The sequence below is a fragment of the Lycium barbarum genome, chromosome 3, assembly GCF_019175385.1.
Source record: "Lycium barbarum isolate Lr01 chromosome 3, ASM1917538v2, whole genome shotgun sequence".
In the NCBI taxonomy this organism is placed as follows: domain Eukaryota; kingdom Viridiplantae; phylum Streptophyta; class Magnoliopsida; order Solanales; family Solanaceae; genus Lycium; species Lycium barbarum.
The window spans coordinates 64,905,863-64,977,951 of record NC_083339.1 but is presented as its reverse complement, the minus strand read 5'-3'; the positions used below and the strand labels follow the sequence as shown (position 1 = coordinate 64,977,951).

General features: G+C 39.2%; 1 protein-coding gene and 1 long non-coding RNA gene across 2 annotated transcripts; one reads left to right on the top strand and one right to left on the bottom strand.

Annotated features, from left to right (window-relative positions):
• Positions 1–9,680: 9,680 nt before the first annotated feature.
• On the top strand, positions 9,681–10,410 carry LOC132633901 (uclacyanin 1-like). The gene is made up of 2 exons (XM_060350293.1): positions 9,681–9,983; positions 10,065–10,410. Exons 1-2 carry the CDS (start codon positions 9,824–9,826, stop codon positions 10,277–10,279), a joined length of 375 nt encoding a protein of 124 aa, XP_060206276.1. The 5' UTR covers positions 9,681–9,823; the 3' UTR covers positions 10,280–10,410.
• A 10,886-nt stretch (positions 10,411–21,296) lies between these two features.
• LOC132633902 (uncharacterized) lies at positions 21,297–65,034 on the bottom strand. Its single transcript, XR_009579920.1, has 3 exons — positions 64,850–65,034; positions 34,804–34,859; positions 21,297–22,110 (listed from the first exon to the last, which is right to left on the bottom strand). It is a non-coding gene; the product is annotated as an uncharacterized LOC132633902 (long non-coding RNA).
• Positions 65,035–72,089: the final 7,055 nt, after the last annotated feature.

Here is a 72,089-nt window from a genome sequence, read left to right as displayed (position 1 = left end):
AGGGTCTAGAGAAATGTTGAAAATGGAAGAGGGTCGAATTATATACAAAATAAGACTTCCACCGCCTCTATTATATGGTACATTATACGGTCTGTATAATGTTATATGGTCCGTTTAATGGGCCTTAAAATAGTCACAGTATACTCCCCCCTTTGACCAATATACGTTGGGGATACACCACTTTTAGGGTCCGTATAACTCCTCTCCAAATTCGATTTTCGTCGAAACGCATTCTCGTTGATTCGTTTAGTCTCTAATCCTTCCAATACCTACTAAACATGGTTTTAAACTCTCGTATACTTAAGGTCAACACGAATCCCTGCTCCTAATCCCAAAAATAATCGCACTCTCCGAGTCTACGTCAATTAGCCTACGACGAAACTCAACGTACAAAAGTACAAGTTGTAACACATCCCATATAATTCATCAAATAAATATGCACATGATATCATATGAAGTATGAAAATGAATATGGGTACAACCGATAACTACACAGTAGCGAATGAATGCTAAAAAATAGCCCCTTTTCATAATTTAGAGGAGAATTGGAGTGATGCATGCATAATCAATCAATATTACAAAGTTTCATCAAGCATGGCTATCGCAAGCCCATTTCATCGAAACAATCAAGTCAATCAAGTAAATTTAGCAACTACCCGCAAATGCCCATATGCTTTGGCATTCTCTACTTCATAACAATTATTCCTTTTCATTAATTCACCAATAGCATGACACCGGTACCCGCACAAGTGCTCGTCACCTCACGAGTATGGGACCCCCATTCCTCATTACTCCCCTTAATTACATTAAACCAACACAAACACTTCATAAAGAGTCTAGTAAGTCTCAACTTGCCTTAATTCCGAAGTCCACAAGCTCACAAATGAATTTCCCTTCCTTAACTTCTCTGAACGATCCCAACCTGATCCTAGCGATGATTAAGCCTCTCGGAAGCTCTACCGTGTTCAAATTCACTAAATGAGTCCAAGGATAGTACTTTAATTCGGAATCCAAAAACGAACCCAAAAAGGCAACCCCGAGCCTCCAAGGTCAAAACTGAAATGTTATTTCAAAATTGGTTTACCTATAGCCTAAAGGTTAAGAATCTCGAAAACCATTGAAATCCCATTACAAATCGACCTCCAATTTGATATTTTACTTGAAAAGCCATTTCCATGGAAACTCCATTTTCTAAGCATGAATGAAATCGCTAAATAAAGGATAGAATCACAGAGAAATACTTAGATTAGGATTATAAAATTACCACCAAGCCAAAACTTGAAGATCGCCTTTGAAACGAGCTCCCAAGCTCCAAAAATTATTTTATAAACAATGAAATTCGAAATGAGGGTTTTAATCTGTCCAGGCCCAAATCCTTCTTCGTGAACACGGGCCTCAGCTAGCAATCCCGACCCAAACCAACCCGACCTATCGCGATTGCGATGAGTTCGTGTGACCCGGCCCAGACCCCGAATTCTATACGTGAACGTGGCTCGCACCATGCCACAGTGATGACCACTGCTGGTATCTGAAAACCGGCAATTGCCGATTGACTTTCGATCTTGGATTCAGCACCCGGAACTCATCCGGGACCTACCGGAAACAAACCAAATACGTATTTTAATCATAAAACACACTACAAACCTGCTTGCGCACTCGAAACATCGAAATGAGATCGTCTTGACCCAATGTTGACCGTGGTCAACTCCAAATCCTTAACTTAACTATAGTTTCTCAACCAATGATCCAAATCACACTCAAAACCCTTGATATCCAAGTCAATTGCTCCACTAAGTCATAGTTCATGTTCCGGACCTAATGGAATAGACGAAACCCCGATACGGACGACGTTAACTTTGGTCAAACTTCCTCAGTTTCTTAACTTAAGAACTTCCAATTTGCCTAAAAATGATTCGAACTTCACATGATTGCCTTGGAAACCGTGTTACCCATCCCCGCAAGTCAAGAATACCATTTTAAAGCTACGTGAAGGGTATTTTGGGGAAAATGAGTCCAAAATCTCAAAATGACCTAGCGGGTCATTACAATAGGCCATACCTTCTTCCTCTTCATCTTAATCTCTAAAACCATTGCCAAGAGCTTATGTTGAGTTGTAAGATACTCACACGGGATAACAACGGAAAAAAAAAAACTAAGAACAACGAAAAAGCTAAATTAACTTTTTATTTATTTACAAATATGCTGGTCACGCGAATATATGATTGTGATTGCTATTGCAACAATGACTATTAGATTATTTTCATAAAATCTACAGAAGAGAGGAAAGGTTTAACTTAGTAGCAGTGGTCTGTGGCGGAGCCAGGATTCTCACTGAGGGGGTTCAAAATATAAAAAAAGTAAACATACGAAGAAGCCTAAAGGGGTTCAACATCTACTATATATGCATAAGAAATCATTTTAACCATGTAAAAACAATATTTTTTTCCGTCGAGGGGGTTCGGCCCCCTCGGCTCTATGTGGCTTCGCCACTGGCAGTGGTCACTGAGATTTGAACTTGTGATATTAATGTGAGTTATTACCTCTTAGCTATTGTGTTTTAATGAATGACACAATTAACCCTATATAGCTTGACACCCGGCTAGGGTGTCAATGGTACGGTTCGGACAGTTATTTTATAAAATTTATATCATACCATTTTTCGGTTATTTCATTTTATAGAATCAAAATTAGACTTTTCGAAACCGTCCCACCATGTCGGTTTTTTTTGGGTTTTTTTTTTTTTTTTTTAAAAACCATGTTATAGTCACTGGTAAAAGTTATAGACACGATATCATGCATACTTCTATAGGACTTTGGCAAAAACTCTAGCATTTTTACTATTTAAAAAGTGATGAATCAAGATAACATGAAAGACAACAAGAATAAAGATTGATCCCACTATTTTACGGTAGTGTAAAATAATGTTAAGGAAAGAAAAAGGTATAATTTACATAGCACGAGGGGGCAAATATCAATCAATATGAGACTTGAGAACTGAGTTTACTAAGATTAAGTATCCAATAAGAGAAATTTAAAATCATACGAGAGGAAAAATATCTAATACTTTGTAGCTTTCTATCCAAGATCATTGGAATACTTTGTAGCTTACAAGTTAGTTATTACTCAAGATACTAGAACTAATTTAATTTCAATAGGAGTGGTATAATAGGTTTCAGAGTTGGAACTTTAGATGTTACTTGTGTTGCCAACTTGTAGTCGCTTTCATCATCACGAACCCAAGGCGAAAATTTTAATATTTATTTTATTAAATTGTAATAAATAGAATATATTTTACACATATAAAGTTATTCAGTACAGTTCGGTATTATTTCGGTTTATTTGTATAAAATTAAAAACTAACCTAATTATTCGGTACGGTTATAAATTTATATAAAAAGCATTGGTTTTATTAAAAGAAACCTAAAAATCAATTCGGTACGATATGGTTTAACCGGTTATGTCGGTTTTTCGAAAACTATTGACACCTCTACACCCGACCCTATTATGATGATGCATCATGCAATATGGCTAAAGAAATTTTGAAGAAAAAAAGCAAATAATTCCGTCCAAAAAATGTCAATGAATAATCTAAGCGGCGTGCCAAGGAAATATTTTAACAGGAAAAAAAGTGCAATTGTGTCCTTATATCTATAATCTATCATTGGCTAGTAAGAAACGTAGTACTTACATCACCTATTAAATTAAATAAATACTCCTGATTTTGCTTTGATAAACTCCAGTTACTATTTCACTAGTTCATTTTGTGTGGCGTTGTTTCACTGTAAACAATAATTTAAAAAAAAAAAAAAGACCTTTGAAATTCTGTGAGTTTTAAACATACCATAACATTTTTCTGACTATAAAATAATGTTCTTAAGGATAAAATGATTTTTTTTATCAATTATACATAAATGTGTTATTCTTTTTAAAACATACTAATTTTTTTTTTAAAAAAAATTTGTTTTTATTACATAGGGGGTAGGGGAAGGGGAAATGAGGAAGGGGATTACAATGTGGGGATTCGAACCCTCACCAATAAGGTGAGAGTTCAGGTAGCCAACCAACTGAGCTACTAGATCCCTACAAACATACTAAAAGTGAGTGAGTGCCATAGTAATTTTTTTTTTTTGGGAGGGATATGGAGGTGGAGTTGGGAGTTTGAAACCTAAATGACCCCAAAACAAAGAGCAAATGAACCAAAATACCCAAAAAAAAAAAAAAAGTGATACCAAAGTACCTTTAACACAGTAATTTACTGCGTTAAAGTAAATAACCGTAACGGTACGGTTAAGTCCTTTAACACAGGTATTTCCTGCGTCATTCAATAAAGCATGAAATTACTGTGTTATTAAAGTTAAATAACCGACCATCTTCCCCACCACTGGTCCCCCACCCCATTTTTTTAAGAACAAAAACGCCATTAAAGGCAAAAGACCGTGGGCCCACATTTCAAAAACGGCCTTTTAGCTTCAAATTTTATTCCTAAAGTCAAGATTCTCGATATATTCAAGTCAAGGAACAAGATTCGAATGTAGAATTTTGGAAAAAAGTGACGTACAACTCGATTCAAACAACCTTACAACAAGCTTCGATCAGGGTACTTTACTACAAACTTTTTAATTATTTTGTTAAATACATTATGATTCTAAGCGTGATCAATGTTTCTATGTCACAAATTTCGAAAAATGAATCGTATTTTTGCATTTTTGGCATCGTTTCCACTGGCAATTTTCTAACTGCTCAGTGGCTTTTTATTTTTTTATTTTTTTTGGTTAATTTTTTAGTTGTTAATTGATCATTAATGTTTTAATTAGGAAAATATTCTAATCTCCTATTATTTGTTAATTATCTAATTGTTAATGTATTTATTTGTGAATTTTTTTGTCCCATGTTAATTGTTAATGTGCTAATTAGTTATCTAGTTTTATGTGTTAATTAGTGAGTCTTAGTTAATTAATTATTAATTATCTAGTTAATATAATTTCCCGTTAAATAAAATTAGTTCGTTATTACTTTAATTGTAGTTAGAAGAATAATTGGGTGCCTATGATTTCTTACGTTATTTGATTAATTTAGTAATTTTTAATTGGATATAATTATTCATAAAAATATAATACAACATAATTCTCATAATTCACAAACTTTGAATAACGAATAATAAACTAAATCCTTAGTTTAGGATTAGTTAGTTAACATAATTTTCTGTTAAATAAATTAGCTATTTAATATAAACATTAATTAATTTAGAAATGAATCATATTTTTGCATTTTGTTGCTTAAATGGATTTTTTTTCGTTTTTTGAAACTGGCAGTTTTTTTTTAGTTAATTATTTATTAATTTTTAATTTGTTAATTGATTTTTTAATTGAAAAAATATAGTAATATCCTATTATTTGTTAATTATGTCATTGTTAATTTATTTATTTGTGAAATTATCTATCCTATTTTAATTGTTAATGTGCTAATTTGTTATCCAGGTTTATGTGTTAACTATTTAATTCCCATTAAATGAATTAGTTTGTTATTACTTTAATCATAGTTAGGAGAATAATTAGTTACTTAATATAAATATTTAGTTGAGTAAATTATAATTAGATATAATCATTCACAGAAATATAATACAACATAATTCTTATAATCCACAAAATTTGAATAAAGAAGGACAAAGGATATAATTCTCGTTATATTAGTTAGTTAATATAATTTCTGAATAACGAATAACTAACTAAATCTTGCATAACGAAAAATAAACTAAATCCTGAATAACGAATGATAAACTAAATCCTTAGTTTTGGATTGAACATCATTAATATAATTTCCCTATAAATGACTAATTAATTAGTTAATATAATTTCACTTTAATTTCAAGAATAATGAATAATTTAGGTTCTACAGATATGACACCTTTATGGATCTGAACGTTCACCCGGCACCCGATGATAGATCAGTACTTACTTTGCAAGATAATCATAGGTCCGAGCTATTATGGGGTGGTGTTATGGAGATATGGACTAAGCTCCGTCCCCGTAGGCTGCATAGAGCGTGAACTCTTTTACATGAGCACCCCTACCTCCCCGCGTCTTAGAGATATTGTATCGGGGCAGTATCTATCATTGCATCTCTGTTGGTCGGGTACAACATGATTAGGCGCTCATCACGACCATAGTTGAGCGGTGGAGGCCGGAGACACATACCTTCCATCTATGCACTGGTGAGGCTACGATCACGCTTCAAGATGTGGAGATTATGTTTGAAGTGTGGGTAGATGGAGACCCATTATATAGTCGGGTTGACCCTCCTAGTAGGACATGGGTGTCGGAGTTGACTAGGCTCACCCACTTCGTGCATGGGGCCCCCACCACTATCTCGTGATAGAGCCGGGTGCAGATTAGTGCCCTTTACGATTATTTTGCATTGGAGCCTCCTGTTCACGACGACACTAATCAGGAGATTGTTGATCGTCATGCCCGTTTGTATCTACTCATTATATTCGAGGGCATCTTGTTCCCGAACACATCGGGTGCCTATGTCAGCTTACGGTAATTGATCTTCTTGGACCATCTGGACCGCTTGGGAGACTACAGCTAGGGCGGTGCTATTTTGGCGTACCTCCACCGACGCCTATGCCGAGCGTCTATTAGCGATAGAAGTGATGTGTGTGGATTTTTTGCTCTTCTTTAGTAATATTTTAAATGTGTGTTCCTTTGATGTAAACATACCTCTTGAAATGACGACTAGCAAATCGTATTTTTTAATATCGCTTTCAGTACAGGTGTGGGAGAGGATGCTACCTTTTCAGCCCCTACCTAGGCATGACCTCCCTGATGACATGCCTACGCGAGGAGATGGACGACAGGGTTTGACCGGGATGTGGATATGCACCACAATATTCTTTCATTCCGGGACCAGCTCGATCGCACGACAGACGATGTTGTAAAACTATTTAATTTTACACTATTAATTTAATTATTTTATTTTCTACTTGCTGATCACTAATTTGTAGCTATATTTTATGCAACGATTTTTATAGACGTCGTACGCTACTATTTTGGATGGTTTGCAAGCCTTTTGCAATGCTGGTCAAGCTGTGTGAAGGTCGCGTTGTCCATTGATACACATGGTCATCGTTGAGGACCACATGTACGACTGCGTTTTACGACAGTTTGGGCATTGACAGAATATACCCCCCACCCCCTGCCCCCCGCGTTCGTCATAAGCTCCGACACCGCACGCGGGATGATCGATCGGCCATCAATGATGCATTTCTGACTTTCGTGGGTGTCCAGCTTCAGCGTTGGGAGGACAGGTTGGCGAGTTTAGCAGAGGTCGATCATGCGACTCCTATCATGGATTACATGCACTTGTACCATGGGATCACACGTCACTTGATACTTGATTGGCAACCCCGCTTTAGGTCCCCCTAGGGATGTAGGATACGCAGCACTCGTGGGGCAGTACGAGGCGTTGGTGAGTCTATCGCACTTGAATTTATTTAATTGTATTAATTATTACATTTAAAAATTAACAATTTTTTACTGTTGAAAACAAATGCAGCTGGTGACTATACAACAACTGCGCATATTCGGGTTAGACCATATATCTAACCTCGAGGTTGCGGGGCTTGCTGGGGAGATGGTATAGATATTCGAGGACGGTATTTAGCAGGCAGGAGAGATTAGGCGCATGCATGATCCTATTCCAGAGGGTCAGTACCAGGCAGCGTGAGGAGGAGGATATTATAGAGGCAGACGGGGAGCACAGCCAGGCAGAAGAGGTGCTGATAGAGGACGTGGTGCTGCTAGAGGACGCGGTGCTACTAGAGGATGTGGTGGTAGAGGACACCATCTACCCTCTGGTAGATGCGGTAGATGAGGCCACTCCCATTCGAGTCCATCCGCAGCCGTTCGAGCCCGGGGCAGCTCAGCTGGACCGTCGTCACCTACGTTTACGCCGGCGCGCCCACTTGCGGGGATACCTTAGTCTTCATCTTAGTCAAGCCAGAATGCGTTCCTCGAGGTATGTGATGACATCGATTGGGCGGCGCTTCGCGCATCAATATTGGAAAAGGAGGCGGTGAGAAATGTAGACGGTCCCAGGTATCTTGACTTCGACGAGTTTTTAGTCTAGGTTAGTATTTAAAATACTTATTTAAAATATTAAAGTACTTATTTTAAATATATATATCTTACTTATTATTTCGTAATTTTTTCATATTTTAGGATTCGGCGCTAGTGGGTCCATCAGAGCCACCCACTCAGGCATTTTGTCATGGGCTTGCCGAGCCACATGTGTCTTCTCCTGAGTCAACCGAGCCACAGGTGTCTTCTCATGAGACTACCGAGCCACAGGTAAGATTTTTAGTAAAACTTAATTTTATTCAATATAAGGTGAATATTACTTTAATTTTTTTAACATTTATTTGGACCTCGAATAACACACTGCTCCAGCTTCAGCCTCTCAGCATCCCGTCCATGAGAATACTTCATATTCTGCACTAGACGCACCTCAGGATCCCTCTCAGGAGCCTATTCAGCCACCCGTCGATACACAGGTTTGATTTTTTTTAACAAACGTTAATGTATTCAATATAAATAAAAATTGGTACTAATTTATATTTATTTTTCAGGTTCATCCTTCGGCGCCTGAGGTCACATCTCCCGACGAGGATGAGGTCTCGTCTCCCGATGTGGATCAGTAGTAATATTATAAATATTATCTTAGTCTTTATTATCATTTGTAACTAACTCGTGTGACATCCTAAATTGATCATAAAAAAAATTCACCACATATTCGAAATAAAGTTACGCATTAATTTAAAAATAACACGAAACCCTAAAAATTAAAAAACTTAAAGCTAATGATAAAAAGTTTTCAAACAAAATTTACTTCGAGCACTTTTCAACCACTAAAACAACGACCCGAACTTTTGCATATCCTTGATGTATTGAGCCAACATTATTAATCACACACAAAAAAAGGGGTTCTATATAAAATATTGATGTTCCGGTGTCTCGAAGCATGATTAATCTATGGCTAAAGTATGAAAAAAGTGTGAAAATTTAAAAGAAAGAGAATAAGTAACCCAAAAAAAAAAAGCAGAATAGCCCAATAATTTACTGCGCTATTGGACTTAACCGTGCCGTTACAGTTAAGTCTTTTAACGCAGTAAATTACTGTGTTAAAGGTACTTTGGTACCACTTTTATTTGTTGGGGTATTTTGGTTAATTTGCTCTTTTTTGGGTCATTTAGGTTCCGGAATCGTGGAGTGGGGGTGTCCGTAAACAGGGAAGAAGGAAAACAAGAAGAGACTGAAGATTTTGGTGAGATTTGAATCCTGTATAGTTATAACCAGTATGCAGTACTTCCTGCCTACTTCTGGTATATTAATGTTTTGTTACGTCTATTTAAGTGCTGGATAAACAATTATTTTCTGTCAGACTTGACATATCAAGTTAAAGAAACTTGTATATAATCCACTTTTTGGTTTACCAGATGAGACACTCATTTCCAAAGTGAAAAAGATAGAGAGAGAATTTGTAGTCAACAGGCGTTAAGCTGCCTTCTAAAACAGGACACATTATGCTCCACAACCGAACCAACATAACAATTTAAAATAGTTTCTTTGTCCATAATCTCAACAAACGTCTCTGTCCTCCTCCTCTCTATAGTTCTATAATTCACTTATGAAAGCTATTTCAACTAAGCTTTTATCTAAAAAAGTTAGGTAATCTAATTACAAAATCTCCTATCTTGCATGCCACAAACATAGTAGTATATACATATGTACAACCAATTTTATCTTTCTTCCAAGCAATTCCAATTATGGGAAAGATTTTACTGGTTTATGTCATGGTTATTTTTGCTCTTGCATACTCAGGTTCAGCCACTAACTACATGGTGGGTGATAATTCTGGCTGGGATATTAGCACTGATCTTGATACATGGTTGCTAGGCAAAAGATTTGTCGTTGGCGATGTTCTTTGTAAGTACATCATCTTATCTCTCCAAGTACCCATCTATAGATCAAATCTGAATTACATTGATCGACTCATCTTTTTTGCAGTGTTCCAATTTTCAACGTACCATAGTGTGTATGAGGTAACAAAGGAGAATTTCGATGGGTGCAACATAACCAAATCACTAAAATCGAGCAGCAAAGGCAATACATCTTTCCCATTAATAAAGCCAGGGGACAGTTACTTCATTTGTGGGAACAGGTTACATTGTCTTGGAGGGATGAAACTTCATGTAAATGTTGAAGATAATAAAAAAGAATGATATATTTTTATATTTAGAAATCATTTAACTTGAAACTTTTCCTTTTATCTTTAATGAAATAATTTAAATTCATAAAAATATTTATGACTTGTTTTACACCACAAGTTTCAAAGATCTTTCCTTTCTTTTTTAAACTTCATGCCTAGTCAAATTATGTCACATAAATTAGGACAAAGAGAGTACCTTTTAGTAATATAATTATGAAATTTTTATTATAGAAAGTATTATAATTCAATTAATTAAAAATATCAATAAACTATTTTACTTAGTCTACTTTTCCCATATATGACTTTCCTGGTTTGGTTCTCTAATTGAAAGATTTGAAATACACCTTCTCCTATCGAGTTTCATGTCCTCATCTCTTTCTACTCAACAACACTGAAAAATGCTTTCATGTGTTAGCATCTATTGTAGTCTTAAATTTTTCAGTATATACCAACTTCATCATTTTAAGAAAATATGTGTATACGTTTTTTGATCGTTTATATTTCGTCTTCTTGATGTTATTCCTCATTATTTGTGTGAGACGTATGTGTCTAAAATTAGTGCATTTTTATCCTTACCCAAAGGTATAAGTTTTAAATCTTTTGGTTTTATGACTTCTTTAGCGGTTTTTGTGTTCAATTTAAACCGTTATTTTTTTTTTGAATTTATCTTCTTTAAATTTTCTCTAAGCGTATCTTTACCATTTTTTGAACTTATTATCATTATTTAAATGTCCGTTTTTTTTTTTTTGCAATTGTCTACTACTTCTTCACGTGGACCTCACCTTAATTTTTTTCCCCCAATTATCTCTTACTTCTTTACGTGAACCCCACCTTAATTTTTTTTTTTAATTATTTTATTTTAACTATATTAGAAGAGTAGGTGGTTGACGACCAAACCCACTATTATAGTAGAAAATTAATCACATAGTTCATATATAATGGTAGAAAGAATTGCAGGTTAAGTACGGTTTCAACAGTTTATAGAAAAATTTGCTTGTTAAATGAGCTGTAGTTGAAATATGCACAGGTGAGAAAAATGAGAGCTATTGGGTTGGAAGAGTGTATAGGAGTAATAGATAAGCAAATACTCCATCCGTTTCAAATTATGTGAACCCATTTGACTGAGTATGACATTTAAGAAAGAGTGAAGACTTTTGAAACTTGTGGTTCAAAATAAGTCTTGAATATTTGTATGCCTGTAAATCATTTCATAAAGTGAATTTGTTTTCAAATTAGGAAAGAGGTCATTCATTTTGGCACGGACTAAAAAGGAAATAGGTTCACATAAATTGAAACACAGTGAGTAGTAAAGAAGACCAAAGGGCCCACAATTTTGAATTTAATTGACACATAAGGGATCAACAACGACGATCCCGACACCAACCCATGCTTCTAGATAAGTGTATTTTCTAATTAATGAAGCATAAGCGGTCCTACTTACTTGCCTATGGGATCGAAAATAATTAAAAACAAAGAAATATATACTCTCCTCGTTTTAATTTATGTGATATACTTTTTTTTAGTTAGTTTAAAAAGTAATGACATCTTTCTATTTTTAGTAGTCACAATTTAACTTTAAACTCTCTATTTTACCCTTAATGAGATGATTTATAACAACACAAATATCTATGATTTATTTTAGATCATAATTTTCAAAAGTCTTCCATTCATTCTTAAACTTCGTGCCTATTCAAACACCTTTACATAGATTTGGACACAGGGTGTATATACATGGTTTGATCAATTAACCTACATTCGTGCGGGGGAGATAAGAAATATACTAATATAAAAGAGAATAAAAGTATCAATAAAATAAATTCTTCCCTAAACAAAACTCTCTAACCCTAAGGACTACATTATGAATGTTTCTATGAAGTGAGAAGAAAAGATCCTTGATCTGTAGAAGTACAAAGAATTTTCCTAAAAAAGAAGAATTAATTTTCCTTTAGACTTTTAAGTAAAAATCAATTATGGTTGGTGTTGCTCTCTTCTGATGTAATTTTTGAAGGTTAATTCACAAGACAAGTGTCAATGTCAAACCCCCCAAAAAACATAGGCAAGTGTAGCCTGTGGAACTGTCACGATCAAAAAATCCTGATGTAATGACCCGTTAGGTCGTTTGAGTAGTAGCACGCCTTTTCCAACATCTGAGTTTAACGAACTCAAATTTCTAGTTTTGACAGTTCTGTTAGGTCCGGAACATGATTTATAACTTAGTTTGGTGGTTTGGATGGATTCTGAGAGGCTCGGGAGAGTTTCAGACACTTGATTGAGATTCTAGTGGACTTTAAGGATTTGAGTTGATCACGGTCAATATCGAGTCAAGAAGCAAGTGGATTCTTGGTTCAGTTCTCCACCTTAACGGCAGAAAATAGGATTGATCAAATTCTATTGAGTCTGACTCATGGTGACCATTTATCAAAGAATGACTCTGGATATTTGGTTTGGTATTACTACCGCACATGACTTTGAGAGTCATGATGATATTATTAAGGAACGTCTTTATCAGAATATTTTTGCTTTTCACTTCGGTCAATTAGCAATAATTTTTCTATGGACTTTAAGAAATTTGTTTCATGTAGCTTAGCAAGGAAATTTTGAGTTGTGGGGCGCCACATTCTAGGAGCCCAAACTATGTGATTGAATAAATCCTCCTACGGGTCAAGGGTGAATCTGTATTTTGAGTGTTCCAGTAGGTTGGTAGCATATATTATGATCAATTTGCATATTTGGTTTGTGTCCGGGAGGGTGTGGGGTCCAAGAGGTTAAATTCAATAATCAGAGTGTTGGAGGAAATTGGGTTCAACTGATGTCTGGTGCAACCGCACCTGCGGATACACAGGTGCAAAGAGAGGGAGTCGAGCAGGGGTTGCACCTGCGCGTGAGACAAAGAGAGGGAGTCGGGCAGGGGTTGCACCTGCGAATGAGATTTCACAAATGCGACTTCGGACCTGCCAGCATGTGTGTCGCATCTACAGAAGGGGGCGTGGGCTCGGGTTTTTTCATTTGTTGTGGGTTTGCCGCACCTGCAAGGGACCTGACAGAATTATATTATTTTTCCCCGATTCGATTAGACATTTCCCAACTCGATTTTGAGAGCTAGAGACCTCGGGTTTGAGTGATTTGAATGGATTTTCGAGATTTCATCACAGGGGTAACAAACATACCTCCCTTTTATAGTTATTCCATGGATTCTCTTAGTTTTTAGTCTTCTTAAATCATATTTTAGGTTGAAAAAATGGGGATTTTGCCCTAGAAAGTTGGAAAAGGTAAATTGATAATTTGAGAGTCCATTTGTGAATTGAATTGGCTAACTTTCTAGATTTCGAACCCTTGGATAAAGGGTAAAGTGATTTTATAATAAAATTTGGTTTTGACCTCGGGGGCTCCGGGTCAACTTTTGGCTTGACTTTTTGACTGGGTAATTTATATACCGATATGGGTGTCTACAAACTCAATACTCATAAAGATTGCGTATTTGATAGATTGGGATCTTTCGGAGGCGCTCTAAAAAGGAAATGCTTTATTGTGATTCATTGCTCGGTTTCGAGGTAAGTTAAGACTTTCTAAACTACGTTTGGGGGATGTTTTTGATAACTAACTAATAATACGGGTTAAGATCGAAAGAGGGAGTCTTGTATCCGTGTTGTGACAGGAACTGATACAGGTACCGGCGCCATGTTATGGGTAATGTGTTGAGATACGTTAGTGAAGGTTGTAAACTAAGAATGGGAAAGCATGTGGGTATTAGTTGATAGATAATTGTCTTGTTAACTCTTTATGTGTATATATCATTATACTAAATCACATATACTTGTGATAATTGAGCTGTTTTATGTAATTTTGAATGGTATATAGATACAGTTGATTTGCATTTGATATCCATACTTTATGTGATCATCCATATTCATTCATGGTGATGGTTCATGAGGTTATGGCTCGATTTGATTTTTATGGATCAGATTCAGGTTAGACTGATTTTATTCTTGCCGAGAAAGGCTAGTTGCCGAGGGGAAAAAGGTCTTAGTGGATTGTGTAATGCGAGGGAATAGTTCCGACAAATTGTTTATGCCCGAAGAGAAATGGTTCCAGGCGGTATATGGACCACGTGAATCCCCCATGGATCACGAGTCGCGGACACTCTCGTGGAAGTACGTGTGTAGAACGGTTGCATTACATATTGAATTGCATTGCATTCTCCTTATCTAATTCTACTTGGTACTTGACTTATCCTCTATTCTGTTAATTGAATGGTTTCTAAGTTAATGTAAACTTGCTAAAACTAAAACAAGACCTTTCTTAGTAAACCTCATCACTACTTCAACATTGTCAGTCTATGAGATTTACTAAGTACATGTGCTTCTCATATTCATACTACACTTGCTGCACTATTTGTGGTACAGATTTATATCCGAGCATGAGTAGATCCCCTGGAGCTATCTAAGTCTGAGACCTTTGATTCCAGAGATTTGTGGTGAGTTGCCTAGTTGATCCACAATGCCAGTCTCTCCCTTTATTCCTTATGAATTTCTGTCTTTCTTTACTTTTCATGATAGTGTATTGATCATTTTAGACTTGTATTAGTACTCTTAGTGACTCTTGTACACATGACATTAGTCTTGGGTGATATGTTTTTGTTTCCACACTTTGTTATAAGTGAAAGACTTGACTTTAGTTATTATAGTGTTATCATGTTACTTTCTGCTTAATTAATTAATTAATTTAACGAGTTGTCTTAATCGGTTGTTGTTGGTTTGCCTACCCGGTGGGGATAGGTATCATCACGGTGTTTAGAATTTGGGTCGTGACTATTACGGTTCACTTTTACGCGGGTAAGGCATAAAAGTTACTACGTGATTTTTGGTGCTCTAATTGGATTTTTAGGGTTTTTAGAGTCGCCACCTAATTTATTAGAGGAAAATCGAGTTTAAAGATTTTTCCAAAAAATGAGTAACAATCTTTTAGATCAAAGTTCGAGGTAAGGGTTCTGGTGATCCCTTAGGGAAGGTTTTATGCACCCTAGTATTAAAGATCCAAAGAATATGGTTGACCTACGAGCTTCAATATGTGATTAATGTACTTATTTGTTTAAAAGTGTTTTGTTTTTCTGCAAAATGTCATTCATATCCATATCATAATTTCAAGAAAGAATTTGACAAACATTTTCCACAAAATGTCATTCATATCCATATCATAATTTCAAGAAAGAATTTGGCAAAAATTCCCCTTTAAAAAAGGGGTTTTGGGGTTTTGAAAATCCACGTAAGTGTTCAACTCACTTTATTGCTGGACTAGGACACACCCACGATTTTTCCTGAGTAGAGTCGCTACTATTCTAGTCCTAATAAGATGAGTTTAGTTCTTACGGTTTTTTTTTTTTTTTTTTTTTTAGAAAATATGGAGTATTCTCCTATATATGTATATATAGATATATGCAAAAAGAAAATCTCTTTAGGTCAAAAATATATTCTTTTGAAGCCCATAAAGTCTAACCGTTTCTGAGTCCAAAGTCCATCGTACCTCTATTCGGTCCAAATGAATTTCTCTTTGTTTTAAATCCATTTGTTTTTGGGCTTCTAGGCCCAAATCATCCTTTATTCTTCTTATTAGATTTTTTTTTTGTTAAAACTTACGACTCGTTTCCAGTAAAAAAAACGTACCAATTCTTTTCAAAAAAAGGTCCAAACCAAAAACAGTCCTTTGAGTTTTCCAAGAACTTGTTTCAACATGGTTTTAATTCCAGATAAAACGTCAAAACAGCTTCCTTTTAGAGTCGCAAATGATGCACTAAAAGCTTCACTATTTTATCGTTTTGAAGAAAAAAAAACATTTGGTCATTACTCCTTTTCCATGAACTTAATAGAAAAATCCCATTTTTACACTCCTTGCCACAAACAGTGTCATTTAAAACAATTTGAAGCAATTAATCTAAGTTGGTTTACCACGTGAAAATTTGATTGTCATCCCAGTTTAAGAAAAAAGTTTGACGACATTCCTAGAGCACTAAACGTTGATTTCCTAGGTTCTATACATGCATAGGGTTCCAATATTTTGCAAGAGTTTTTACAAGTGCACATACATGAACAAATATTAAAATAAAGGAAGAAATTCAGGCTGGTGGGCCTCCCAAGCCCACTAATAGACTATTTTCACCCATAGTTGGGCCTTCCAATAATTTAGCTTCCCTTTCTCCTCCTTCGGACTCGATCAAGAAAAGAGTGGTTGGGCCTCTGGCCCAACAGGTTTAATGTAAGGGCGGCCCAAATGGCCTAGGTCGAATCACATAGCACGCAAAAGGGATAAAAATTAGTAAATGTCTAAGTATTTTAGAATTAGAGTATAGAAAATTTGTGTTCAAATACATTAAAAGCACACAACAAGCAGGTACATCTAACTAGGGAAGTAGAAATAATTTTGAGAAAAGAAAACTACTCCAGGCCCAATCTCAGATGAATTAAGGAAAATTCGAGGCCTGGATGGGCTATTTCAGCAAAATCAGAACTCATTGGGCCAAGTACAGATTACACTTAACACATAAGAAGAGGCCTAACATCAAATAGGGAGAGAAGAGGCCCAAAACCAAATAAACTTGCAACAACCAATATTAAAATTTTATATAAGTGATATACTTTAAATATACATGAATATATTCAATCCTATACAATTGTGAGGATATAAAATGAATATGCTATGTATATTTTGGCATATTACCCAGTATACATGGAAGAAAATTAATGCATTAAGAAGAGATGAGGGAAAATAAATTATTAAAGACTCTTTTTAACTCATGTGAGCCAATCAGTAACAGAATGAAAGACTAGAACCAAAGAGCAAACAAATAAGTTCATGAGGTGACTCTCTTAAACAAAAATAAATAGACAATACTAAACTAATGATCTACACCATCACCAGGAAACATACCATGACTTTACACACCCATGGAGAGATTAAAACAACTCAAAGGGAAAGCTCTTGCCTTCTTGTTCCTGATGCCACACAAGATCCAAGGGGTTTTTAGGAACCCCAAGCATGGTAGACACCAAGGAAGGTTCGAGCTTCATCCCAAGTGTTGTTCTTGCCTCTCCACTTATGTGTAGGCTCACAGTACAATGGGAGATGAAGTGTATATGAATGGCATCAATAAAACAGTCACCTAATCCATATGTCTAGGTATGTATTTTAATAGACTTAGCTATATTATCCATCATTAATATCCTATTAAGTTCAAACAGGATTAAGGACATGTTTATGTATTTCCATTACACAGTCATGACAAAAGCAAGAGAGAAGCTACAGTTGTGAATACAGAACCAACATATCTAACAACATCAACACTCAACCAATTCAAGGAGACATTCTCCAAACAGGTACCACAAAACAGACAAATGAATTTAAATAGTGAATGATTACCCTCTAAAGAGAAACAATTAATGGCCATGAAGTGTCACACACAAGTGATCAAGTAAACAACAATTCCCAAAACAAGTTCATCTCCCTAAAGAAGCCCAGTTTTAAAATCAATTTTACTTGTCAACATAAGAAAGTATTAAGACTATTGTATTCACTTAGTAGACTTTAATGTACTCAAGTGGACTGCCCAGATAGTAATTTAGTTATCCTTGTAGTGAACTTAGCAAAACACAGTTTTAGTACCAATATTTCATGAAGGACAAGCACTGGTTTCTTTACCGTAGTGAATAGGTGAGACCACTTAAGCCAAACAAAGTAGTTAAGCAAGCCACATAACAAGTTATTAATCACTTAAGTTAGCCTATCCTAAAACCAACATAGTAGATGAATTTGTCCATGAAAGAGGTTTAACAGTTCTCAAATGATTTAAAATATCTCAAGATTAAAAATCCAATAGGCCAAATATAAGTTACAAATCTTTGCCCAACATAGACTCTCAACACAAGGGACAACCAGAACCTAAGAACAAACTTTAGAGTCTCAACAGATCACTTTCTAGTCAAGTAACTCTTTAACAAGAAAAGTGCAAACAGGCATAAGATCCAAACAAAGTAAATAGGCCAAACAATTTAAGCCTGAGTGTTTTATTCTTTAAACAGTGTCCCAAACAGGAGAAAGAGCAAAATGGACTTAGGTTGAAACATAATTACTTACTAGTCTTTAAAATCCTTTTTTGAGAAAAATAAAACAGAAATCAATCAGAAAGCAAGAAGCCTTTGCATTTTTTGTTAACCATTAAATTGTTGAGGCTACCATGTTATAAAAAACCTGTGCAAGTTAGGACATTTCACCAAGACCAAAACCCAATGGCTTACAGGGATTTAGAAAGGACAAAGATAGACCAAGAAAAAGCATAAACTAAATCCTCTAATTACAGTCGTTGATATGTATCATGGAAAGGGATCAACCATGAACACCTATCTACACAGGTTCACAAGTGGACTTATGGAAAACATAAAGCTATATTCAAACAAAGAAGATGATGACTTCACCTGGCCTGAACTACACCAAACAATAAAACAGATCAATTCTCTGTAACGACCCGTTTGGTCGTTGTAGTATTTTCGACATTTTTGGCCCGTTCCTGAGCGTTGATTAGCTCAATTTTGACCCAAGGGGACCATTGACATGCTTCCCGATGTGTCTAGACTGGATCATTCAATTTTTGTGAAATATAGGCTTAAAGTGAAAAATGGTTGACCCAAAGTTGACTTTTGGGTAAACGAATTTTTTTGGAATTTCGTTGATCTCAAGAGGTTTGGATGGTAATTTAGAACTTGTGTGGGTATTTTGTTTGGTTCCTAATTCACTCGGATGCATTTTGGGACTTGGGTTGGGAAATTGGAATTAAGGCATTGGGGGTTGACTCGGTCAACAAGACATCTGTTGGGAATTCTGAGGCAATGAACGCGTTCGTAATGTAGTTTTGTATGGGTCTGTGTGTATGGTTTATGACCAGATAGCCTCGGGGATGGCTCGGGATTTCGATTGAAGACTTAGAAAATTTAGAGGGATTCTGGTACCTGGTACCCGCAATGGCGACACCAGTGCCGCCTCAGCAGCGCCGCTGTTGCGGTGTGTTGGCCGCTGGGGTGACCCTGTGAATTGTTAGCCATACCGCTATGGCGGTCTTGAGGGCGCTGTAGCGGCGCCGATGTAGAGGCATTGTTACCGCCGTGGCGGTGACGGGCCAGGTGTCTCATTAAATGTGATTTAAATAAGCCTTAGATCCTCATTATTTCACATCTTTATATTTGAGCTTGAGGGAACTATTCTTAGGGATATTTGGAGGAGAATCTTGGAGACTACTTTGGTTCTGAGGTTCAGCAGAAAGGCAAGACAAATGAGTGAGTTGTTGGTGTTGTGGTTCGGCCATCCAGGTAGGTTATGGCTTACCTTTGGTTAGACTTCATATAGCGAAGCACATATTTAGATTATATTGTTGGAGATAGCATGAGAACCTTTAGATATGAAGTCGGGATGGATATTGCCTTAGGTTGGACCTTGTTGTGTGTTGGGACTAGCCATCCCGTTACGTGTGTTTTGATTGTTCCATTGTGCCGGCTTGATGCCATGAGTAGTTGGTAGATATTGGATTCTATTTTATCATCTTGATTGTGATATAATTGACATACTGCTATTGGTATTTGTACTTGGATCTGTTGTTGGCGTACCCTTTGTTGGTACTTGTGATTCAGTTATATTATTAGCATACGAACTGTTGGTACTTGTGATTTGATTATATTATTGGCATACCCACTGTTGGTATTTGTGATTCAGATATATTGTTGGTGTACCCACTTTTGGTAGTTGTGATATTGGGCATGATTATTGATGTCATTCATGCACTGCATGCACTCTCATTTTCATGATACACTGTTGAGATATTGATGATATTTGATGAATACTTGATGAGTATAGACTCAGTTTTACTTGAGTGACGTGAGATGCCCGATGTTCGATGTTCATTCCAGAATCGTTGATTGAGTGAAATTAATATTTGATAAACTTTTTTACTTGAGTGACGTGAGAAGGCCGATGTCTGATGATCAATTTTGGAATCGTTGTTGCATGGACGATATCCGATGTTAGTTCCAGAATCGTTGTTAGTGCATGGACTCCGCGGGTCCCCCAGGATGGTGCCGGTGAGAACCCCCGTGGGTAAAGATCCGAGGTCCTGTCTGTTTGTTGTACAAAGATCCAGGACGGGTGGCACTTAGACTTCGCGAGTCACACTGGGTTGTGTTACTGGGACGTCGATATTTCGGTCCGGAGCACATGTGTACATCGCATTTGCATGGAATTGCATTGCATCCATACCATTATTGCATTGAATTACATCATGACTTGATTTGAGATGTTTGGTGTTGTATTGTGACGTTGGATTGGACTGGATATATTTAGACTTGGCACATTTGGGACTAGATGTTTTCATAGGTGATGACGGATATTGGATTTGATTGTATTGGCTTATACTTGCTGGTTTATTTGCTTATCCGCTTTATTATCTGAATTGTGTTAGCTATGCTTAGTCGGCCGATGATGCCTACCAGTACTGTTGTTGTACTGACCTGCACTTGCTGTATTCTTTTATGAATGCAGGGTATCAGGTCGGATCCACTACTGTGATGCGTGGTTGATCGATGTTTCAGCTTTCTCTCGAGTTTCCAGGGTGAGCATGGCCGTCCGTTGCCTTGAAGACTTTCTATCTTTATGTCTTATTCTATTAAAATACATAGACACTTGATGTATTAGTATTCCAGTTTGTATTATTTCCCTTAGATTCTCTTGTATTATTCAGACTAGACCCTGGGGGTGTTCATTATCATTCTGCACTTTCTATTGCTTATGTAGAAAGCAATATATATATATATATATATATATATATATATATATATATATATATATATATATATATATATATATAGTGAGACCTACGTATTTGTTCTATTCCGTTGCTTAATTTTCATCCTTTCATGTATTTATTCATTGTTGGGTTGAGGGTTCGCTTACCGAGGTGGGAAGGTAAGTGCCCGCACGACCTAGGCAAAATGGGTCGTGACAAGTTGGTATCAGAGCCCTAGGTTACCCAGTCTTTAATATAAGAGCGTGTCTAGTAGAGTCTTGTGGATCGGTACGATGAGCTCCGTACTTATCTGCGGGAGGCTATGGGACATTTAGGAAATCTCACTCTCTTTCCTTCCTTCGTGCTACTTTATTCAAATTGTGTTACACCTCAAAATTTTTTGCGTCGTTTGTGTTGTGAGTAAAATAACGTAAGATCGGAGAGGTCATGGAACCGTTATAAGGTCAAGGAATACTCTTAACAATTGTTAAGCAAGTGTCTAAAGGTTCCGGGTTCAAGCAAATCGAAGAAAATAAGTTTTTCGAAAATTTGGCAAAATTTTGGATAGAAATTTTGGGTCAACTTCAGAGAGGTATATCTCCGGGTATATCAGGAGTTTTGAGGTGTTTTGTCACGACCCAACCAGAGGGCCATGACAGGCACCCGAAGCTAACACACCGAGCACCTTTAAACATACTTCTCATAATCATTTATGGGTGGACCATAAAGATAGCTCATGGATATCATAATTTGTAAGGACATATATCACAATGATGGCACATCTCTATATAATCTTCAACAATTATGTCCATCATCACCAGCCAACAAAGCTACTAAAATGTTATACAATGGTATGAACCAATAGGGTTATAAAACGTCTAACTGTACACACATATCTACGAACCTCTACATAGGATACAAGTGACCATGAAGACCAATACCAATAGACTGTAGCTACAAAGTAAGTGAAGTGCTCCTGAAAGTCCGCTGATAAAGCACCTACGGGTCAGATTCGTCTATCTGTCAACCTGCGGGCATGAACGCAGCGTCGACAAGAAAGGACGTCAGTACGAACAGTGTACTAAGTATGTGAGGCATGAATAATATCATAATAAGAAATATGGAACATAACAGGAGATAAAGAGATAACCAGTACATCTGATTGCCCCATAAGGCGGATACCATGCATGCTTATAGAATCTTTCTCATACATATATACCATAATAATGCTGCGGAACATGCAGCCCGATCCATAACTATATTATATTGCTGCGGAACGTGCTGGCCGATCCATTTATCCCATATATCCCGCATCTGGGCATCCCGCATCCGAGACAATATCATAGTATACCAACTGATCAGGTGGTTATATGTATATAATGCCTATATCCCCATATCCCCTATATATATATATATATATATATAATATAATATAAGTAGCATGCATGAGAGTCCAAATAAAAGCTACAACTTTATCGGAGTGACGTAAGGTCGGTAGCCTCCGATTTATATTATGGAACAATCATCATCGCTATATCTTACATTGAAGGAACAATTATTATAAGATGAGATCAACAACAATGAATAAAATCGATAAAATCATGAAATAAACTCAATAATCTCATAATAGCATCAAATCCATAAGCTTTGGAATTTCTAGAATTAGAATCATCATCATCATGTTCATCATAGAAAACATCTCACCTTTAGTAAGATAAGAAGCTTCTAAGAATCATAAACCTCTATCTTTTGGAAGTAAGAAGGTTATGCAAACACATATGGAATCATAACATAGGAATCATGCCTTTTGAAAGAAAGGGACTAGCCTTAACATACCTTTTCGGTCACCTTAACCTTAACTATTTAATGCTTATCCTCCCAAGCTCGTAAATCTACATTCAACAGAATTCATATTATTGTTAGGCTTGTCATCATATGCTTATCTTAAGCTCTCAAATCAAATTAATTCCTTTTAAAATATGCCGAAATTCGGGTAGCATCTCTTCTGTTTATATTCCTAGCCCGAAATCATAATACCAACAAAACAACAACAATATCAATACTAATATCAACAACATCATTATCAATACCAAAATATTCCATAAAACATCCCACACGATGTTTTTCAACATACAACAACAATATACACTTCCTTTCTTCCCAATCAAGGAGCATAATCTCATCAGCACACCAAAAACATTAGATACCATCCATATACACGTAAATCAGCCCAACCACGTGGCCACAACATGCTCAAAACTGTCCATAAACACAACAACTACAACACAACACTTTATGACTTTTCCTTCCATAACTATTTTCACTTTTAAGACTTGCTAAACCTTCCAATAAACTCAACATAAGAGATAGGATGAAGACCATACCTTATAATTGAAGAAATTTAGCCACACCAACTTCCTTCAAGACCAAACTCACCACAACATCAAGTAGAAGCAAGAACAATCACCTTTCATGGACTAGTTTGGTGTAATCTTGTTAAATTCTTGATTTAATGGGCTATAAATGTTTGGGGGATGTGTTAGGAGATTTCTAGAACTCATGGGAGTGTAAAGTGCTGAAAAAATGGGGTTGATGGGGGTTTTTTTTTATACCCCTTATAAGTCGGTTCCACCGACTTTCCTAAGTGGGGCCCGCGGAAGCCATTTGGCAGTTTGGAGGGTTATCTTAAAATGACCATAACTCCTTACTTCGATGTCGTTTTGACGAGTGGTTTGTTGCGTTGGAAACTAGACTCGACGAACTTCATTTTAGGCTTTGAAACACCTTAAAACTCCTAATATACCTGGAGATATACCCCTCCAAAGTTGACCCAAAATTCTACCAACTTCTTTTCAAATTTTCGACAAACTTATTTTCTTCGATTTGCTTGGTCCCGGAATCTTCCGAAACTCTCCATACATGATAGTTGTCGTTTATGATACTTGATAATTGTCATGTCTTTTGGTTCTAAGGTTGTCCTTCCCGATTACGAGTTACGAGATCGTAATTCATCTTGTGCTTCATTGTTACGTACTTCCCATGGCTTGTACCTCCCAAAACATCATGGGACGTCTCCGATACTCCATTAATACGGTGAAGTACGTGGAATGCGCATGCTCTAAAAGTGCGACGTGTAACATCCTTTCCCCCTTAGAAACATTCGTCCTCGAATGTTGTAGCTTGCAAGCTTACGACACTTTTATTAATTTCTTGAAATGGTTGTCCTTCTTTAGTTCCTAATCTCCATGCCCCTATACTATGGGATCATTAGTCTTCTTCCATATCTTCCCAATTATTTGTCGAACTCATTGATTAGTTCCATATCCTCATGTTCTTGTGTATGTACCCAGTGGTCAACTGATTAGCTGCTATCCTGAGACTTGTTGCCATTAAGATGGTCTTAACTCATGATTTCTACGGCTCCATCCCTGTCTATGAGCACTTTTAATTGTTGTACTCTGTTGCCTTGCTCCTTATTTCTCTACCAGTGGACAAATTCTCTTGTTCAGATATGACACCCTTCCTTGCTTGCTTCTTTGGTGCTTTTAGATTATCCCTTTTTGTACTCATCAACCTTGCACCATTATACTGGCCATTTTATCATGGCGATTATTTATATGGTTCTATGTCATACACTCCCACAATTGGTATAACCAGCAGCTTGAAATTTCACGACTTTACGAGGTACTCCCTAATCTCAGGCAGCACTGCTATCTTGCTATCCATAGGCACACTATATTCCTTTCCTTTGAAGATCATTGAACTTCCTATAAATATTCCTCTTTTAAAGCTTTCATCTCTTCTAGTGCTACAAGTTCTTTTTAGTAATCCCGATTATCCCTTATACTTATCCCTGGTTACATGCGGCCTTCCTCACTCCTTTTGCTGCCCCTTGGAGTACTTTACTGCATATTTAGTTGTAACCAAAATTTCTTCGGTGTGAATGATTCAAATCATCGCCCGGAACACAACGTATCGCGTTGACGAAACTTATTCCCTTTGATTCGCTAAACCTTCAACATCTTGTCATGCCTCCTTTTTCACATTTGTCTCCTAATATAATTGCATTTAGTCCATTCTCACTTTTCATTATCACATTCTTGACATATCGTTTCATCTCAAAATTTGACTCCTTCACTCCAATATATTTCCCTCTTTTGAGCTTGGGAATATTGTCATTCATCTCAGAATTAAATATGTTCTCCCCCCCCCCCCCTTTTAAAGGATGTTCTCATGTACCCATAACCTTTGAGTGTTAACCGTCTTTGATATTCATCGAGCCAACCTTGGCGATCCTTCAACTCCTCTATTCCATATAATGCCGGAGTTCTTTTTATCGCATGGTTTAACTTATTTTCTTTTTGCTAATTGGATTCTTGTACTAAGTCAAATGTTTACATATATCGGATATAATTCAGATTCTTTCTTTATTGATCACCTCTTCCTTTCATAACTAACAGACCCCTAGGCTCATGAAACAATGATGACACTGAAATTCGTTAGACTCCTTAGGGAGTGTCTGACCTCCAGTCCTAATCTTCCTTCATAACTATCTTTTTACTGATATCCTTGAGATTCTTCTTGCTCTTAGTTCCCAATTCCGATTTATATATGTACTATACCATTAGAAGTTGATATTCTACACTATCTATTCCCACGACTCGTCATTTCATTAGCTTAGCTCATTTTGTCCCATAATTTTTATTAACTACTTGTTTGCGTCACAGCTATGCATCATAGTCCTTCTAGTGTTCTGTCGATTCTTGTTCTTATCATGAAATCCTCACAAAGTACACCCTTTCCATTTATTATTTCGTCGAGTCTTCCTCTTCCTTTATGATACTACAACTTGTACACACACACACACACACACACATATATATGTATATCGAATTTTCTCGGTTTTCTTCATGATCACATCTTTGCATCTCTCACCATTGTCTTATAATTTAAATTTATTTTCCTTTTGGCAAGTCTAATGACTCATTAACCTTCTCCTTGTTGTCGGTGGCCACATGATTCCCTTTAACCATTTCTTTTACACCTCCTCATTCCTTTAGTCCTCATAGTTTCTTTTACCTGTAGTATGCCTGTTTCTAGTAGTCATCCTTTAATCTTAGGTTACGATACTTTAGAGTGTTTCAGTACGAGTGCGAATCCCTTTTGACGCTGAAAATCTCTTATTGAGGTACTTTCTTCCCTTAAATAGGTGTACCAATCCTGCTTTCATCCTAACCTTTTCCTCAAATATATATTACCTGACCCTCAATAGGTATACATTTTCCTTATCCAAGTTTCTCTCCCCTTCATTTCATGATATCATAACCTTCTTTTACCTAATGCTCGTGCGTACACATTTGGTCGCGTTACGGCCATCTGAGTTCGATTCCCGAGAAAACAGAATCCTAATTCTCTCTGTAGCGCTTGCTACCTCAATTTCGACATACAGCACAGTCAATACTTTTAACATGTCGAAACATCAATCATAAGGGTATACATAATACCCGATGTAACCATTCGTGACTTATCTTTTTATCGCTTTTCAACACCTTTTCTTGCGAGATATCCCGTTGCCATTTGATTTTGTCTTGAATCTGTAGCTTTAATACATCTCCCCTTTCTTTTTTCCTAGCTAGCTAGAGAATTCTAGCTGTAATGCTCATATGCTCCTAATTTCCTCGGGCTATTCTGGTTTCTCATATTCTTCTTTTGTATGTCTAAATTTGTAGGTCTTCCAAGCATGTCTTTCTATGTCCTGACTGTAAGCCCCAGCGATATAACTTTACTTGAAAATCTTTACTCGTACTTGCACCCCGTCTCTTTGTCTAAAATAATCAACCTCGCATCCTTTACTTTCCTGTTGCAACCGAATCAATCCTTGCGATATTTTATCTTCACTTGTACACCTACTCTCTTCTCTCCTTACACATAAACCGATGTCGCACCTAATTTCTCTATCGTCGATAACCTTCACAACACTCGTCCGATTTTTTTTTTGAGGTAAAGCCTTCTTATAAGGATTAGCTAGAAATACATCACATATCTTAAGGTTGATACAATCTCTACTTCCTTCGTCGGCCAAGCAACATCAAATTTAGAAGTTATATAAACAATCCAAAAAACATTCATAATTACCAAGCAACTGACCTAACCATTTCTCATTCTTTAGTTCAAGGTCATTATTAATACCCGAAGTAACTCAGCCATAATGATTCTCAGAATAGTACCAACTATCAAATACTCAGAACCCCCTTGAAGTCGAATGACTGGTGACTTCCAAATCCCAATGTAAACCCATATCATATAGGAAAGTCTGATAAACAAGTCTATGTGCCTGTCATCAACCCGTCCTGATCTTATGTGTATATATAAACTCCTAGAGTAAAACTTTCCCCTACTCGTTAACTTCCTTTCCCTTATCAATATCTTTTCGTGATCTCTTACTCACCAATCTATAAATCGTAATACTACATTTGAATTATTTGTGTCAACTTTCCCTATATCTTCAATAAATCTCAATTCTCCGAAATCTCGAATGCACTCATTCCAACACCTTTAATTACTAAGCATTTTTCTCCTCCAGGGTCTTCCCTTAAATTTAAATCATTCTAAATCTTCTTTTTGGAAGCGTCTCATAATGGTTGATTCAATCATGACTTACCAAACATCTGATTGTTACATTTTCCCTTCATTCTTTCTCTCTAGCATAGACTTTCAAACATTTCAATTTGTAAAAATTTCGGCAGAGTTTCCTCTATACTTCTTACCGCCTCATTCCTGCACACAACCCAGAAAACACATCTAATGCCTCACAGGGCGATCACAAATACCCGTAACATCTAGCTCGAGTTCTTATATCAAAGTTTATTAATATCAATGAGGCAGGAAAAATACCTTTCGGAGCAACAACATCAATTCTAATCAATTACCTCATAGCGGCATAATAAACTGCTCATCCACAATCAAAACATTTAGGATTATAATCAGGGACATCACATCCTATAATTTAGCTCTACGGCATGATGTAAGATGAGAAACAAGGGTCAATCATTCCTAAATGCTGTGTAGCCTCTTGTTTATAAGTGTGGCGCACTTCACACCCATAAACAGGACTCTACTGGATACGGCTCATAGACACTCCCTAGGATGAACTGCTTGGATACCACTTTTATCACGACCCAACCGGAGGGCCATGATGGGCAACCGGAGCTAACACACCAAGCACTTCTAAACATACATCTCATAATCATTTCTGGGTGGACCATAAAGATAGCTTATGGATATCATAATCTATAAGGACATATATCACAATATGATGGCATATCTCAATATTATCTTTAACAATTATGTCCATCATCACCAGCCGACAAAAGTTACTAAAATGTTATACAATGATATGAACCGGTGGGTTATGAAATGTCTAACTGTACACACATATCTACGAGCCTCTACAAAGGATACAAGTGCCCATGAAGACCAATACCAATAGACTGCAGCTCCGAAGTAAGTGGAGTGCTCCTAAAATTCTACTAATAAAGCACCTACGGGTCAGATCTGTCGAATTTTCTCGGTTTTCTTCATGATCACATCTTTGCATCTCTCACCATTGTCTTATAATTTAAATTTGTTTTCCTTTTGGCAAGTCTACTGACTCATTAACCTTCTCCTTGTTGTCGGCGGCCACATGAGTCCCTTTAGCCATTTCGTTTACACCTCCTCGTTCCTTTAGTCCTCATAGTTTATTTTACCTGTAAAATGCCGGTTTCCAGTAGTCATCCTTTACTCTTAGGTTAAGATACTTTGGAGTGTTTCATTACGAGTGCGAATCCCTTTTGACGCTGAAATTATTTTCTTGAGGTAGTTTCTTCCATTAAATAGGTATACCAATCATGGGTTCACATCCATTCTCCTGGTTAAATCTCAGGAGTTTAAAATTTCCTCATCGCTCTCATAAGACCTGTCTATTTCTTCTCAAGGATGCACCTTTGTCCATTATTTACAACCTTCTTGGTTCTAGTTATGAAAACGTATAGGTTGGTGCCGGGGTCTTCACGTTCATCCCCTGTCACTTATAACATTCCTCTATCTCCCATTAATTTATTTAAATTTGATCCTATCGTCTGCTTTCCTGCTTTCATGCTAACCTTTTCCTCAAATATATATTACCTGACCCTCAATAGGTAAACATTTTCCTTGTTCAAGTTTCTCTCCCCTTCATTTCATGATATCATAACCTTTTGTTTTCCTAATGCTCGTGCTTACACATTTGGTCGCGTTACTGCCATCTGACTTCGATTCCCATGAAAACACAATCCTAATTCTCTCTATAGCGCTTGCTACCTCAATTTCGACATACAGCACAGTCAATACTTTTAACAAGTCGAAACATCAATCATAAGGGTATACATAATACCCGATGTAACCATTCGTGACTTATCTTTTTATCGCTTTTCAACACCTTTTCTTGCGAGATATCCCGTTGCCATTTGATTTTATCCTGAATCTGTGGCTTTAATACATCTCCCCTCTTTTTTTCCTTGCTAGCCAGAGAATTCTAGTTGTAAGGCTCAGATACTCCTAATTTCCCTCGGGCTATTCTGGTTTCTCATACTCTTTTTTTGTATGTCTAAATTTGTAGGTCTTCCTAGCATATCTTTCTATGTCCTGACTGTAAGCCCCAGCGATATAACTTTACTTGAAAATCTTTACTCATACTTGCATCCCGTCTCTTTGTCTAAAATAATCAACCTCACATCCTTTACTTTCCTGTAGCAACCGAATCGATCCTTGCGATATTTTATCTTCACTTGTACACCTACTCTCTTCTCTCCTTACACATAAACCGACGTCGCACCTAATTTCACTATCGTCGATAACCTTCACAACACCCGTGCGAATTTGTTTTTTTTTTGAGGTAAAGCCTTCTTATAAGGATTAGCTAGAAATACATCACATATTCCTAAGGTTGATACAGTCTCTACTTCCTTCGTCGACCAAGCAATATCACATTTAGAAGTTATATAAACAATCCAAAAAACGTTCATAATTACCAACCAACTGACCTAACCATTTCTCATTCTTTAGTTCAAGGTCATTATTAATACCCGAAGTAACTCGGCCATAATGATTCTCAGAATAGTACCAACTATCAAATACTCAGAACCCCCTTGAAGTCGAATGACTGGTGACTTCCAAATCCTAATGTAAACCCATATCATATAGGAAAGTCTGATAAACAAGTCTGTGTGCCTGTCATCAACCCGTCCTAATCTTATGTGTATATATAAACTCCTAGAGTAAAACTTTCCCCTACTCATTAACTTCCTTTCCCTTATCAATATCTTATCGTGATCTCTTACTTACCAATCTATAAATCGTAATACTACATTTGAATTCTTAGTGTCAACTTTCCCTATATCTTCAATAAATCTCAATTCTCCGAAATCTCGAATGCACTCATTCCAACTCCTTTAATTACTAATCATTTTTCTCCTCCAGGGTTCTTCCCTTAAATTAAAATCATTCTAAAACTTCTTTTTGGAAGCGTCTCATAATGGTTGATTCAATCAGGACTTACCAAACATCCGATTGTTACATTTTCCCTTCATTCTTTCTCTCTAGCATAGACTTTCAAACAATTCAATTTATAAAACTTTCGGCAGAGTTTCCTCTATACTTCTTACCGCCTCATTCCTGGACACAACCCAGAAAACACATCTAATGCCTCATAGGGCGATCACAAATACCCGTAACATCTAGCTCGAGTTCTTATATCAAAGTCTATTAATATCAATGAGGCAGGAAAAATACCTTTCGGAGCAACAACTTCAATTCTCATCAATTACCTCATAGAGGCATAATCAACTGCTCATCCACAATAAAAACATTTAGGATTAGAATCAGGGACATCACTTCCTATAATTTAGCTATACGACACGATGTAAGATTAGAAACAAGGGTCAATCATTCCTAAATGCCCTGTAGCCTCTTGTCTATAAGTGTGGCGCACTTCACACCCATAAACAAGACTCTACTGGATACAGCTCATAGACACTCCCTAGGACGAACTTCTTAGATACCACTTTTATCACGACCCAACCGGAGGGCCATGACGGGCAACCGGAGCTAACACACCAAGCACTTCAAAACATACATCTCATAATCATTTCTGGGTGGACGATAAAGATAGCTTATGGATATCATAATCTATAAGGACATATATCACAATATGATGGCATATCTCAATATAATCTTTAACAATTATGTCCATCATCACCAACCGACAAAGCTACTAAAATGTTATACAATGATATGAACCGGTGGGTTATGAAACGTCTAACTGTACACACATGTCTACGAGCCTCTACATAGGATAAAAGTGACCATGAAGACCAATACCAATAGACTGCAGCTCCGAAGTAAGTGGAGTGCTCCTAAAAATCCGCTAATAAAGCACCTACGGGTCAGATCTGTCGAATTTTCTCGGTTTTCTTCATGATCACATCTTTGCATCTCTCACCATTGTCTTGCAATTTAAATTTGTTTTTCTTTTGGCAAGTCTACTGACTCATTAACCTTCTCCTTGTTGTCGGCGGCCACATGATTCCCTTTAACCATTTCGTTTACACCTCTTCGTTCCTTTAGTTCTCATAGTTTCTTTTACCTGTAAAATGCCTGTTTCCAGTAGTCATCCTTTACTCTTAGGTTAGGATACTTTGGAGTGTTTCATTACGAGTGCGAATCCCTTTTGACGCTGAAAATCTCTTCTTGAGGTAATTTCTTCCCTTAAATAGGTGTACCAATCATGGGTTCACATACATTCTCCTGGTTTAATCTCAGGAGTTTAAAATTTCCTCATCGCTCTCATAAGAACTTTCTATTTCTTCTCAAGAATGCACCTTTTTCCATTATTTACAACCTTCTTGGTTCTAGTTATGAAAATGTATAGGTTGGTGCTGGGGTCTTCACGTTCATCCCCTGTCACGTATAACATTCCTCTCTCTCCCATTGATTTATTTAAATTTGATCCTATCATCTGCTTTCCTGCTTTCATCCTAACCTTTTCCTCAAATATATATTACCTGACCCTCAGTAGGTATACATTTTCCTTATCCAAGTTTCTCTCCCCTTCATTTCATGATATCATAACCTTCTTTTACCTAATGCTCGTGCGTACACATTTGGTCGCGTTACCGCCATATGAGTTCGATTCCCGAGAAAACCTAATCCTAATTCTCTCTGTAGCGCTTGCTACCTCAATTTCAACATACAACACAATCAATACTTTTAACATGTCGAAACATCAATCATAAGGGTATACATAATACCCGATGTAACCATTCGTGACTTATCTTTTTATCGCTTTTCAACACCTTTTCTTGCCAGATATCCCGTTGCCATTTGATTTTGTCCTGAATCTGTGGCTTTAATACATCTCCCCTCTCTTTTTTCCTATCTAGCTAGAGAATTTTAGTTGTAATGCTCAAATACTCCTAATTTCCCTCGGGCTATTCTGGTTTCTTATACTCTTTTTTTTTGTACGTCTAAATTTGTAGGTCTTCCTAGCATATCTTTCTATGTCCTGACTGTAAGCCCCAGCGATATAACTTTACTTGAAAATCTTTACTCGTACTTGCACCCCGTCTCATTGTCTAAAATAATCAACCTCGCATCCTTTACTTTCCTGTAGCAACCGAATCGATCCTTGCGATATTTTATGTTCACTTGTACACCTACTCTCTTCTCTCCTTACACATAAACCGACGTCGCACCTAATTTCACTATCGGCGGTTACCTTCACAACACCCGTCCAATTTTTTTTTTTTTGAGGTAAAGCCTTCTTATAAGGATTAGCTAGAAATACATCACATATTCCTAAGGTTGATACAATCTCTACTTCCTTCGTCGGGCAAGCAACATCACATTTAGAAGTTATATAAACAATCCAAAAAACGTTCATAATTACCAACCAACTGACCTAACCATTTCTCATTCTTTAGTTCAAGGTCTTTATTAATACCCGAAGTAACTCGGCCGTAATGATTCTCAGAATAGTACCAACTATCAAATACTCAGAACCCCCTTGAAGTCGAATGACTGGTGACTTCCAAATCCCAATGTAAACCCATATCATATAGGAAAGTCTGATAAACAAGTCTGTGTGCCTGTCATCAACCCGTCCTGATCTTATGTGTGTGTGTGTGTGTATATATATATATATATATATATATAAACTCCTAGAGTAAAACTTTCCCCTACTCGTTAACTTCCTTTCCCTTATCAATATCTTTTCGTGATCTCTTACTCACCAATCTATAAATCATAATACTACATTTCAATTCTTAGTGTCAACTTTCCCTATACCTTCAATAAATCTCAATTCTCCGAAATCTCGAATGCACTCATTCCCACTCCTTTAATTACTAATAATTTTTCCGTCCAGGGTTCTTACCTTAAATTAAAATCATTCTAAAACTTCTTTTTGGAAGCATATCATAATGGTTCATTCAATCACGACTTACCAAACATCCGATTGTTACATTTTCCCTTCATTCTTTCTCTCTAGCATAGACTTTCAAATAATTCAATTTGTAAAAATTTCGGCAGAGTTTCCTCTATAATTCTTACTGCCTCATTCCTGCACACAACCCAGAAAACACATCCAATGCCTCACAGGGCGATCACAAATACCCATAACATCTAGCTCGAGATCTTATATCAAAGTCTATCAATATCAATACGACAGGAAAAATACCTTTTGGATCAACAACTTCAATTCTCATGAATTACCTCATAGCGGCATAATCAACTGCTCATCCACAATCAAAACATTTAGGATTAGAATCAGGGACATCACATCCTGTAATTTAACTCTACGGCAGCGTCCACAAGAAAGGACGTCAGTATGAACAGGGTACTGAGTATGTAAGGCATGAATAATAACATAATAAAAATATAGAACGTAACAAGAGATAAAGAGATAACCTATACATCGGATTGCCTCATAAGGTGGATACCATACATGCTTAGCTTTTTCATAGAATCTTTCTTGTACATAGATACCATAATAATGCTGCAAAACATGCAGCCCGATCTATAAGTATATTATATTGTCGCGGAACGTGCAGCCCGATAATATATATATATATATATATATATATATTATTGCTGTGGAACGTGCAGTCCGATCGATTTATCCCATATATCCCGCGTCCGAGCATCCTGCATCCGGGACGATATCACGGTATACCAACTGATCAGGTGGTTATGCGCATATAACGCCTCACCTTTCCCCATATCCCGTATATATATATATATATAAGTAGCATGCATGAGAGCCCAAATAAAAGCTACAACTTTATCGGAGTGACGTTAGGTCAGTAGCCTTCGATTTATATTATGGAACAATCATCATCGCTATATCTCACATTGAAGGAACAATTATTACAAGGTGATATCAATAACAATGAATAAAATCAAGAAAATCATGAAATAAACTCAATAATCTCATAATAACATCAAATCCATAAGCTTTGGAATTTCTAGAATTAGAATCATCATCATCATATTCCTCATAGAAAACATCTCATCTTTAGTATCATAAGAAGCTTCTAAGAATCTTGAACTTCTAACTTTTGTAAGTAAGAAGGTTATGGAAACACATATGGAATCCTAGCATAGGAATCATGCCTTTTGAAAGAAAGGGACTAGCCTTAACATACCTTTTCGGTCGCCTTAACCTTAAATATTTAACGCTTATCCTCCCAAGCTCGTAAATCTACATTCAAGAAAATTTGTATTATTGTTAGGCTTGTCGTCATATGCTTATCTCAAGGCCTCAAATTAATTCCTTTTAAAATCTGTCGAAATTCAGGCAGCATCTCCTCTGTTTATATCTCTAGCCCGAAATCACAATACCAACAAAACAAAAACAATATCAATACTAATATCAACAACATCATCATCCATACCAAAATATTCCATAAAACATCCCACACGATGTTTTTCAACATACAACAACAATATGCACTTCCTTTCTTCCCAATCAAGGAGCATAATCTCATCAACACACCAAAAACATTAGATACCATCCATATACACGTAAATCAGCCCAACCACACGGCCACAACATGCTCAAAACAGTCCATAAACACAACAACTACAACACAACACTTTATGACCTTTCCTTTCATAACTATTTTCACTTTTAAGACTTGCTAAACCTTCAAATAAACTCAACATAAGAGATAGGATGAATAACATACCTTATACTTGAAGAAATTTAGCCACACCAACTTCCTTCAAGACCAAACTCACCACAACATCAAGTAGAAGCAAAAACAATCACCTTTCATGGACTAGTTTGGTGTAATCTTGTTAAATTCTAGATTTAATGGGCTATAAATGTTTGGGGGGATGTATTAGGAAATTTCTAGAACTAATGGGAGTGTAAAGTGCTGAAAAAATGGGGTTGATGGGGGAGGGGGGTTTATACCCCTTATAAGTCGGCTCCACCGACTTTCCCAAGTGGGACCCGCGGAAGCCATTTGGCAGTTTGGAGGGTTATCTTAAAATGGCCATAACTCCTTACTCCGATGTCATTTTCATGAGCGGTTTGTTGCGTTGGAAATTAGACTCGAAGAATATTATTTTAGACTTTTGAAACATCTTGAAACTCCTAATATATACCCCTGCAAAGTTGACCCAAAATTCTGTTCAAAATTCTACCAACTTTTTTTCAAATTTTCGACAAACTTATTTTCTTCGATTTGCTTGGTCCCGAAATCTTCCGAAACTCTCCATACATGATATTTATCATTAATCATACTTGATAATGGTCATGTCCTCTGGTTCCAAGGTTGTCCTTCCCGGTTACGACATACGAGATCATTATTCATCTTGTGCTTCATTGTTACGTACTTCCCATGGCTTGTACCTCCCAAAACTTCATGGGTCGTTTCCGATACTCCATTAATACAGTAAAGTACGTGGAATGCTCATGCTCTGAAAGTGCGAGGTGTAACATGTTTCAAGAGCCTAAAACGAAGTTCGTCGAGTGTAGATTTCAATGCAACAAACCATTCGACAACGCGACATCGAAGTTAAGAGTAATGAGAATTTTAAAATGCACTGCCAGAAGCCCGTGAACCTACATGAAAATTCTAGAAGCCACTTAAAAGGGCCACAAATTTCGGCCCACCAGCCTATCCGATTTTGGACCACGATATATACCCCCCTAAGTCACCTAAATCACCTCATTTTTCATCATTTATCATCCCTACACTTCTCTAGAACATCGCACAACATTCATCCAATATCCTTACACCAAAACATAGCAAATTTAAGAGTTTCTACATCAAATTAGGCTCGGGTTTGTAAGATTACAATGAATCTCGCCGAGTCAAAGAAGGGCCACGACTTTGGGGCTCATAATTTCACCAAATTAGAACCTTCTAGACCCTGGGAGCGCTGTACAACACTCCAAACCATTCCAAATCAAATCAAGAGAAGATCAAGCAATAAAATCCTTAACTAGTTCATGTAAGGAGCTTGTTCGTACTTCTAATTGAAGTTGTGGTGGATAAGCTTTAGGGTAAATTGTGTGGGGTGAAGTTCTTCATGTTATAAGGTATGTTTTTCATCTTGAGTTTGATATTAAGTCATTATTTTGTGGAATTTAATGGCTTAAGTAAAGGAAAACATGGCATAAAGGTCGTAGATATATATGTTGATATTGTTGGCTTATGGACTGATTTTTGAAGGAAGCTTTGGATGAATTTGTATATGTCTGTCATGTAGTATCTTGATTATGTTATGGTTGATGTTGTTAAAGATATTTTGAAGTTGTTTTGGAATTTGAAGGAGGTAGATAATATAGGGGAAATGTTGTTCGATTTTCGTTGGCCCATTTATTCGTCTAGCTTGATCTTATGAGAGTTTCAATGGCTTGACCTTGGTATGAATTATCTTGAATGTAGATTTGCAAGTTCGGAAGGATAAGCGTTAAGTAGTTAAGGAAACGAAAAGGTATGTTAAGGCTGTTCCTTCTTTTCTTAGCATGATTCCATATATGGTAAGAATGTAATGAACCTTATGACTAGGGATTTGTCAAAGTAGAGCTTGTGATATTATTACGTAGTTTTCAAGTGTTATGTTATTCTTTACGAGGGGCCATATCCCCTCTCTATGTCCTTGAGTTATAGAGAGACAGAAGAGGCATGTTACAGTATCAGTATTTTCAGCATATGTGTGATATACATATATATTTTTTAGCCTAGCCACTTGGTCAGTGAGACATTTTCTTTTGCCTGACCTACGAGTCAGTGAAACAGATTGCCTGGCCTACGGGTCAGTGACACAATTGCCCGGCCTACGGGTCAGTGAGATAGATTACCTGGCCGACGGGTCAGTGAGATGTATTGCCTGACTACTTAGCCAGTGAGATTTTACAGTTGCCTGGCCGTTTGGTCAATGAGATACATAATAGTATTATTTTGCATTTCATATGAGACACGTGAGGTGAGATATTCCGGGCATCTTTTGACCTCCAGATTTTATTGTTTTATTTCTGTTTCAGTTATCGCTTGCCTTACATACTCGGTACATTGTTTTGTATTGACATCCCTTTTTTAGGGACGCTACATTCATGCCTGCAGGTACAAATTGACAAACTGATAGAACTCCCTAGTAGGCAGGATCTAATATCAGCTGATTGGTGAGATTTTGTTTTTTGGAATTGCCAGGTCTTTGGAGTCTCTTTCTTTTGATTACAGATTATATGGGCCGAGGACCTGTCCCTACCATGGTACAGTCATACTTTCCCTAGAGGCTTGTAGACGAGCTCTGTATATAGCATGTCTCTGTGATAGACTTGTCAACTTGTATATGTCTGTTAGATACTGTTGGTTTTGTACGATCAAAGCAGCCTCGTTGGCTTGCTCAGTTGTGTATATATATTTTGGGTTTGTGTGCCAGTTCAGACGAGGCAGTCAGTATTTCTATAGTGGTTCACTCGGGCCTAGTTTGGCATCGAGTGCTGGTCACGCTACTCCAGATTTGGGGAGTGACAAATTTGGTATCAAAGCTGGTCTGTCCCATGGAGTCTACAAGCCGTGTCTAGTAGAGTCTTGTTTATAGATGTGCTATGCACCACATCATATAATCAGGAAGCTATAGGGCATTCAGGAATTGTTTACATTTCGTTCAGATCTAAATCGTGTTGTAGAGCCAAGTCATAGGAGATTTGGGTTGAACATACCCTCCCATATTTGTACATAGCTATGCCGGTGACTAGGAAGGCTGTGGCTAATCAGAGAGGTGATACGACTACTGGTGAGGGGAGCAGCAGGGCACACCCGACAGTTGAGGCCCGATTTGGGGGCCAGGGTGAGACCATATCCAAGTCATCATCGATGACTCCACCGCTCGAGGTGCTCCTGAGGGAGGCAGTACCTCCAGTACCCCCTCTCGCATCGATCGACAAGGATCTTAGGAGAGCGGTGCACTTATTGACTCAGCTCGTGACAACACAGAGACAACCGAGAGCACCTGCTGGAACAGTAAACACTGATGGGTCTAACAGTTTGAGGGTTCATGAGTTCTTAGCACTTGACCCCCCAGAGCACTCAGGGGTTAAGTGGGATGAGGATTCGCAGAACTTCATTGATTAGCTTCAGTGTATTTTCAGGGTCATGAATGCTACCGAGACCGAGGCAGCAGAGTTAGCGGCTTTCAAGCTTCATGATATAGCGGTCTTATGGTATGAGAGGTCAGAGCATGCCAGAGGTCCGGAGGCACCTCCCGCACATTGGTCTGAGTTTTCAGAGGCCTTTCTTGATCATTATTTACCGTTGGAGATACGAGAGGTGAGGGTAGATCAGTTCTTGACTGTACAGCAAGGCAGCTCAAGCGTTCGTGATTATTCCCTCCAATTTGATTCCTTTGCCAGATATGCTCCATCCTTCTTTGATTCATCGAGGGCCAAGATTCATAGGTTCATATCGGGTTTGCACCCCGATTATGTTGAGGCTTTTACCACTACAGTAGTGAACGATAATATGGACCTTGTTTGTATGTAGGCATTCATACAAAACTGCGAGAATCGTAGGCATCAGTGGCGGGCGGCTGAGAGCATGAAGAGGGAGTATTATAAGAGGGCTAGGACTACTAGTCAGCAGGGTGAGAGTAGGGGGAGTTTCAGACCCCAGTACCTGGGTAGGCCATTTAGGCCGCCATCAGCTCAGTCTCAGGGATACAAATCAGGGTATTATATTCCATCTGGGCCAAGAAAGAGTTCCCATACGTCCGGGTCACAGTAGCAGAGGGGTCCAAGACAGGCTAGATCACTACCACGACAGTATGACAATTGTGGTAGAGCGCACTATGGGCGATGTCAGTATGGGTCGAGGGCTTGTTATACTTGTGGCAGCGCAGATCATTTCAAGAGGGACTGCCCACAAGTTAGACCTATTGGTATAGCTCAGCCGACAGGTTCTATAGTAGGGTCATCAGTATCTGTGCGTCCTCCTGGGCGCGGGCCTCAGCCATCAGCAGGTAGAGGCAGAGGTGGGGAAGGAGCTTCTGGTGCAGGCGAGGCTTAGAATCGCATATATGCTTTGGCAGGTCATCAGGACTTGGAGTCCTCACCAGACGTTGTGACAGGTACATTGACAGTCTGTTCATATAACGTTTATGCATTGATAGATCCGGGGTCCAATTTTTCCTATGTCACTCCCCTTATTGCGGGAAAATTCGATATAGCGCGAGAATTGTTGAGTGAACCATTTTCTGTGTCTACACCTGTTGGTGAACTTGTTATTTATCATGGTTGTTCTATAGTTTGTGGTCATTTGACCATAACAGATCTTATAGAATTGCATATGGTCGACTTTGACGTCATTATGAGGATAGATTGGTTAGCTTCTGTTTATGCTAATGTGACGTGTTGGACGAAGACTGTCACATTCCACTTCCCGGGGAAACAAGTTCTGTAATGGAAAGGTAATACGACTTTGCCGAGAGGTTGGTTTATTTCCCATCTGAAGACGAAGAAGATGATTTCAAAAGGTTGTATCTATCATATAGTTCGAGTTTGGGATACGGAAGCAGAACCGCGAACTCTTCAGTCTATTCCTATAGTTAACGAGTTCCCAGATATGTTTCCAGATGAGCTTCCAAGTCTCCCACCAGAGCGATAAATTGACTTTGCTATAGATGTACTACCAGGTACTTAGCCCATATCCATCCCTCCTTATAGGATGGCCCTGCTGAGTTGAAGGAGTTGAAGGAACAGTTGAAGGATCTACTGAAGAAGGGCCTTATCAAGCCTAGTACGTCACCGTAGGGAGCCCCAGTATTGTTCGTAAGAAAGAAGGATGGTTCACTACGGATGTGTATCGACTATAGGCAGTTGAATAAGGTGAAAATTAAGAATCGGTATCCACATCCGAGGATAGATGATTTATTTGATCAACTGCAGGGTGCTAGATATTTTTCAAAGATAGACTTAAGGTCAGGTTATCACTAGGTTAGGATCAGAGGGAAGGACATTCCGAAGACAACATTTAGGACTAGATATAGTCATTTTGAGTTCTTTGTTATGTCTTTCGGGTTGACTAATGCTCCAGCTGTATTCATGGAACTGATGAATCGCGTATTCAGGCCTTTCCTAGACCTGTTCGTGATTGTGTTTATAGACGATATTCTAGTTTACTCTCGATCAGAGACTGAACATGCAGATCATATGCGTACGGTACTCAGAGTCCTTTAGGACCAGAAGTTGTATGCGAAATTCTCCAAATGTGAATTCTGGCTAAACTCTGTGGATTTCCTAGGGCATATTATTTCAGATGAGGGCATCAAAGTGGATACTCAGAAGATAGAGGCTGTGAAGACTTGGCCTCAACCCACGATGCCGACATAGGTTTATAGTTTTCTGGGTTTAGTAGGGTATTACAAAAGATTTGTGGAGGGCTTTTCTTCTCTTTCTGCCCTAACGAAGTTGACTCAGAAGGCAGCCAAGTTCCAATGGACAGATGCTTGTGAGCAGAGTTTTAGGATGGAAGGATAGGTTGACTTTAGCACCAGTCCTGGTTCTTCCAGAGGGATCCGAGGGTTATAGTCTCTATTGTGACACTTCGAGGGTCGAATTGGGTTGCGTACTGATGCAGCACGACAAGGTGATTTCTTACGCCTCTAGACAGCTTAAGAAGCACGAGAAGAACTACCTGACTCACGACCTAGCGTTAGCAGCCGTGTTTCATGCACTTAAAATCTGGAGACATTACCTATATGGCATTCATGTTGACATCTATACAGATCATAAGAGTCTTCAGTACATCTTCAAGCAGAAGGAGCTAAACTTGCGGCAGAGGTGGTGGTTAGAATTGCTGAAACATTACGATGTTGATATTTTATACCACCCGGGGAAAACAAATGTGGTAGCAGATGCCCTCAGCCACAAATCTAAGGGTAGTTTAGCATACTTACGGGCTGGAAAAGGGGAGTTAGCTCATGAGCTTCTTTAGCTAGCCAATTTGGGGGTCAGGGTGATAGATTAAGGAGATAAAGGAGTTACTACTCAGACTACAGCAACATAATCCTTAGTAGCCGAGTTAAAAAGGCGTCAGTATTAAGACCCTTCATTGACCCATTACAAGGATACAGCTCCGCAAAAGAAGAAATCACCATTCGGGATTACTGGAGATAAAGTCCTTAGGTATCAAGGTAGGTTGTGTGTTCCCAATGTTGCGGGGTTACGTTAGAAGATTATGGCGGAGGTTTATTGCTCCCGCTATTCTATCCATCCAGGGTCAACAAAGATGTACCGCGACTTCAAAGAGGTTTATTGGTGGCATGGAATGAAGAATGATATAGCAGGGTTTGTGGCCCAGTGTCCTAATTATCAACAGGGAAAGATTGAACATCAGAAGCCCAGTGGATTATTGCAGGATATGGAGATTCCGACTTGGAAGTGGGAAGTAGTTAATATGAATTTCATTTCGGGCCTACCCCGGTCTTAGCGTAGGTTTAATTCTATATGGGTAATTGTTGATAGACTGACAAAATCAACACATTTTCTGCCTGTCAGGACTACTTACTCCGCCGAGAATTATGCGAAGCTTTATATTAAGGAGATAGTCTGACTTCATTGTGTTCCTGTATCCATTATCTCCAACAGGGGTACGCAGTTTGCGATAAACTTTTGGAGATCCTTTCAGGAGGGTTTGGGGACTCAAGTGAATGTTAGCACAACATTTCACCCCAGACAGACGAACAGGTTGAGCGCATTCTTCAGACCCTTGATGATATGTTAAGGGCATGTGTGCTAGATTTTGGAGGTAATTGGGATGACCAATTACCGCTTATTGAATTTGCGTACAATAATAGTTACCACTCCAGTATTCAGATGGCCCCGTATGAAGCTTTATATGGACGAAAGTGTAGATCACCAATTGGATGGTTTGAAGTATGAGAGACGAAGTTAGTAGGGCCAGATTTAATCCAGTAAGCGGTGGAGAAAGTTAAGCTTATTCAGGATCGATTATTAGCAGCCCAAAGTAGGCAAAAGTCTTATGCGAATAATCGCCGACGAGACTTGGAGTTCCAAGTTAATGACTGGGTATTCCTGAAAGTGGCGCCGATGAAAGGCGTTATGAGATTTGGTAAGAAAGGTAAGCTTATCCCTCGATACATCGGACCCTACAAGATTGTACGCAAAGTAGGACAAGTAGCCTATGAGTTAGATCTACCTTCATAATTAGGGACAGTCCATCCAGTCTTTCATGTGTCAATACTTCATAATGTGTTGCAGATCCTTCTAGAGTGGTACCTATGAATGATGTCCAGATCACTGAGCAACTATCTTACTAAGAAGTTCCCATTGCAATCGTGTATAGACAAGTTTGGAGGCTAAGAACTAAAGATGTAGTCTCAGTTAAAGTTCTTTGGAGAAACAATAATAGGGAAGAAATGAGTTAGGAAGCTCAAAAAGATATGAAGTCCAGATACCCACATTTGTTTCCACTCCCAGAAGATGTTCAGACAGAGACATTCTTGTCTTCAGGTGCGTAATGCTTTTCTTTTTATAGTTTCTTGGTAGTGTGGGGATATTATTGTCATTGTTGTTGTAGCCATGTGAGGCACTTTGTATTTTTGAATATTGTGATAAGATGGTAGTGGTACAATTACAGAGGTAGCTCTGACAAAACGTTCATAGAATCTCCGAGATTTTAACATTCGAGAACGAATGTTTTTAAAAAGAGGGAGGGGGGGGGGGGGGGGGGGGGAGAATGTTACACCTCGAAATTTTCGCATCGTTTGTGTTGTGAGTAAACTAACGTAAGCTCGGAGAGGTCATGGAACCCTTATAAGGTTAAGAAATAATCTTAACAAGTGTTAAGCAAGTGTCTAAAGGTTCCGGGATCAAGCAAATCGAAGAAAATAAGTTTGTCAAAAATTTAGGAAAATTTGGCAAAATTTTGGACAGAAGTTTTGGGTCAACTTCAGAGAGGTATATCTATGGGTATATCAGGAGTTTTTAGGCGTTTCAAGAGCCTAAAATAAAGTTCGCCGAGTGTAGTTTCCAATGCAATAAACCGTTTATGAATACGACATAAGAGTAGGGAGTTATAGGCATTTTAAAATGGACTTCCAGAAGTCTGCGAACCTATGCGGCAATAGAAGCCACTTAAAAGGGCCACCAATTTCGGCCCACCAGCCCACCCGATTTTGGACCACTATATATACCCCTATAAGTCACCTAAATCACCTTATTTTTCATCATTTCTCATCCCCACACATCTCTAGAACCTATCACAACATTCATCCAATATCGTTACACCAAAACATAGCAAATTTAAGAGTTCTTACATCAAATTAGGCTTGGGTTTGTAAGATTAACAATGAATCTCACCGAATCAAAGAAGGGCCACGAATTTGGGGCTCATAATTTTACCAAAACAGAACCTTCTAGACCCTAGGAGCTCTCTCCAATACTCCAAACCATTCCAAATCAAATCAAGAGAAGATCAAGCCATAAAAGCCTTAACTAGTTCATGGAAGGAGATTGTTCGTACTTCTAATTGAAGTTGTGGTGGATAAGCTTTAGGGTAAATTATGTGAGGTGAAGTTCTTCAAGTTATAAGGTATGTTTTTCACCTTGAGTTTGATACTAAGTCGTTCTTTTGAGGACGTTAATGGCTTTAAGTAAAGGAAAAAATGGCATAAAGGTCGTAGATAGATATGTTGATGTTGTTGGCTTATGGATTGATTTTGGAAGGAAGTTCCGGACGAATTTGTATATGTTTGTCATGTAGTATCTTGATTACGTTATGGTTGATTTTGTTAATGATGTTTGGGAGTTGTTTTTGAATTTGAAGGAAGTAGATAATATACCGGAAATGTTGTCCGATTTTCGTTGGCCCATTTATTAGTCTAGCTTGATCTTATGAGAGTTTCAATGGCTTGATCTTGGTATGAATTATCTTGAATGTAGATTTTCAAGTTCGGAAGGATAAGCATTAAGTAGTTAAGGAAACGACAAGGTATGTTAAGGTTGTTCCTTCTTTTCTTGGCATGATTCCATATATGGTAAGAATGTAATGAACCTTATGACTAGGGATTTATCAAAGTAGAGCTTGTCATATTATTGCATATTTTTTTGTGTTATATTATTATTTCCGAGGGGACATATCCCCTCTTATGTCCTTGAGTTATAGAGAGACAGAAGAGGCATGTTACAGTTTCAGTATTTTCAGCATATGCGTGATATACATATATTTTCTTTAGCTTAGCCACTTGGTCAGTGAGACATTTTCTTTTGCCTGGCCTACGGGTCAGTGAGACAGATTGCCTGACCTACGGGTCAGTGAGATATATTGGCTGGCTACTTAGCCAGTGAGATTTTACAGTTTCCTGTCCGCTTGGTCAGTGAGATATATAATAGTATTATCTTGCATTTCATATGAGACAGGTCAGGTGAGATAATCCGGTCATCTTTTGGCCTCCAAATTGTATTGTTTCTATTCAGTTTCAGTTATCGCTTGCCTTACATACTTGGTACATTGTTTCGTAATGACGTCTTTTTTTTTAGGGTGCTGCATTATTGCCTGCAAGTACAGATCAATAGACTGATAGGCCTCCCCATTAGGCAGGATCTTATATTAGCTGATTGGTGAGTTCCCTTTTTGTTTGGAGTTGCCAAGTCTTTGGAGTCTTTTTTTTTTATTATAGATTGTATGGGCCGGGGCCCTGTCCCGACCATGGTGTAGTCATACTTTCCCTAGAGGCTTGTAGACGAGTTTTGTATACAGTATGTTTGTGTGATAGCCTTGTCGGCTTGTATATGTCTATTAGATACTATTGGTTTTGTACGATCAAAGCAACCTCGTTGGCTTGCTAAGTTGTGTTTATATCTTTTGGGTGTGTGTTCCAGTTCAGACGAGACAGTCAATATTTCTATATATATATGTATATCCAAATTTAGCCATTATCAGTTACTCCCCAGAGTTTAAGGTTTAGAGTGGTTCGCTCGGGCCTAGTTTGGCATCGAGTGCCAGTCACACTACTCCAGATTTAAAGCGTGAGAAATTGATAGCTGGAAAAATCCAATTATGACTCTTATCTCTTCCCTCATAGATGGTGAGGATTCGCGACACGCCTGTCTGGAGGATGTACATGAGGTTAGCTCCACCGATTTTCACGGACGCGTCAGGAGAGGATGCCTATGAGTTTATCGTGATCACGCACGAGCAACTTCACACGGCAGGGATCACGGATACTCTCGGAGTCATCTATGTTACCCAGCGATTCCAAGTTGGCGTGAGGAAATGGTGGAGAGACTACCTTGCTAGCAGGCCAGCGTGTGCATGTCCCCTTACTTAGGAGCAATTCTTTGGGGGTTCTGGTTCAAGGGGCGCCGGTTAGTTTTCGAGGCCACCTCAACCATATTCCGATCGTCCAGTGCATTCAGTGTTATCGGCTTCCTCTAGTGAGCCACCCAGGCAGAGAGCTCCTAAGAGTTCGTTCTCCAAACCAGCAGACACGGCTACTTCATCTGGGTCTTCCACTTCCGTGTTTCAGCATTCGACTCTTCTTACCTGTTATTCTTATGGAGAGGTTGAAAATGTTTCTAGGAGATGTCCAAGACCCATGTGGGATTATCAGCCGTTGAGGACTCTTGTATCATCTAGCGGTCGAGGTGGGACTTCTCAGCGAGACGGTGTTCAGTCAGGCCGTTATACTTCCATAGTTCTATAGGTGGGTCCCAACCATCTAGAGGTGGTACTCAGAGTATGAGAGGGGGAACTGGGCGTGGTAGATCCCATTGTTACTCGTTTCCTGGTACGCCCGAGATAGAGGCCTCAGATGCTGTGATCTCAGGTACCATTTCTGTCCGTCACAGTGCAACATATGTGTTACATGATCATGGATCCACTTATTCGTATGTATCTGCATTTCATACTGTTTGTTGGGATTTTCCTCGTGACGGCATAAATATACTTGTTCATGTGCCTACTCTGGTCGGAGATTCTGTGGTTGTTGATCGAGTCTACCGGCCTTGTTTGGTTACTTTTATGGGGTATGACACTTGGGTAGATTTGATGATTCTAGATATGGTGGACTTTGATATTATATTGGATATGTCCTGGCTTTCTCCTTGTCATGCGATCTTGGACTATCACACCAAGACAGTCACCTTAACTATGCCGGGTATTACTAGGCTTGAGTGGAGAGGTACTCCTAGGCCCGCTCTGAAAAAGATCGTTTTCTTCCTTCGGGCGAAGAAATTAGTAAGTAAGGGATGTTTAGCCTATCTAGCGCATGTTCGGGATACGACTTTTGCATTTCCACCTCTTGAGTCTATCCCTATTGTGAGAGAGTTTGAAGAGGTTTTCTAGTCGGACCTGCCGGGTACCACCCAATCGCGCCATTGATTTCTGTATCGACGTGGACCTAGGCACTCGTCCCATTTCCATCCCACCATATCGGATGGCACCTGCCGAGTTGAGGGAGCTTAAGGAACAATTGCAGGATTTATTGAGCAAGGGGTTCATTAGACGTAGCATCTCCTTTTGGGGTGCTCCGGTGTTATTCGTGAAGAAGAAAGATGGGACCATGAGGATGTGTATTGATTACCTCCAGTTGAACAAGGTCACTATTCTGAACAATTGCCCTATGCCTCGTATTGATGATCTGGTTGACCGGCTTCAGGGCGATTCGATATTTTCGAAGATTGATTTGCGTTCCGGCTATCACCGGTTGAAGATCAGGGCGGAGGATATTCTGAAGACAGCATTTCGGATGAGATATGGCCACTACGAGTGTGATGTCTTTTGGGCTTACCAATGCCCCGATTGTATTTATAACGTTGACGAACACATCTTTAGACCATTTCTTGATTCCTTTGTGATTGTGTTCATTGATGACATCTTGGTGTATTCCAAGAGTAAAGGGGAGCATGAGAGCCATCTTTCCACCGTTCTTAGGTTGTTGAAGAAATATAACTTGTTTGCTAAATTTTCTAAGTATGAGTTCTGGTTGGAGTCTATAGCATTATTGGGTCATGTGTTGTCCAAGGAGGGGATTATGGTTGATCCCCAAAAGATTGAGGCTGTGGGGGGTTGGGCGAGGCCCACTACTGTTACTGAGATTCATAGTTTTGTGGGTTTGGTCAGTTATTACCGTCTCTTTGTGAAGGGTTTTGCAGCCATTGCTTCATCCTTAACTAGATTGACTCAGAAGGATGTTCCCTTCCAGTGGACGGATGATTGTGAGGAAAGCTTTCAATAGCTCATGCTTCTTTTGACTACAACCCCGATCCTAGCCTTACCTGTGGAAGGTAAGGATTTCGTCATCTATTTTGATGCCTCCCGTATTGGTTTGGGTGCGGTGTTGATGCAGGAGGGTAGAGGGATAGGTTTAGCTCAATTGATTGCTTTCAAGCGTCCGTTGGCTATTGAGGTTCAAACTCTGGTCAACAGTTTCGTCCGTCTTGATATTTCAGCCCCGGTTCAGATTTTGGATTGTATAAAGGCAAGATCATCTTTATTGAATCGGATCAGGACTTATCAGTTTGAGCATGCTCAGTTGAGTAAGATTCGAGATAGAGTTTTGAGAGGTGAGGCCAAGGAGGCGTGATTGATTCTGCGGGCATTCTGAGGATTAGAGGACGCGTGTGCATTCCTTGTGTTGGTGATTTGGTTCAGTTAATCTTGTCTGAGTCCCATAGCTCACGCTATTCCATTCATCCATGGGTGACTAAGATGTACCGTGACTTGAGACAGCACTATTGGTGGCGTCGGATGAAGAGAGATATAGTTGATTTTGTGGCTAAGTGTGGAAATTGTTAGCAGGTAAGGTATGAGCACCAGCAGCCGGGTGGTGTGCTTCAGAGGATGCCCATTCCCGAGTGAAAGTGGGAGAGGATTACCATGGATTTTGTCACGGGTCTTCCGAAGACCCTTGACAAGTTTGATTCTATTTGGGCAGTAGTGGATCGGTTGACTAAGTCCGCTCACTTTGTTCCAGTTCAGGTTTCGTATACCGCAGAGAAGTTAGCTAAGATGTATATTCGGGATATTGTGAGATTACATGGGGTCCCTATTTCTGTTTAATCTGATCGGGGTACTATCTTTACCTCCCGATTTTAGAGGCCATTTCACGAGAAGTTCGGTACCCGATTGGATCTTAGTGCAGCCTTCCATCCCCAGACTAATGGCCAGCCCGAGCGTACCATTCAAGTGCTCGAGGACATGTTGAGAGCATGTGTTATTGATTTCGGTGGTCATTGATTTCGGTGGTCATTCTTGGTAGAGTTTGCGTATAATAACAACTATTATTCGAGTATTGGTATGGCGCCTTTTGAGGCCTTATATGGTAGGAGATGTAGATCTCTGATTGGTTGATTTGATAGGTTTGAGGCTCAACCTTGGAGTACGGTCTTGTTGAGAGAGTCCCTTGATAGAGTGAGAGTTATTCAGGCCAAGCTTTTGGCAGCTAAGAGTCGGCAAAAGATGTATACGGACCGGACTGTCCGGGATTTCAGGTTTGCTATTAGTGACTAGGTTCTGCTGAATGTTTCACCATGAAGAGTGTTATGAGGTTTGGTAAGAGGGGAAAGTTGAGCCCCAGGTATATTGGTCCATTTGAGATTGTGGACTGTATCGGTGATGTAGTTTATGAGTTGGCATTGCCGCCAAGATTGGCAGGAGTTCATCCGATCTTTCATGTTTCGATGCTGAAGAAGTACCGTGCCGACGATACCTACATTGTCCGTTGGGATTCTATATTGCTTAATGAGAATTTGACTTACGATGAGCCTATCGCGATCTTAGATAGACATGTTCGAAAGTTGAGGTCGAAAGAGATTACTTCTGTGAAGGTGCAATGGAAGCATTGTCCTATGGAGGAGGCTACTTCGGAGATCGAGTCCGACATGCGTAGCCGATATCCCCAGTTGTTCACTGATTCAGGTATTTCCCCGCTTTCCTTCTTTCCTTCGCTTGAGGACAATTGACGGTTTAATTGGTATCTGATGTAAAGACTCGTTTGGTCGTTGTAGTGTTTTTGACATTTTTAGCTTGTTCCCGAGCATTGACTAGCTCAATTTTGTCATGCTCCCCGAGGTGTCTAGACCGGATCGGGCAACTTTTGTGAAATATAGGATTAAAGTGAAAAATTATTGACACAAAGTTGACTTTTGCGTAAACGAACCTTTTTCGAAATTTCATTGATTCTGAGAGTTCTGGATGGTCGTTTAGAACTTGTATGGGTATTTGGTTCGGTTCCTAATCCACTCGGATGCATTTCGGGACTTGGGTTGGGAAATTAGAATTAAGGCATCGGGGGTTGACTCAGTCAACGAGACCTCCGTTGGGAATTTCGAGGCAACGAGCGCATTCGTAGCATATTTTTATGTGGTTTTGTGTGTATGGTTTATGAGCAGATGTCCTCGGGGATGGCCCGAGATTTCGATTGAAGACTTAGAAAATTTAGAGGGATTCTGGTACCTGGTGCCCGCAATGGCGGCACCAGTGCCCGCAATGGCGGCACCAGTGCCGCCCCAGCGGCGCCGCTGTTGCGGTGTGTTGGCCACTAGGGCGGACATGTGAATTGTTGGCCATACCGCTATGGCGGCCTTGAGGATGTTGTAGCGGTGCCGCTGTAGAGGCATTGTTATCGCCGTGGCAGTGATGGGCCAGGTGTCTCATTAAATGTGATTTAAATAAGCCTTAGACCCTCATTATTTCCCATCTCGATATTTGAGCTTGAGGGAACTGTTCTTAGGAATATTTGGAAGAGAAGCTTGGAGACTACTATGGTTCTAAGGTTTAGCAGAAAGGCAAGGCAAGGCAAAGGAGTGAGTTGTTGCTGTTGCGGTTCGGCCATCCCGGTAGGTTATGGCTTACCTTTGGTTCGACTTCGTATAGCGAAGCAAATATTTAGATTATATTGTTGGAGATAGCATGTGAACCTTAGGGTATGAAGTCGGGATGGATATTGCCTTAGGTTGGACCTTGTTGTGTGTTGGGACTAGCCACCCCGTTACGTGTGCTTTGATTGTTCCATTGTGCCGACTTGATGCCATGAGTAGTTGGTAGCTATTAGATTATGTTTTATCATCTTGATTGTGATATAATTGACATACTGCTATTGGTATTTGTACTTAGATATGTTGTTGGCGTACTATTTGTTGGTACTTGTGATTCGGTTATATTATTGGCAAACCTACTGTTGGTACTTGTGATTCGGTTATATTATCGGCATACCCACTGTTGGTATTTGTGATTTGGATATATTGTTGGCGCACCCACTGTTGGTAGTTATGATATTGAGCATGATTATTGATGTGATTCATGCATTGCACGCACTCTCATTTTCATGATACACTGTTGAGATATTGATGATATTTGATAAATACTTGATGAGTATGGACTCAGTTTTACTTGAGTAACGTGAGTTGGCCGATGTCCGATGTTCATTTCAGAATCGTTGATTAAGTGAAATTAATATTTGATAAACTCTTTTACTTGAGTGACGTGAGAAGGCCGATGTCCAATGATCAATTCTGGAATCATCGTTGCCTGGCCGATATCCGGTGTTAGTTCCAGAATCGTTGTTAGTGCATGGACTCCACGGGTCCCCCAGGTGCCGGTGAGAACCCCTCGTGGGCAAAGATCCCGTGTCCCGTCTATCTGTTGGGCAAAGATCCGGGACGGGTGACACGTAGACTTCGCGCGTCATACTGGGTTGTATTACTGGGACGTCGATATTTCCGTCAAGAGCACATGTGTGCATCGCATTTGCATGGCATTGCATTGCATCCATACCATTATTGCATTGCATTACATCATGACTTGATTTGAGATGTTTGGTGTTTTATTGTGACGTTCGATTGGATTGGATATATTTAGACTCGGCACATTTAGGATTAGATGTTTTCATAGGTGATGACAGATATTGGAATTGATTGTATCTGCTTATACGGGCTGGTTTATTTGCTTATCCGCTTTATTATCTGAATTGTGTTAGCTATGCTTTGTCGGTCGATGATCCCTACCAGTACTGTTGTTGTACTGACCTGTACTTGCTGCATTCTTTTATGAATGCAGAGTATTAGGTCGGATCCACTTCTGTGAAGCGTGGCTGATCGACGTTTCAGCTTTCTCTCGAGTTTTCAGGGTGAGCATGGCCGTCCTCTGCCTTGAAGACTTTCAATTTTTATGTCTTATTCTATTCAGAGACCTAGACACTTGATGTATTAGTATTCCAGATTGTATTATTTCCCTTATTCAGACTAGACCCTGGGAGTATTCATTGTTATTCCGCACTTTCTATTGCTTATATATATATATATATATATATATATATATATATATATATATATATATATATATATATATATATAGTGAGACCTACGTATTTGTTCTACTCCGTTGCTTAATTTTCATCCTTTTATGTATTTATTCATTGTTGGGTTGAGGGTTCGCTTACCGAGGTGGGAAGGTAAGTGCCCGCACGGCCTAGGAAAAATGGGTCATGACATTCTCATCATATCAAAGACCCTAAACACATCATTAAACCAAATAAACATTGAGACAGGATGATGATCTTTCCAAACATATTATGACTTGAGCACTTAGGCAAGTAATAAATCTTCTTTTATTAAATACTATGTGGCAGTGTCAAAGTCCTTTTTTTTTTTAATGAATAACCCTTACCCAAGTGCACTCCTCAGTCACAGACTATCCACCATACCGCTCAAACACAAAAGGGAAATAACATGATAGGCTAAAGGGTGATTGATGATACTCCCCAGGTTCCTCTAAACTCAGACTACCAAGTCTTTTCAGGCTTATAGATTGACAAGCAACTTGGAATTAATATCACAAATTCTCACACTTAGTAGTTATATAAGGGTAACAAGATCCACAAACTGGGACACTAACATACCAATTATGTTTTGTCACCTTTCTTTTGAAGACACTTAACTCACACTGATCAAGTATCAGAGATTCCCATTCAAAACAGACTCATTCCCATAGAAGAACAAATAAATGATAAGCCCAGCCATTGTTATGCCTATAAACTAGTATAGTTAACACCCAAACACATACACTTAATGAGCTTGCAACAATATTGTTATATCCCGTGTTTTTGCGCACTTGAAAAATTTGGAACAATCTTGTCTTGTAGGAAATAAGACTATGTTTTTATTTTATTTAACATATGTGTGATATTCATGAAAATTATCGAAGCGAAAGTGCGGAATAAGGCCAAGGGCAAAATTGGAATTTTGGAAATTAGTTCCGTAAATTACAAAACAAGGTTTCTAATGAATTGGGCTCAAAAGAATACTAAAAGAAAAATGAGGCCCAAATGGCATAGGGTGGCCGGCCATGGCCCATAAGGAATGGCCCAAGTCCCTGGAAATTATTCCATGTGACTATTAATTAAAAGAGGGATCAATATATTTGTATCATTATCCTTTAAAACATTCAAGAAAGTTGAAACAAGAGAGAGTGAGAGTACTAGGGCCTCTCGGCCGAACCCCAACAAAAAGAAAAAAAAAATTCCTAGCCTTTATTCTTGATCCTAAAATCTTGGTTTTCTTGAATTCTTGTTAAGCTCAGGACGCTCTCCAACGCGGTATAATTAGTTAAGTGAGAGAACAACGTTTGCGGCAAGTTGAAGTTTGAAGAAAAAAAGGTAAGAAATCTATTCTTTTGTGTTATGGAATAAGTAGATATGTTGTAAGGATTGGAATTAGATGAGAATTATGGAGTTGTGATGTGTGTGTGCATAGTCGTGTGTGTGTGAACTGGTGTGTGGCCGTGAGCCATTGTGGGGTGAAGGGGAGGTGAAGTGAAGTTCATTTAGTTGGTTAGTTGTGCCGTTGTGACCTTTGTGACGTAAATAAAGGTTTAACGATTTGAGTTAGCATTGAAATTGGTTGTATGTGATTATGGGAAATTATGTGATTTTTATATGATTTTTTTATATATATAATTGTGAAAGGAAAAATTCTAAATGTGAATTATGGTTGTTGTTAATGAATTTGGAAGGAAACAATGCTAGTTGGTAGTGTTGTTGCATTTGTTGAAGTTTCGGATAGAATATGGAATTGGCAGAATTGTTTGAATCCTTGGGTATTGTTTGGAATGTTATTGAATTATGTTTGAATAACCTTGAGTTAGTATATGAATGTGAGAATGTTGATATTAGCTTGATATTGTGAAGATGGAATGAAAGTTGTCGCCTTATGTAGAAAAGAGGACTATTTATGTTATAGTGCGTTTTGTGATGATTGTTGATGCTCTTGGTATTGTGGTGTTGTTGTTGTTGATATTTTGGGCCGAGATGATTCTCGGGGACGTTGAATTTATAGGGGAAATGCTGCCGAAATTTCAGTAGACAATATGAATTTAAGATTTAAATTCTAAAAGCTTGAACTCATATTTGACAACTACGACCAATTGTAGATTTTGGACGAAACGGGGATTGAGTTTGGGCGAGCGTAAGACGCAAGTAAGGTATGTAAATCTATCCCTTTCCTTCTTTTGGCATGTCCTAGATGTACTAGGTTTGGATTTGAGCCTCGGGGATTATTCCGTTCATAGAAATCTGAGTTTACTTTTGGTATTATCTCATTCAGCAGAATTGAATTAGAACATTTGTTTTGTTGGAAAGAAATGTTCAAATATCCATAATTGTCATAAACGTAACCGAATCCCCTTGAGACTTTCATAGGTGACTTCATAGGGCCTAATGTTCGTAAATCACATACGCCACCACGACTTGACCCGAGGTGGGCCCACTAACTCCGAAACTCCTTCGTTTGCCCTAATGGACTTATCTTTGTATGATATCGGAAAGAGACTTTTGCTTATGACTTTGGCTATTATAGAATAATGTTTTAATTACTCTATGATATTCTGATTTATGTTTTGAACTATAAATACGATTTCAGAAGTATTTTTGTGAGATAAACTCCATATTGATCAGTTGTTCAGACTAGTATACCCCAACGAGTTGTCACATGATTATATCAAGTTTCATAAATGTTTTGATATGTAAATTGCATTAGTTTCCGCACTACTCCGCTCGTGCCTAATACTATGATATCGTTCGCCGGTTCCCGGGCCGGCTTTGTGATCGTGCGTACTATGATACATTCGGCTGTATGATGTGTTACGGCTCCCGAGACCTCGCTATAGGGCCGGGTACCTTTTATGGAGTTATGCTGTGATATGGCTATGATACGTTTGATGATATGATATGTTGTGAGGATATGTTATGTTCGGAGTTGTACGGAGATTTGAAACTTTCTGGAGTATGCTGTGTTGTGGCACCAGCGTCGGAGTGGTGACCACGTTCCTGAGCCTTATGCACGATTTTCATTTGCATTACATATATATATATATATATATATATATATATATATATATGTTTTTCAGCACAGACTTTGATGTACTGGTTCGGTATTTACTTCTTGTACCCTTTCATGTCAGCTATGGTTTGGATTTCTGTACTCTATGCTTTACATACTCAGTACATCTTTCGTACTGACCCCCTTTCTTCGGGGGATGCGTTTCATGCCCGTAGGTGCTGAGGTTCGTGACCCGCCAGTGTAGGCCACACTTTCTGCTATTACAGAGCGCTCCTCTTGATCCGGAGCCTACATCTTGGTACATATCTTTTGTCTTGTATCTGTTTCTGTATATATTTGGACTATTTGGGGTACGGCGGGGCCCTGTCCCGCCATATGTTTCCGTTTTGGTTTGTAGAGGCATGTAGTCATATATGTGGGTCGAGGGTCCTACGTGTGTTTGTTCTGTTTATTATTTGTGTCTTAATGCGGTCCTACCTGTTATGGCGGCCATGGTGGCCCATATGTTTGTATATATGCATATGTTCGGTGATGTGTATTCCGCCGCCTCTTTTGGCTTGATATGATATCTTTGCACGCGCGACCGCTTAAGATAATGTTTGACTTCAAATCTGTTTAAAATAATTGACACGAGATCTGAGTTAAATTAAAATATGACAAGTTAGTATGTAAGTCTGTTTGGGGTGTCCAAATAGGACATCAGTCGCGGCCCACGGAGCTGGGTCGTGACAAAAGTGGTATTAGGGCGGTTTGTCCTCGGAATGTCTACAGGCCGTGTCTCGTAGAGTCTTGTTTATCGGTGTGTTGTGCACCACATCTATAAACAAGAGGCTACAGGACATTTAAGGTGTTACCTTTCTTTGAATCTTAGATCGTGCGATAGAGCTGTGCCGTTAGGATGTCTCTTTTCTGATCAGTTGTTGTGTTTTTCTGTGATGCCTCCGAAGAAGGCAACGGCTGCCCAGACGGGCAAGGCAGTGATGGGAGAGACTAGTCAGATGCCGAGAGTTACACGGGCTCGTGCTCAGGATTTGCCCGAGGTTGTGCCGCAGTCAGAGGGTTCAGCTACACCACCACCGGCGGAGCCGGGAGCAGGTCCATCATTAGCTCCAGACGCTCCAGCGCCCGAGCCTCCAGCTCCTCAGCCAGGGGAGGAGGATAGGACGTTGAGGGAGGCCGTACAGTTGTTGACGACTTTGGTGGCGGGACAGGCTCGCAGACGCGGGCTGAGAGGTGATGATGATAATGACAGGCGTGATAGCCTGAGGGTTCGTGATTTTCTGACATGTAGTCCCCCAGAGTTTTTCGGGTCTATGCCCGAGGAGGAACCCCACGACTTCATTCGGGGGATGAGGCGCTCATTGGGACTGGTCAGGGCTTCAGAGACCGAGTCCGTTGAGTTAGCCTCGCACAGATTACGAGATGTTGCGGCTAATTGGTATGAGTCCTGGGAGCTGTCCAGAGGTGAGGGTGCTCCCCCAGCTACATGGGACGAGTTTGTGGCCGCTTTTCTCCGCCACTTTTTGCCCCCTGAGTTGCGGAAGGCGAGGGTTGATAGGTTTTTGCAGTTGCGGCAGAGGGGTCGGAGTGTTCGTGAGTATAATTTGGAGTTTGATTCTTTGGCTCGATATGCACCTGCTATAGTGGCTGATATGGCTGACCGGATGCACCGGTACGTGATAGGGCTGGACCGTTACTTAGTTGACAGCTGCATGTCGATGGCATCGCAGACTGATATGGACATCGCCCGGTTACAGGCCTACACGCAGGGTATGAAGGACCGGCACAGAGAGGACCGGTCGGGCAGAGATCGCGACAGGAGGCCGCCCAAGAGGGCCAGATCCGCGGGATATTCTGGAGATTTTCTAGGCGAGCAGCCTCAGTCACAGCAGTCAGGCAGATATCCTCCTCCGTCAGGCCGGGCTACACAGTCCACCGGTAGACGATTTGACAGTACAGGACCATCTGGGGCCGGTCAGAGTTCCAGAGCATCAGGTTTGCAGACGACCAGGGGTTCCAGCCTGTCCAGACTGCCCAGACCCCGTTGTTCTTATTGTGGAAGATCGCACCCAGGGGAATGCTACCGAGCCACAGGAGCTTGTTTTTCCTGCGGCCGTCAGGGCCATGTTATGCGAGATTGTCCGATGGCGAGTGGTTCTGGTAGTACAGTTTAGCCGACGGGATCAGCCGCTGGTTCATCTTCTACTCCCTCAGCTATGCGCCCTGCAGGGCGGGGTTTGCCGGCACCGGCGGGCCGCGGTCTAGGCCGTGGCAGTGTTTCAGATTCTAGTGGTCCTTCGAACCACATATATGCATTGGCTAGCCGCCAGGATCAGGAGGCTTCGCCAAATGTTGTCACAGGTACATTATTGGTTTTCTCCCGACCTGTATATGCATTGATTCATCCTGGCTCTACTTTATCGTATATCTCCCCGCTCATTGCTAGTAAAATTTGAATAACACCCGAACCTATAGAACCATTTGAAGTGGCTACACCAGTTGGGGACTTTATTATAGCGAGGCAGGTATATAAAGGTTGTTCTGTTATCATATATGATCGTTGCATTAAAGCTGATTTGGTAGAGTTAGATATGCTGGAATTTGATGTCATTATGGGTATGGACTGGTTAGCTTCCTGTTATGCTAATGTTGACTGCCAGAAAAAGGTAGTTCGCTTCCAGTTTCCAGGGGAACCAGTCATAGAGTGGTTAGGGAGTACAGCGTCACCGAGGGGTAAGTTTATTTCATACCTTAAGGCTAAGAAAATGATTCAGAAAGGTTATATCTATCATTTGGTCCGAGTGCACGATACTAAGGCCGAGGCACCTACTCTTCAATCAGTTCCGGTTGTTAATGAATTCTCAGATGTATTCCCAGATGAGCTTCCAGGCCTCCCGCCTGAGCGGGAGATAGACTTCACTATAGATTTGTTGCCAGATACGCAGCCCATATCTATTCCTCCGTACAGAATGGCACCTGCAGAATTGAAGGAATTAAAGGAGCAGCTGAAAGATCTATTGGATAAAGGCTTCATCAGACCCAGTACATCGCCCTGGGGAGCGCCGGTATTATTTGTTAGAAAGAAAGATGGGTCACTGCGAATGTGTATTGATTATCGACAGCTGAATAAGGTGACTATAAAGAATAAATATCCCCTTCCCCGGATTGATGATTTATTTGATCAGTTGCAGGGTGCTAAATATTTCTCGAAGATAGATTTGCGTTCAGGCTACCACCAGGTACGGGTACGAGAGGCAGATATTCCGAAGACTGCTTTCAGGACCCGATACGGGCATTATGAATTCAGAGTGATGTCTTTTGGGCTGACTAATGCTCTAGCGGTATTCATGGATTTGATGAATCGGGTATTCCGACCATTTCTTGATATGTTCGTGATTGTGTTTATTGATGATATCTTGGTTTATTCACGATCAGCAGAGGAGCATTCAGATCATTTGAGGAAAGTACTTGGCACACTTCGGCAACAGAAATTATATGCTAAATTTTCCAAATGTGAATTCTGGTTAACCTCTGTGGCTTTCTTGGGGCATATTGTCGGAGCAGATGGCATTCGGGTCGATACACAGAAGATTGAAGCTGTACAGAATTGGCCTAGGCCTACTACACCGACAGAGGTACGCAGTTTTCTGGGTTTAGCCGGGTATTATAGAAGATTCGTGGAAAATTTTGCTTCTATTGCGGCACCATTAACGAAGCTCACTCAGAAAGCAGCAAAATTTCAGTGGACTGATGCCTGTGAGCGCAGTTTCCAGATGCTGAAGGAAATATTAATTACAGCTCTAGTTTTAGCTCTTCCAGAAGGGTCAGACGGGTATGTTGTTTATTTTGATGCCTCTGGTATTGGGATAGGTTGTGTGTTAATGCAGCACGGTCGAGTCATAGCCTATGCTTCCGGCAGCTCAGACCGCATGAAAGAAATTATCCCACTCATGATTTGGAATTAGCCGCGGTGATTCATGCTTTGAAGATATGGCGGCACTATTTATATGGGGTCCACGTTGATATTTATACGGACCATAAGAGTCTCCAGTATATTTTTAAGCAGAAGGACCTAAATTTGCGGCAGAGAAGATGGCTTGAACTATTGAAAGATTATGACATTGATATTTTGTATCATCCTGGGAAAGCCAATGTGGTAGCGGATGCACTTAGCCGCAAGTCCATGGGCAGTTTGACTGATGTGCAGCCTGATAAGAAAGAATTAGTTCGTGAGATTCATCAGTTAGCTAGCCTTGGAGTCCGCTTGGCAGATTCTGGAGATGCTGGGGTTTCTGTTCGAGAGGTTGCTGAGTCATCCATTATAGAAGAGGTAAAGCAGCGTCAGTTCGAAGATCCTGTTTTGGTACAGTACAGAGATGTGGCTCTTAGTAAAGAAAAGACTCAGTTTTAAATTTCTCCTGAAGGAGTATTATTATATGGAGGCAGATTATGCGTGCCTGATGTTGCAGGGTTGCGGCGACAAATTATGGGTGAAGCACATAATGCTCGGTATTCTGTTCATCCTGGTTCCACAAAGATGTATCATGATCTCAAATGTTTATACTGGTGGGACGGTATGAAAAGAGATGTCGCAGAGTTCGTTGGCCAGTGCCCAAATTGTCAGCAAGTCAAGATTGAGCGTCAGAAGCCCGGTGGGTTATTACAGGAAATGGAAATTCCAACTTGGAAATGGGAAATAATTAACATAGATTTCATTGTGGGTTTTCCGCGCACTCCACGCAGGTATGATTCTATTTGGGTTATTGTTGACAGGTTGACGAAATCAGCCCATTTCCTTCCGGTCAGGACTACTTATTCGGCTGAGGACTATGCCAGATTGTATCTTAAAGAGATAGTAAGACTTCACGGGGTCCATGTATCTATTATCACTGACAGAGGTGCCCAGTTCACAGCGAATTTCTGGAGATCATTCCAAGAAGGATTGGGGACTCAGGTGAGTCTTAGTACAGCATTTCATCCTCAGTCCGACAAACAGGCCGAGCGCACTATTCAGACATTGGAAGATATGTTGCGGGCCTGTACTATTGATTTCAGAGGTATCTGGGATGATCATTTGCTGCTTGTTGAATTTTCTTATAATAATAGTTATCATTCCAGCATGCAGATGGCGCCGTACGAAGCCCTATATGGTAGGAAATGCAGATCTCCGATCGGTTGGTTTGACGTGGGTGAAACTAAATTAATTGGTCCAGATGTGGTCCAGCAAGCAGTCGATAAAGTGAAACTGATTCGAGAGCGACTATTAGCGGCCCAGAGTCGACAGAAATCTTAGGCTGATAAACGACGTCGACCTTTGGAGTTCCAAATTGGAGACTGGGTATTTCTGAAAGTGTCGCCCATGAAGGGCGTGATGAGATTCGGCAGAAAGGGAAAGCTCAGTTCGCGATACATTGGGCCTTACCAGATTGTCCGGAAGATTGGGAATGTCGCTTATAAGTTGGACTTACCATCAGATCTAGAGGCAGTGCACCCGGTATTCCATGTATCCATGCTCCGAAAATGTATTGGTGATCCTGACAGAATATTTCCAGTAAATGATATTCAGGTAACGAAGGACTTGTCTTATGAAGAGCAACGTGTAGCTGTTCTGGATCGTCAGGTGAGGAGACTGCGCACCAAAGATGTGCCTTCTGTTAAAGTCCTGTGGCGGAACAACAACCGGGATGAAATGACCTGGGAGGCGGAGGATGAGATGAAAAAGAAGTACCCTCACTTGTTCCCTACACTTACTGGTAATTTGAAACTCTAAATCTGTTATATTGATTGACAAATGATCTATGTGTACTATTCATAAAGAGAAACTCCCCCGCCATGCTTATAAGACCCTATGAGGCTAATTTAACATTCGAGGACGAATGTTCTAAAGGGGGGGGGGGGGGGAGAATGTTATATCCCGTGTTTTTGCGCACTTGAAAAATTTGGAACAATCTTGTATTGTAGGAAATAAGACTATGTTTTTATTTTATTTAACATATGTGTGATATTCATGAAAATTATCGAAGCGAAAGTGTGGAATAAGGCCAAGGGCAAAATTGGAATTTTGGAAATTAGTTCCGTAAATTACGAAACAAGGTTTCTAATGAATTGGGCTCAAAAAAATACTAAAAGAAAAATGAGGCCCAAATGGCATAGGGTGGTCGGCCATGGCCCATAAGGAATGGCCCAAGTCCATGGAAATTATTCCATGTGACTATTAATTAAAAGAGGGATCAATATATTTGTATCATTATCCTTTAGAACATTCAAGAAAGTTGAAACAAGAGAGAGTGAGAGTACTAGGGCCTCTCGGCCGAACCCCAACAAAAAGAAAAAAAAAATTCCTAGCCTTTAATCTTGATCCTAAAATCTTGGTTTTCTTGAATTCTTGTTAAGCTCAGGACGCTCTCCAACGCGGTATAATTAGTTAAGTGAGAGAAAAACGTTTGCGGCAAGTTGAAGTTTGAAGAAAAAAAGGTAAGAAATCTATTCTTTTGTGTTATGGAATAAGTAGATATGTTGTAAGGATTGGAATTAGATGAGAATTATGGAGTTGTGATGTGTGTGTGCATAGTCGTGTGTGTGTGAATTGGTGTGTTGTCGTAAGCCATTGTGGGGTGAAGGGGAGGTGAAGTGAAGTTCATTTAGTTGGTTAGTTGTGCCGTTGTGACCTTTGTGACGTAAATAAAGGTTTAACGATTTGAGTTAGCATTGAAATTGGTTGTATGTGATTATGGGAAATTATGTGATTTTTATATGATTTTTTTTTTATATATATAATTGTGAAAGAAAAAATTCTAAATCTGAATTATGGTTGTTGTTAATGAATTTGGAAGGAAACAATGCTAGTTGGTAGTGTTGTTGCATTTGTTGAAGTTTCGGATAAAATATGGAATTGGCGGAATTGTTTGAATCCTTGGGTATTGTTTGGAATGTTATTGAATTATGTTTGAATAACCTTGAGTTAGTAAATGAATGTGAGAATGTTGATATTAGCTTGATATTGTGAAGATGGAATGAAAGTTGTCGCCTTATGTAGAAAAGAGGACTATTTATGTTATAGTGCGTTTTGTGATGATTGTTGATGCTCTTGGTATTGTGGTGTTGTTGTTGTTGATATTTTGGGCCGAGATGATTCTCGGGGACGTTGAATTTATAGGGGAAATGCTTCCGAAATTTCAGTAGACAATATGAATTTAAGATTTAAATTCTAAAAGCTTGAACTCATATTTGACAACTATGACCAATTGTAGATTTTGGACGAAACGGGGATTGAGTTTGGGCGAGCGTAAGACGCAAGTAAGGTATGTAAAGCTATCCCTTTCCTTCTTTTGGCATGTCCTAGATGTACTAGGTTTGGATTTGAGCCTCGGGGATTATTCCGTTCATAGAAATCTGAGTTTACTTTTGGTATTATCTCATTCAGCAGAATTGAATTAGAACCTTTGTTTTGTTGGAAAGAAATGTTCAAATATCCATAATTGTCATAAACGTAACCGAATCCCCTTGAGACTTTCATAGGTGACTTCATAGGGCCTAATGTTCGTAAATCACATACGCCACCACGACTTGACCCGAGTTGGGCCCACTAACTCCAAAACTCCTTCGTTTGCCCTAATGGACTTATCTTTGTATGATATCGGAAAGAGACTTTTGCTTATGACTTTGGCTATTATAAAATAATGTTTTAATTACTCTATGATATTCTGATTTATATTTTGAACTATAAATACGATTTCAGAAGTATTTTTGTGAGATAAACTCCGTATTGATCAGTTGTTCAGACTAGTATACCCCAACGGGTTGTCACATGATTATATCAAGTTTCATAAATGTTTTGATATATAAATTGCATTAGTTTCCGCACTACTCCGTTCGTGCCTAATACTATGATATCGTTCGCCGGTTCCCGGGCCGGCTTTGTGATCGTGCGTACTATGATACATTCGGCAGTATGATGTGTTACGGCTCCCGAGACCTCGCCATAGGGCCGGGTACCGTTTATGGCGTTATGCTGTGATATGGCTATGATACGTTTGATGATATGATATGTTGTGAGGATATGTTATGTTCGGAGTTGTACGGAGATTTGAAACTTTCTGGAGTATGCTGTGTTGTGGCACCAGCGTCGGAGTGGTGACCACGTTCCTGAGCCTTATGCACGATTTTCATTTGCATTACATATATATATATATATATATATATATATATATATATATATATATATATATATATATATATATATATATATATATATGTTTTTCAACACAGACTTTGATGTACTAGTTCTGTATTTACTTCCTGTACCCTTTCATGTCAGCTATGGTTTGGATTTCTGTACTCTATGCTTTACATACTCAGTACATATTTCGTACTGACCCCCTTTCTTCGGGGGCTGCGTTTCATGCCCACAGGTGCTGAGGTTCGTGACCCGCCAGTGTAGGCCATACATTCTGCTATTACAGAGCGCTCCTCTTGATTCGGAGCCTACATCTTGGTACATATCTTTTGTCTTGTATCTGTTTCTGTATATATTTGGACTATTTGGGGTACGGCGGGGCCCTGTCCCGCCATATGTTTCCGTTTTGGTTTGTAGAGGCCTGTAGTCATATATGTGGGTCGAGGGTCCTACGTGTGTTTGTTCTGTTTATGATTTGTGTCATAATGCGGTCCTACCTGTTATGGCGGCCATGGTGGCCCATATGTTTGTATATATGCATATGTTTGGCGATGTGTATTCCGCCGCCTCTTTTGGCTTGATATGATATCTTTGCACGCGTGACCGCTTAAGATAATATTTGACTTCAAATCTGTTTAAAATAATTGACACGAGATCTGAGTTAAATTAAAATATGACAAGTTAGTATGTAAGTCTGTTTGGGGTGTCCAAATAGGACATCAGTCGCGGCCCACGGAGCTGGGTCGTGACAAATATGTGAGTAGGCAACCAAGTAAGTAAGAACAAGGATCAAGCAGACCCTAGGTTATATCAACATGTGACTGAACAGAGTTGGACAGACAGACATGTAAAAGACTCATAACACATAAGTCACACTTCAAAAGACCATCATGAACTAGAAGAAGACTAGCTTAACAAGGAAAAAAATCAAACCACATATCACAAAGAAACTAAACACCTATTTAACAGGTTATTCATCTAGACTAATTCATAATCTATCAAATGACACACAAGAAGTCTACATAATTAGTCTCCTAAGCACAGACACAACTAACCTACTACAGAACAAGACTAAACAGAAACTAACATCATAAGGCTAAAACGTTATAAACAAACACAACATCAAACCACATAAGCAGCAGAGTATATAAATGAAAAAATTTACTAAGGGAAGAGAAAAGTCACCTCTTTGATGCGCAGCCTAGCCAAGAACAAATTTGAGGAAAATTATCCTCCACCCTCAGCCACGCAACAAGCACAAGTATTTTAAAATTTCAAACTAAATAAAAGAATAAAGGTTTCCAAGCAAAATGTTGAACCCTAGCTATTCGATTTTTATATGCAAAATGATATAAGTTTTCAAATTGCCTCTCAAAACTCTTTTTTTTTTAATCTCCTCAAAAACCTCTTTCTTCAATATGCGAAATGAAACGTCTTATATAGAACCCAGATCTAAAAAATGCCAACCTCACACTCCATATGGGACTTTGCAAACTTTCAAATGATTGCGTTCTAAAATCCAATCAAAGGTCGAGATTCGAAGCACAAACGCATGGAGGGTCAGATTTGACCCAGAATGGGTCAATCTCTTTGGTTCCTTACGAGCCAATAGAAATCCCCAAATTCAAACCACAACAAAACAAAATTAATTAAAGCTTTCCGTTCTTAACGTTGAGAAATGCATAAAAGAAAAAGAAATTACCTTTCTGAGGTCGTGTTTGGCGAATTTGTAGACGAAGCATTAAATGCTTGGTCGATCTATCCATGCAAGGCCTGAAAAGGTGTTGTACACCTGCTATTTTGCCAAAAATGGCGAGGCTAACGCAGGAGAGAGAAGGGATTTCAACGGCGGCGCTAGGTTTCCCTTGAAACCCTTGAGAGAAAAACAAACGAATCCAAAGGGGTCTGTTTGGATGAAGGCTTGCCCCTTAAATATTGGGGCATAGTGGGCCGGGTTTGGCCCTTCGTTGGGCTGGGCTCGGCTGATTTAAGAGGAAATAAAAGGGCCCAATCTCAATAATATATATATATATATATATATATATATATATATATATAAACATGTATATTATGTATATATCATGTATATACGGGTGGATGGGGTATGCAAGATTTTAATAAATAGCCCCATTTTAAAAAGATGTCCATTAATGGATTAAAAAAAAAGAAAAAATAAAACCCCCATTTAAAGCAAATTGGTCAGATTTTAGAAGAGATAATAAAAAGTAACTCAAATTTTAAAGAGATAATAAAAGTAAATAAGATTCTAAAAGAGACAGTAATAATAAAAAGTAACTCAGATTTTAGAAGAGATAATAATAATAAAGGTAACTAAATTTTAAGAGAGATAATAATAATAAAAGGTAACTAAGATTTTAAAAGAGATAATAATAATAAAAGTAATCAAGTTTTCCTTTTTTTTTTATTTTATCAAAAGACCTTAATCTAATTTGGCTAGTTTCCATATTTGGCTAATAAATAATTACCTTAATTATAGCTGCTTAATGGAAATTTCAAAATTAATTACACTTAAAACTCAATTAATTATGATAAAAAAGCCAAATTTTATTAAATGAGAAATGAGGGGTAAAAATGGTCAATTTACTTAATTAATCAATTTTCCTTGAATTTAAACAGAGTAAAATACTTTGCAAATTGCTATTTTGACAATTTAGACAATTAAGTGAATGAATTATGGAAAATTATCATTCTCTTCTTGGTTAATTTAAACAACAGTATATTAATTGTACAAAATACTCAAATTAATTTATAATATTATAGAAATCACCTTATCAAGAAAATAGACAAAATATAGCCTATATAGATTTTTTAAAAAATTATCTCGTCTTTCTAAAAGCATATTTCCCTCGGCTTAATATTTCAAGAACTCTGGATAATTAAAGTAAATTATGGAAGGTCAAAAATTAGGTATCAACAACTACCCCTTCGGTGTTCGGGGATGGCAGGACCATCCCTGAGCAACGAAATTTGACTAACCTTGATTTTTGACTAACCCAGATCATATCAGTTCTTATTTTCATGTAATTTTCAAAATATATGGCTGGACTCTAGTTTCTGGTTTCCTACATATCTCAGGTTTCATGAGAATTCAGGCCATTCGTAGTTTGACTCAATTATGACTTCTAAATGCAAATTAAAGCAAATTCTCAAAATTTTCGGCTATCAAGATGGGAAGTCCGGTGTGATTGGTAGGAGTGTGACTGACTCCCTGGCATTGAGTCTGCCTACATATCCCTTTTCTTAGGAATCAAGTCACTTGTAGTTTGATCGATCGGAAGAAAAAGTTATCACTTATGAGGAATTGCCTTTGTATGTGCCGGTGTGTGTCCGACCGGTTGCGGAATAATAAAAACAAACAAGACACATAAGCAAATAAACATTCTTGTGTGGCTGAGCGGGGTGAGAAGTGATCTTCTAAGTCCTAGCCGGAGAGCTTGACTTTCATAGACACCTTATCTTGATTGGCTGCGTAAGAAAAAGTTCCACATTTGCTCCGCAATCTGCCTGGATGTGATTTGATCAACCTGCTCTGTTTGCCGGCTACAAATCTGCTCCCATCTATTGAGCAACATTGATTTTTCGGTGACGAATATTACGGTCATCTGATCGGGTTCACATCGTTTTGTCTTTTGAGCGAATACTGCGGCCTTCTGACCGGTTTTACATTGCTTTGTCTTTTTAGGGGCGAATACTGCGGCCTCATGACCGGTTTTACATCGCCTTGTCTTTTTGCTGTATCCAGTAATTTATATGCATGGCCTTCTCGACAATTGAAATACCCTCTTAGAATGTTTGTATGAATAGCCCTCTCGGCAGCAGGAAAATAGATATACAATGGCCCTCTTGGCAAATAAGAAGAAGTGATGGCCCTCTCGGCAACACGAAAATAGATATGCAATGGCCCTCTTGCCAAATAAGAAGAAGTGATGCAAATGACAGATATGGCCGCTTTGGCTAAATCGTCTTTCTTTCATCCTTTATGCCGGCTGAGACCCTCTTGGTCAGACATGCCATTCATTTTTGTTGCGACCCTTTTGGCCAAATACTTGCTCTTGTGCAATTTCTAGTCATTCTGTAGACTTTGTGGGCTTAATATTTCGCCCTTGTGGCCTTTTTCATCCTTTCATAGCCCTTATGGATAGATATTCGTCCTTTTGGCATTCAAAATCTTTCATAGCCCTTGTGGCTGGATAATTAACCTCATGGTATCCCGATCTTTCTTAGCCTTTGTAGCTAAATGTTTTGTTTTTGGTGACGTTCAAAACGCTATGGCCTTCGTAGATGGATATGTATTTTGAAAGTCGGATCCCAATAGTGATTGTGATCTTCTTTGGCGAATCATCTCCTGTACATAAAGCAAAGTTAGAAAAAGGATCGTTTTCTGACGTCCTGGGGACCTGCATCAGGAAATGATTAATATTTCCTATTTGAAGTTGATTCGTGTTGCCGGCGCTGTTGCATCTTCGGGTTTTTGGACTCGTAACCCCTTTAGCTCCGGTGTTTGAAAGACAAATTTATTTTCACTATGCAGAAAATCATTTTGCAAAGTTATCATAGAAGTATCTATGTGCGGGAAAATAAATGCATTATTTTGAAAGCGGTAAGATTAATTGTCATGACATGTGCTTTGATGAGGGAGATCCCTTCTTCCGTGATTGGGGTTCTTTGCTTCCTTACGCGGAATTTTTGAGACCTTTTCTCAAAAATTCTACCCCAGTTTAAATTTTGATTTACGAATTCTCATGCCGAATCTTCTAGGAAATTTTGAGGTCTCCTCAAAATTTCTGCCCCAGTTTAGTGTTGAGTAAATGAGGAGTTTTAAGAGTCTCTCAAAGCTTCTGACATAGTTTGAAACTTTGCATTAGCTAACTCTTTGTAGCGGATTGACAGCGCGAATTTTTGAGATCTTCTAAAAAATTCTGCCCCAGTCGGGCCTGCAGCAATCGTTGCTTCTTTGTGAAGTCCTATCTCTGAGTATTCCTAGGGGTTTCTTGGGTTTTTCTTTTTGTGCGACCGAGCTCAAAGAGCGCGTACGTATCCTGTCGTAGCAGGATTTCAGGTCGAACGTAGTTCAGAATAAAAATACCGGACTTTGGTTTTTACTAATAAAGTGATCGGGTCCCAGATGGACTGCGTACGTATCCCACTGTGGGGAAATCAGGTCATTGCATAGTTCATTAAAAAAGGTGGTTTGTTTTGCCTATCTATTACAAAACGATTACAAGCAAATGGAAATTACTAATACAAGCAAATAGAGTAACGACTACAAGCAAAGAGTACTATTACAAACTGAGAAACTCCTTCTTCATACATAGTAGCGCTTAATTGCATCTTAGTTGATTGGCTTTGGCCACTCTTGTCCGTTAATTTTCTGCCAATACTACCGCTCCTCCGGAGAGTAGTTTGCTGACCACATAAGGACCTTGCCCTTTGTATTCATCTTGATGCAGGAAAATTATTTTGAGCATCATCTGCCCAATCTGAAAAAGACTGGTTCTGACTCGCTTGTTGAAAGCTCTGGCCATCTTTTATCGGTACAATTGATGGTGACATACGACAACCATCCTTTTCTCATCAATTAGAGCCAATTGTTCGTATCGAGCTCGGACCCACTCAGCATTGTCTAATTCTACTTCTTGAACGATTCTCAGGGAAGGTATCTCAACTTCAGCAGGTATGAATGCTTCAGTTCCATAGACCAGCAAGTATGGGGTTTCTCCTATTGAAGTTCTGGCTGTGGAACGGTATCCTAATAAATCATAAGGCAACTGCTCGTGCCAACCTTTATGATTATCAGTCATTTTTCTCAATATTATCTTGATGTTTTTGTTGGCTGCTTCTACGGCTCTGTTCATTTGTGGCCGGTAGGCTGTCGAGTTTCGGTGGGTGATCTTGAATTTCTCACAGATATCCTTCATCAAATGACTATTCAAATTGGCTCCATTTTCTGTTATGATGGACTCGGGTACACTGAATCGACATATGATGTGGTTTCACACGAAGTCCGCTACTACTTTCTTAGTTACTAATTTGTGAAACATTGCGTCCACCCATTTGGTAAAGTAGTCAATAGTAACTAAAATGAACCGATGGCCATTTGAGGCTACGGGGTCAATGAGTCCAATAACATCCATGCCCTAAGCAACGACAGGCCATGGTGAGCTCATAACATTCAGCTCACTTAGAGGGACCTTGATCAGATTACCGTGGATTTGGCATTGATGGAACCTTTGCACATATTTGCAGCAATCACTCTCCATGTTCATCCAATAGTATCCTACTCGTAGAATCTTCTTTGCTAGTATGAATCCATTCATATGGGCCCCACATGTCCTAGCATGTACTTCTTCTAGAAGTTTGGTGGCTTCGCCGACAACTACACATCTAAGTAGTCCCAAATTCGGTGTCTGTTTGTATAACACTTCTTTGTTTAGGAAGAAACCATTTTCCATTCTTTGGATGGTCTTTTGTTTCCCATTTACAATGCCTTCGTCATATTCCCATCTTTCCATATACATTTTGATGTTGCTGTACCATGGTTTGCTATCTGCTTAGCTTCCACATGGCATCAGTGGGCATGTTCTTCTTTCAGACTTATCCTTAGCGAGTCGATGTGACTGCTTTCAGGATGTTAGATTATTGATGCTATTGTGTCCACTGAATCAGCAAATTCATTCTAGGCCCTTGGCGTATGTTGAAATTCGATCTTTCTGAATTTCTTGCACAATCATTCTGCCAGGTTCACATATGGTCATTCTTAGTGGCCCATTTGCCTTGTACTTAATGAATCAACAGGTCAAAATCTCCGATGACCAATAATTAATTGATGTCCATGTCCAGTGCCATTCTGAGACCTAGGATGCAGGCCTCATATTCAGCCATATTGTTGGTACAATGAAATTTGAGCTTGGCGGCCATGGGGTAGTGCTGCCCACTTTCTGCTATCAAGACTGCTCCGATTCCTGAACTTTGTAATTCACTGCTCCGTCAAAGAACAGTTTCCAGCTTGTATAGGATTCTGTTGCTTCTTCTTCTATAGCCAACACCCCTTTGTCTGGGAAATGGGTGCGAAGTGGCTCAAGCTCTTTATCCACTGGGCTTGCGGCTAGTATGTCAGCCAAGGCCTGTCCTTTGACGGCTTTTTGGGCTATGTATACAATGTTGAATTCACTCAACAGCATCTGCCATTTGGCCAACTTCCCGATGGGCATGGGCTGACAGAATATGTACCTCAACGGATCCATCTTGGATATGAGGTGAGTGGTGTATGAAGAAAAATAATACCTCAATTTTTGAGCCACCCAAGTTTGAGCGCAACAAGTTTTCTCCACCAGCGTATATCTTTCCTCACAGGCTGTGAACTTTTTGCTCAGATAGTAAATAGCACGCTCCTTTTTTCCTTCTTCATCGTGTTATCCTAATACGCAACCGAAGGCCTTTTCAGCAACTGACAAGTACAACAACAATGGGCTCCCAGGACTTGGTGGTACCAAGACTGGTGGGTTGGATAAGTACCTTTTGATGGTATCGAATGCTTCCTGGCATTCCCCTGTCCACTATGTAGGAGCGTCTTTTTTCAAAAGCTTGAGGATGGACTCCATAATGATGGTGGATTGAGCTCTGAACCTCCCAATATAATTTAGCCGTCCCAGGAAACTCATGACTTCTTTCTTAGTTTGGGGAGGACGAAAATCTTAGATTGCTTTGATCTTTGTTGGGTCTAGCTCGATGCCCCTTCGGCTGACTATGAACCCCAGTAATTTTCCACCCGGTACTCCGAACGCACATTTGGTCGGGTTCAATTTCAAGTTAAACTTCCGGAGCCTATCGAAGAATTCTCTCAAATGTGTGGTATGCTCCGAACTCTCCCTTGATTTGATAATGACATCATCCACATAGACTTAAATCTCCCTATGGATTATGTCGTGAAAAATGGTGGTCATTGCTCTCATGTATGTTGCGCCGGAATTCTTAAGGCCGAAGGTCATTACCCTGTAATGGTACACTCCCCATGGGGTGATGAAGGTTATTTTCTCGGCATCTTCTCTATCCATCAAGATTTGGTGGTAGCTGGCAAAACAATCCACAAACGATTCTAGCTCTTGCTTGGCACAATTGTCTATGAGTATGCGGATGTTCGGGAGTGGAAAATTATCCTTTGGGCTAGCCTTGTTAAGATCTCGGTAATCTACGTTGATTCTTATCTTGCCATCTTTCTTGGGTACCGAAACTTTATTGGCTAGCCATGTAGGGTATGATGTCACTTCCACCACTACTGACTCAATCTATTTCTCCACCTCGTCTTTGATTCGGATACTAAGATCTGGTTTGAATTGGCGGGTTTTCTACGTTACCAGAGCAAAACCCTCATTGATGGGTATCCTGTGGGATACTATACTGGTGCTTAGTCCTGGCATGTCGGCGTACGACCATAAGAAGATATCAATGTACTCCCTTAGCAGACTTATCAATTCTTCTTTTAAAGGAGTATCTAGGTGTGCACTTGTCCTTGTTTCTTTGGCATCCTCTTCATCACCTAGATTTATGGCTTCTGTTTTGTCCAAGTTTGGCTTCTGCTCATTCTCTAGTTGTTCTACTTCCTCTGTGAGACCCTCGGGTAACGTCATGGTCTCATCATATTCCTCATACTCTTCTTCCTCTATACTATCTGAATCATTTGTTTCGCAATATGTCATGACATTTAAGGTTGCTTTATTATTTTTATTATTGAAAAAGAAATTTAAGGAAAAACATGTTAGTATAAAACATGCATGCAATAAATGAATAAAATAGCTTTGATAAATCGAGGCTTTCATTAATTAAAAATATTTAGAAGTACAAACTGTGGTCCTGGCTTAGATCAGGTCATTTTGGTTTTTGAAAACATTACGAGGTAAGTAAGTGACAAAAAGGGTGAGTAA

What these genes read in the sequence shown, in the direction of transcription:
- LOC132633901 (XM_060350293.1), top strand. Translation starts at nt 9,824, where the DNA reads ATGGGAAAGATTTTACTGGTTTATGTCATGGTTATTTTTGCTCTTGCA. An exon ending in TGTCGTTGGCGATGTTCTTT is followed by an intron (nt 9,984 to 10,064) that starts GTAAGTACATCA and finishes TCTTTTTTGCAG; the next exon opens with TGTTCCAATTTTCAACGTAC.